Raw genomic sequence first — 71,808 nt, forward strand, 5'->3', positions numbered from 1 at the left:
CTAGTATCTGCTAAGGCAATTTTTAGTTCAATAACCAAACTGGACTCCATGTCTAATTTGATTAAGGAAGGCATTTTAACCAAAACACCTCGCTTAATTTAAAATGCCTTTGGAAGTATGTCGAGTACTTCCAAACCAAAACATACTTTGGTAGACAAAGGTAACATGAAAGCACTATAGAGATTTACTCAAACGGAGATGAAAGAACATGATTTTTATTTAGCAAATTGAGCATGGCTTAAAGCTAGAGACAACCAAAATTAGCAACATGGCATAAGATTTTTTTCATAGAAGGTTATCCCCCACACTTGAATTTTGTAAGAAAAAATCAAGTTTGGATGGATATGATTCAATGTTGCATGATAATTGGTTGGACATACCTTGAGTCGTCATCCTTCATTCTTTTTGCTTCAAACCTAAAATGGTTAGTGACAAAAATGCCCGAAGGAATATTTTCACAACTATGTTTCTATGCTTATTTCACAAGGGTATCGTAGCAGAAGGTGAAAACTCATATTATCTTCCGAAAGTGCTTGCTTTAGGACAAAAGCTCATCCTCGGGAAACCTTCTAATTACGCTTCTAATTGGTGAAGTCGTTTTCCCTCCAACACCAATCTTTGTGTACCTGTCTCAAGATTTATGGCAATGAGATTTGCAATATTTATGATAAACATATGCATCTACAACCACCCTTTCAAAGTCTTTATGAACAGGAAGCACGAGGGGGTTGAAGATCTCATGTGTGGTAATGTTGGAGAGACTAATTAATTCAGGAGATTTCTCGTGTGAGCATGGAATTGATGAGGTTTTCATGAAATAGCTTCCTTGCTCATCGATGTCATCTTCCTTTTCAAGCTCCAAGGGTGTTTCTTTATGAATGTCTATAGGTAGAAACATTTTCTCCATCAGTCCATGCCTATGACATTCATTGGATATTTTATTCCATGGGTTGGTGGCTCTCAGGTTGATCTCATCTAAGGCCTCCTCCAAACCTGGATGAGTCATGTTTCTAAAAGAGATTGATTTAAGCTCACTGTTTGAATCTAGACCAAGTTTGGATTCTACCCATAAGGCTTCGTCTTTGTCCATCCATTCTTTAGCAATGGCATATGTGTTCTTAATATCCTCCAGCCATTGTTGTTGCTCTTCTTGGTCTTCCTTATGGCCTTCATGACTCCTATGCTTTGGGTGTCTTGGTGGATTTATAGGATCATCATGAGTTTTAGGAGAAATAGCATAAGAGGAATCATTGGGGTCAAGGATGGGTTTGAATGAAACATATAATGTGGGCATAGAAGGGAAGAAGATAGGAGTAGCTTCTAAATGGCTTGCTTCTCCTTCTATGGCATCACTAGACATGATATCCTTGAATTCTTCCCACTATCCTATATAGAAATAAGGACGCTTTCTATGAGATCCCTTCTTGAAAGGATTTAAATTATATTCGCTCGAAGGCTTATGAGAATTTAATGTTCTCCTAAAATCAGCACCAAAGAGATCATCCTTAATTTCAATAGAGATTTCCAAAGGTGGAATTCCTTCTTCTCTTGGAGGATTTTGGGGTATTGATGGTTCAGGATTCATAGCTAAATCTTGGGATCGGAGTGGTTGTGATTTGGCTATCAAAACTTCCTCTTCTTGTTCGGGAGGTGGTTCCTTCTCTTCCTCGGGGAGTTTATTAGGAATGCTAGTGCAGGGAGTCCTTCCACTAAATCTATCAAGCATAGACCTTGCTTCACTAGTAGATAAATGAAGGAAAGCTCCTCTAGAGGCTGCATCAAGGGATTCCCTAGAATCCTTGCTTAGACACATGTAAAAATGTTAAAGAAGTACAGGGTCTTGAATGGCAAGGTCTGGGCCAGTGATGATGAGTTTGTTAAAACGATCCCACGATGCACCAAGAGATTCTTCTTCTAGTTGTCTAAAATTTAGAACCTCTTTTCAAAGGCTAACCACTTTAGAGATGGGAAAGAAACATAAACAAAATTTAGAGCATAACATTTCCCAATCTCCTTGCATACTTCCTATGGTTTGACTGCACCAATATTTAGCTCTTCCCATCAAAGAGAACAAAAACAACTTCCATCTTAAGGTCTTATCAGACATGCCAGCGATACACAAGCATGCACAAAACTGTTCAAACTCTTGTAGGTGCGAGTATGGGTTTTCATTGCCTTCTCCCGAGAAGGATTTATCCCGAATCAGTTTTATGCAATACAGGCGCAACTCATAAATAGGTGTTATGATAGGGTCTGAGGATTCTGGTGGCTTTAGGCTTGCGCTTGTGGGTTTAGCATATTGATAGATAGGAGTGGAATCCATGGTAAAAGAAAAATTAAAATAAAAAGAAAGAATAAAAGATAAAAGGTTAAGCTAGGCTTGTAGTTAATTCAGCAACCATTTTCCCAGCAATGATGCCAGAAAGCTTGTTGGTATATTTTAACGCACACAGATAAATCCACAAGCATATGGATACCGCTATAGCTTTCACCCAGAAGTATTCCAAGTATCGTATCCACAGGGAAACATGTGAGACTAACTACGGTCTAACTTAACTAAGGGTAGCAACAAGGTTAGGATAAATAGGAGCATAGAGAGAAAAACTAATGTTCTCTAATTCTAACTTGGGTAAGTTATATCTTCTACTGTTCAACTGAGGACATTACTAGGGAAAGACACCAGCAGAGGATGCTTTACTTTGCAACTGGGTCCTATGTGCCCTTACAAACTAGAGGTGGACTACATAGGATTCAACGAGGCTATAAGAGTCACCCTCATGAGCTACCACCGATCCGGAATGCAGGATGTATCTATGATTAACCTAAGTCTAAGCACCATGCTTACACTTATGATTAATACTTCACTCCCCCTAGGAAGAGAATAAAGCACTCAAAAGAGTCACTAAACCTGATGAATAATATAAACAAGATGCTTACTTGGATCAGAAGTTGATTACCAGAGAAACCTCATATGCAAGCTCAGATAGAACTTGGATCTACCAAGGTACAAGCCATAGAGAGAGCACCGACAGTCCAGCACCTCCTCCAAACTCTTCCCTCACTCTCTATCTCACTATTATTTACAAGACTAGATCCTAAAGAGGACTAATCTTCTCTTGATAGCTGGCTCTGATCCTGACGAGGAGAATATGAATTAGGGTTTCAAGATCTGCTAAGGGAGGAGGGCACAGGGCTATTTATATAGGCTAGAGCATCAATTCTGGACCCTCGGATCAAACCGACTTGAAAGAACGACATAGATAAAATCTAGGAGGCAGTGGAGAACTGTCATTTGAAGGAGGGCTGACGGTGGGCCCAAGGGGTCGGGCGGCCTGCAGGTGGGGCCAGCCGACCCCACATGGTAGCCACCTGCCCTCCACTTTGGTGGTTTGCCTTTTGGAGTCTTCTAGACTGTTCCCACATCGTTTTCGCTATGGATAAACATGATTTCTTTTGACGAATATGTCCTCCTTGCCGGTTTTCTAGATAAACCCTGCTGAAAACATAGATTCACCAAAACTCATGGAATTTGTTAGTTTAAACCCCTAAACCTATCTTGGTGATCATTTTCATGCATTGATATAAGTTATGTTCATGGTTTATGATTGATGTTAACGACCGTCAGCAGCCACCATGAGGCAGGACTGTCTTCCTTAGAGCCATGTGTAGAACATAAGCCTCTGGATGCAGTCTGTCCGGTGTATGCAAGGAGCCATCGGCGAAGGGCTCCATGAAGAGTGGCCGAATCTCCTCGTCTATAGGAAAAGTACCTCTAGCCCTACTACGACGCAGAGGAAGAGCATCTCCATAGATTATCTGGTGGAGCTTCCTATCCGAAGTGTCAACACCGAGGAGTTGTTGCAGGCGGTTATAGGATATTCGCTCTGGCCGACCATCGAGCATAAAAGCAATGAAGTCATGCTCTAGATGAATCCACATTGTTGCATAGAACTGACACACCCAACTTATCATAATTCGATCAACCTCACTGAAAAGGTGAACGAAGCACGTGAACCGCTCAAAGAGGGGTCAGATGGGTATACCAGCTGCTCTCTCAAGCTCATCCCAACCAAGTATCCTTTGGTCTACTAGTGCCATCCCTCTAGCACAGTAGCTCCTGAAGAAACTCTCCTAAGTCATAGTCTAGAACTGTGATTTTGTGCCAGGCTCTTTGAGGAGTGGAAACCAGAACTCAATATCGTAGAACCTGATGCTCTGTATCTTCTTTGAGCTGTAATACCGAAAGTCATAGAACTGAACCACCTCTTTCTTTCTCTCAATATTACTGCTCCTCATAGCACCATTGACAGACACCAAACCTCCTCGACTGCTCCTCGTACCACCATTGGCAGACATCAAATTACCTCCTCGACTGCTCCTCGTACCACCAATTGTGGCACACATCAAATTACCTCCTCGACTGCTCCTCATACCACCAATTGTGGCACACATCGAACCTCCATGAATGCGAGCGCCTGCACCCCCATGAGTAGCTGTGGATTTAATCCAGGAAGGTGCAAAGCGACTGGTCTGGTTTTTGGAGTGGAACTCGGTCATTTGTTGTAGTTGTCCCTCAGTGAGCTCCTCCTCCCTGAGTTCCATTTTAGCACTCTACTCACGCTGCTACTATCGGTAGGCCATTCGAGTCTGCATGCGAGAATTCTTGGACTCTAGGGCTAGCATAGCTTTGGTTGCTTCTTCCTCTACTTCTCGAATACTGTCCACCTTCCTCTGACTCTTCCTAGGTTGTGGTGGTGCTTGTTCCTCTGCTTCTGGGACACTGCGAGCCTTCCTCTGGCTCTTTCTAGGTTGTGGTAGTGCCTGTTCCTCTGCTTCTTGAAGAATGGTTGCCTACCTCTAGCTCTTTTCTGTGATGTGATAGTTCTACCTGCTTTGATTTAACTTGGGCCATCAGCAACAACCAAAAAATAATTACACATGCGTAGAAAAAAAAAGAGGAGATCACAGACAGGCTCACCGTGTCGAGGCGAGAAGGCGATATCGATCGGCTTACTCACTGGAAGAGCGGCGTGGTAGATCACCGCGACGCAGTAGATCCCTGTGGTGTAGAAGGATCTAGGCAAGATGTTTCGGTGTGCAGGGGAGGGGGTGGGTGGAGGGAGGAGGGGGGAGGGGGGAGGCGGCATAGGTTGGGTGGCGCCAGAGGGGGCAAATGATGATAGAAACAATGCGCAAAAGAGGAAAAGTTGTGTACTGATCAGATAATGCCTTTAGTAGCGGACTATCCCACGTGTCGCATAATTGCATCATGGACATATAAACGCTGTCAAGAGTCACCTTCCACCAAAACTTGGGGGTCCACCAAAACTTGGGAGATTAATATTGGTGATCCGACGGTTAATACACATTCATACTATATATCATCACTATTTGTCATATAAAATTTGGTCTCTGCTCACAAGATGCCAGACGGGGCGGTGATATGCCCACGTGAAGATTTGATTTCGGGTGAAAATGAAATCCCCGCGCCCAGCAGTGCCGCCAACACGAACCAAAAATTAGACCCCTCTCTCTTTTGCCCTCCTCGCGGAAAATTGGTTTACCACGCCATCAATTTTAGACATGGGTATTTGCGGTATTATGATGGGCACATAAAAGTGCAAGGAGTCATCGTCTTCGCCTCCATCTCCATTCTCCAGCCGGACCAATCGCACCGTCTCTCCTCCCGCTCCAAAGCCTAGCCCCCTATGTCGCCTCAATCTGAACCTTAGCTAGGTGCATCAGCATAGTAGCTTGACTCCCTCTCCACTCTCTAGCCACACCCTCTCTCATACCTTTACAAACCCTAGCTAGAGCCAGAGCCGGATCCGGATCCGATCCCCTTCGTTGATAGTAGGTCCACTGACGGCAAAAGGACCACCGTCAATGGCAGTACATGCCGAATCTAGACCCCCTATGTCGGCACCTATCACGACCTAGCCCCAGCATCATCATTGACGACTGCCACACCGAATCTGCCACCCCTTCATCGACGCCAGCTGCACCACTTCCGTGACTAGGATGACAAGAGGGCGGTACCGACGACGCAACGTAGCCAGGAATAGGAAGAGCACCCAAATTCCTTTTATGATGTGTGATGTACTCTAGTGGTTGAACCTAGGACATGTAGATATATAGTGATGGGGTTACATGTTTCTTAGTTGAGATGTAGTTCACATGTGCTTTATTCGAGTATAATAGCTTCCGTATAAGCTGTAGTTCACATGTGCTTTATTCAAGTAATGGCTTCCATATAAGCTATAGTTTAGGCACCTAATTTTCACGCTCCTACTCTATTTTGTTGACATTCGGTACAAAGTTAACTTAATAAATGCCTTTGTGATCTACATGTTGACATTCGGAATATCTCCCTAAAGCAGGGGAGCGTGTTTAGGGATATGGCGATACAGATACAGATTTAGAAGAGCAAGTACCCCTTGCAATTGAGGTGCTTATTCTATCTTGTCATGTTGGGATGGGAGGGGGTTGGTTTAGGTAGCAGTGCAATTCAATTCTTTGCTATGTGGATAGCAATGCATTTTTTACATACTTGTCGCTTAAGTTTATTTCTCCAATTTTAGGCTATGGGTTGAACAAGCCATAGAGAAGTCCTTGCCAGCAAGGCAAAAGGCAGCACCAATATGGGTCCAGGGGGATGGCAATCCAAGAGAGTGAAGCCAACTAGTCCAGCAGAGTTGTAGCATCTTGTAGTTCCAACCAGGTCCAAAAGTCAACACACACAAGGCGAACAAACCTTGTGAGGGACTGGTCATGTGAAGATGATCTTAGCCATGCCGAAGAGGAGACTCCACCTCCCCAGCAGCAGAATAACCAAACTTGTGAAGGTTGGTACTACCTTAGACATGTCTATAAATCAAGTCACACTATTTGATATCCATGTTACTTTTCTAACAATATGAATGTATAAAAATTGTGTAGTACCATTACAGAGAAGAGCGAGGAAGTCGAGGCAAGCAACTAAGGGGGTTGGGCTTCACAAAACCACCCAATCAATGGGAACAAGGATGCCCATGTCGGTTGTCAAGGGGAATAGAAGGCCACATGGTCCATTGCAAGCTGCCATGTTTGTCAGAGGCGGGTGTAGTAGTCAGGTCTCAAGTACCAATTTCCCACCCTAGAAACATTACAAGCAACGGATCGAACTTCTCAATGGATTTGTGGCCAAGCTATCAGTAAGTATATATATCCTCTGTTGACATTCAACTCTACCTTGAGCAACTTAGTAATGGATTTAATTTGCATTCACACTTCTGCAGTTCAGGCTAGCCATTGATGATAATGATGAAGCAACAAAAGAAGCATGCACAAGTGTATTACAGTCTGTTATACGGCTGACACGGTACAGGTTCAAGCGATCTTACTTCAATGGCGTCCCCGCTGATGAAATCAGAAAGACCTCTCCTGTGTCTTGCATGAATGACACACAGTGGTGTGTACTTGTCCACATGTGGTTAAATTCTGAGAACAAGGTGTGTGTGTGTGTGAACTCATTTATTTCTTGTCTAGTCTTTATGTGGTCTGCTTGTGCTACAGTCTAATGCAATTGTGGTTATAGGCAGTCTCAGAGCAGAACAAGTGAAACTGTGCAAAAGTCAAGTACCACCAGGTTATAGGATCTCGCTCCTATATTGCCCACCTGCAAGCATATATAAGTGATGGTTGTGTTACTCTTTTTATATCAAATACGCAATGTCTTTTGTGTCCACAGAAAGGCATGTGCAATTTTAATAGAAGGACAAAAATAGGATGGACACAGGACACGATCAAGAAGTGCTCGTTGAAGAACAAGATCGACCTCATGAAGATGTTGATGCAGTGGGAATCTTCAACAACTTCCATACCAGTAGCAACATGGGACTAAGCAATGCTGCAAGAGAAGCAGTGGTAACTACCTTCATTTGCTTTCCTTGAAATTTGCTGAAGCCATTGGCATAAAAGAAGGAAAAGTAGGAGAGCCTAAAGTGGCACCATCATTTTGAAGTTGTAATATTACAACAGTTAATATGTTACCTATGCATTGTTCTTATAAATCTCTGTCGGCGGTAGGCTGAGGAAGACCTATGCATTACTTGTACTGAAATAATCTCTTGGTTTTGCAGTTTAAGACCTCTTCCTAATATTTACTCCTTGGTTTTCGCAGGAATCTATGGAAACTATATGAGCAAAACTTGTTGCTGATGTTGTTTCCAAGGTCCACTCCTAGGCCAACTACAACACTTTTTCTTTGAAGAATGCTGGTATCAGGACAAGCGGCTCTAGACTTCGAGAACGGCTTGCTGCTCATCAGGAAAGTTCAGCTATCCTCGCTGAACAAGTGGATCAACTGAAGAGGAAGGCATAAAACACTGATAGGGAGTTTGAGATGTTCAAGAAACAGCAACAGGTGGAGTGCAATAAGCTCCGTGAGCATATCATGCTCTTAAGCGCTGGTAACTCTCAATCTTGTTGATGCAGTGAACATGTGGTTTGTTTGTTGTTTTGATGTGAAATTTTGGCGGCTTGATATGTGAACTCTATCAGTGGTTTGCTGCTGAGCTAAACTGTTGTTATTTGATTCAAGTTCAATATAATTATGCATGTAGTCATTTTGTGCAGCAGTGTAGATCTAAAATCAATTTCTCTAATGTAATGATTGGTGTGCACGTGGTAGATTTGACACAGGCATGTTGTTAAATAAGAATCTGACATGTGGACGAACTAGTGAATGACACGTGTAACAGCCACGACACGGCATGTGGGACAATACAAACAAAATATGTGGTACAAATCCATCTTACCACGTGGTCGAATTAGAAAAAGAAACGTGGGTGGGTAGCTCAGGGAGTGACATGTGGCCCAATAAAATACTAACACGCGGACGTACAGCATCGAGACACGTGGTCGAGTAAAAGAAAGACACGCGGGGTATTGTGGTCATGCCATGTGGACCAATAAAAATACGACACTTGGTCCAATAAAGAAGTGACATGTGACCCAACCGTCACACGACCCGTATGCTAATAGAAAACTGACATGTGGAACAGCAGGGTCCCGACACGTGGTCTAGTAAGAACCTAAAACATGCAAGAACCAAGGATGGCCACGTTGTGCAATAAGAAGGTGACACGTACCCGAACCATCTCCAATGGAACCGGCTATAGCATGTACACATGGAAAGCATCTCCAACGGAAGCACCCGCCAGTGTGGCTGCACCTTGCCACGCATGCCAAAGCAGTTCTATGACGGTCAGTTTTCATCATAGATCAATCCAATTCTATGACGATTTTCTAGAATTGTCATAGAATTGCAAGAATGACGTGACTTCTATAACGAACCATTTTCCGTCATAAATTCATCATAAAACTAAAATTATGACGAATTTGGCTCCTTCAGTGACGAAAGCTGATCATCATAGAAGTGGATATTCCTAGTAGTGGAGGGAGGGGGCGGCAGCAGCAAGCTATTGTAGTCGTCTAGGCGCAAGGTGGGCAGCATGGCTGCCAGCATCTTAATGAGAGGAGATGGGAGAGAGTATTAGGGTTTTCTCTATATTATTTTTGCTTAATCTCAATAGATACATCCCCTTATATTTATAAGAAGAACCCAACCCGACTCTACTTGACTTAGAAGTATCTTCTTGACTCTTCCTAATCCTATACTTAGATGGGTTTTGCATCATGCTACAGTACCTCTGCTTCTGGCCTGTCTTGGGCCCAACACCTCAGTGACCCACTAGGGCTGTTTAGGCATGTGGCAGCATCTCATTACTAAGTACAACAAAAGACCCCACATAAGGAAGAAATCTGGCAGGGGACTAGAAATCGGCAAATACCAACACAAACAACTACAAGCGAAACCAATCAAGGTTGTGCAGGCGCAAGCAACAGCAACACAGCCCAATCATTCATGGTTAGCAATTGAATCTAATGTTCTCATGTTGGGTATTTGAAATTGTTTAAATCATTTCGACAATTATCCATTTGATCTGTTTTACCAAGAAAGTCTATGGTTCGAATCCATATAGCCCTGCTATATATACGTCTTTTTTCATTTTACGATGGATATCTTCTGTTTTTCTTTATGTCAATGTCCTGCTTAGGGGGTCGGTCTGGGCGGCTGGGTTAGGGCGATGGGCAGCTATTGGGGGCGGCGGCGTGGCTGTAGGGGGCGGCGGCGTAAGTGGCTGCGTGAGAGAGGAGGGGGCAGCAATGGTGCATGAAGAGAGGGAGAGGAAGAGATATAGGGGAAGAGTTTTATTCTTTGCTTGGATTGGAATAGTTTCAATGACCCTATATTTATAGTCTCTAGCGGACTTGCCCACCAAAAAAACTATAAGAGTCCTTATAGATTTGGACTCTTTTTTCCAAGCAAAACTACTTTATTTCCTAATAAATCTCAATCCTATTTCCCTAGGTAATTCTATATTTATTTTTCTATTTTTGCCCTACCTTTCCTTTTTATTTTGGATCTCCCCGGATATGAGGAGATTGTGGGGCAGTGGTAAGCCACCCCCCGGTCACGCGCCCTCCATACCGCACGTGGGGAGGCCCTTGTGGCGGTCAGGGCTGGGTCTCGGTTTGGATGGTCTAGGACTAACAACTAGTCCTATTAGCTCCTATAAGTGGACCAGTAAACTAACAATTAGTCCATGAGTAGTGAACTAACAATTAGTCCGCCTGTTTGAATACTTAGGGACTAAAAATTAATCAACTAGTTGTTAGTTCTGTGGATCAAACAGGACCTTAATATAGTTTTATTTTTTTATTAGTAGACTCAAAGCTCTATTCTGACATAGAATAGAGGTAAAAACATTACTTAAAATAATGAGTAAAATGCATGGATAGTCCATTAACTTGTGAGGGTGTGACAATTTGGTCCATTAGGTTTGAAAGTGTATTTTTGGGTTCAAAACCTTGATCAGTGGTGCATAAAGAGTCCATACCCTTTTGTTTTATGTTTATATTTGTAGAAAAACCCCTGCATTTCTTTTTCTTTTACAAGTTTACCCTTCCCTGTGCTAGGTGTTGAGGCCGAGGCTACACCCATCGGCCAACGACTCCTTCCAGACCGCGCCCGTTGCTGCCGTACTCGCCATGTTCGGGTGGCACGCGGCAGCCGTCGTCTAAGAGGACTCGCGCTATGGGTCGGGCATTCTCCCGGCGCTAGCTGGCACGATGCAGGGCGTCGGCGCTAGGATCATGGACCGCGCCACCGTGCCAACACTACGTCAGATATGCTTTGTAGGGGCGGTAAATGGGCATTTGTAGGGACGGTTTGGCCCGCCGCCCCTACCAAAGCGTGGCTACAAATCATCGATTTGTAGGGGCGGTTCCCAGCCGCCCCTATAAATCAATTTGTAGGACGGCTGTAGTACCAGCCGCCCTATAATACCTGTTTGTAGGGGAATCTAGAACCGTCCCTACAATATATTTTTTCGTCAAAAAATTTCAAATTTACAATTCAAATTCGACCAGAACACACACACACACACACACACACATATATATATATATATATATATATATATATATATATATATATATATATATAATTTGAATCTGACCAGAACATATATAATTCAAATCTAACCACAAGCACAAGAGCACAAGGTGTTGGTACTGATGATTTCTATCAAAGTGAACGTTACAAGTATGTATACAAACATATAAGCTAATGAGGATTGTCGATATGTATACGTCTTAAGAATCGATATGAAGTAACGGGGCTCATGCACACCTGCAAAAATATAAGTACTATATATATATATATATATATATATATATATATATATATATATATATATATATATATATGACAACCCTATTTGGTACCCGGGTACTAATAGTTATTCAGTACCCGCGACCCCCTGCACTGGCCTTCCACAGTCCGCACCCACGCGCCCTCCCGCACCAGGCCGTCCGTACCAGGCCCATGCTACAGGCCACGAGTACACACCTACTGAATCCAGCTATTTTTTTTTGTTTTTAATTTATGAGCTGGATCAGGATTTCGATTTATACAGCCAGCTTTTGTTTTCATTTTATTTCTGAGCTGGATCGAGATTGCTTGTTTCTTTCTTTTTCATTCCTGCTTGCTCCCCATTTTATTTGGCCGTTTTTTTCTTTGTACACCAGGTTTCTTGTGATGAATTACTTGTCAACAATAATAATTTATTTGTAGCTATTATTCAAGCCACAAATATTTTCACCATATCCTCATATCTTTATATGACATGATACCAAATATTTGTTTTTAAGAAAAATATTATTTGACAACAATCTTACTAGAATTGTGAATCGGTCCCGGGAGACGATGTTCTCATAATATTTTACAATAGTACGTGATGCTAATCACAAATAGTACCACCATTTGGTTCGTTATCATAGTTACAAAGATGATGCACAGACATCCATCTGTTTTTGAAGAACTGCAATGATGATGCACAGACATCCATGTGTTTCCTTCTGACGAACTGAAATCTGCATCATTGAGGGCTTTGGATGTCATTTGTAGTTTGCAGCAATGCAACACACCTTCATTTGCATAGCACCCAGACCCGACTTGTTAACACATCCATTATGACAGTTGCTTCTTAAAAAACCTGCAATATAAGATACATGTATAAAATTCATTTAGTAATTGATTGCTTGACTCAGACAAAATCAATAGTAGTCAATAAAAGCTAAAAAAACATTAGATTTTATTTCTTTAATTTTTTCCCATTGCTAATTTGATCTGCTTGTGCTAAAAAACTAGGGAACCATAAAAACCTCAAATATTTGCGGCCAAACTAGCCTAGTCACAGATATTGTCATTTGAGACATTGTTTCCTTTTCCTCACTAAATAGCTCACCACCAATTATTATTATCGTTTCATTGGCTACCCAAGTGAGTACTAGTAGTTCAAGTAAGCTGCCTATATTTATTAGCCAAAAAAAATCTAGACATGCACTGTATGGTATGCATATGCACCATGCTGAATTGTTGGAAAGAAGACACCTATCTTGGATCAGAGTTCCAGATATTATAAGGCTTATACTGCAGTGACAAATCAAATACTACTACTCCTAGTGTTACTAATGGTTCTAGCTTCTTACCTTTCAGTCTTGGTATGCAAAAGATGAACTAATGGCTCTCTGATTCACACATAGACCCATATAAATTGCATTAGGGATCACTTCCTAGTGCTGCTGGGACCATGGTACTTCTGTAGTTGAACAAATTACAAATTGGCAGCTCCTTGTCATGCTAGGTGCTTTAGCAATTCCTCGTAAAACAAAATCAGTGCCCCATTCCAAACAAACTATCACAAATATTGAATTCAAAGCTAAAATTTAACTGCATCCGATGCTGACCAGCTACCAGTGCATACTCACCTTTACACACACACAGGTGCTGAGGCTGCTATCTCTGTCATGCCAGGGATATGTTGGGGGTGACTCTGTGGAGCAGCTGCACGAATAGGGGAGCCACATCAATACATGGGAGGCATGAAGCTGCATACAGGTGGAACACTAATATAAATATATCAAACAATAGATAAATATCTAGAAGCCCCATTCGACAACAAGCACAATAAAGCTTCTCTTGCATCTAAAATCCAATCCTAATAGGGAGCTTGTTAACTAGATAAAACTCTATCTCTATATATTATCATAAATTGTCTACTCAAGGGAAGGGAGAGCAAGAAATGAACACAACATAGACAATTGGACAAACAAAACCTAAAGTGAATCCCAAGGGGACATGTAAATCATATACAGCTCAACCTAACTGTTTTCAGAAAATGTCACCGCCTATGATGGTAATGGACCAACAGCATGAAGAATCAAAAGAGAGTGGAGAGAGAACCTTATGTGCTGGTGGAGCTCAGAGAAGACTAGTATGAAGAAATCTTCACAGACGCACATAATTTTTGTTTCAAAAAAATTCAGCTGCAGGTTAAGGATATTCTAAGATTAAAACTTCAATGGATGCATTCTATATTTTCTGTAGAGATGCAAAAGCAAGTGATTCCACTTCAACTATAAGGTGGCACAATGTCTAATCCAATGTTAATCACATTCATCCTACTATTTCAATTGAACCAAAAAAACCATCTCCGTTCAAAGCTTTTCTTCAAACAAATTGAGCAATTTTTTTTCTCGAACAACGCAAGAGAGTTGTGTGTCATTTCATTAAGAAAAAGAATATAAAGGAGGGGAGGTTAAACCCTCCAAGTACATACAACCCCGACCAAAAAGAAAAGACTCAACTCATTAATGATCTACGACGAGCGACCTAGCCAAAAGCCTATGCAACGCGGATGCCCCTGCCAAGCACCACAGGGCACCTTCATTGGCAACCCAATGAAGCAGCACCTCTATGTTAGGCCAATCACCATCAAACACAAGAGCATTTCGGTGCTTCAATATTTCCCAAGCCACTAGGATAATAAGGGTATTAAGGACTTCGCGCTCAACTCTAGGAATGCCCCGTATAGTACAACACCAGCAGCTGGAGAAATGACTGTGCAAAGAATTCACAATCTACAAGATAAGCCTGAAATTAGCCTAATCCAAATCCAAAGAAAGATAAGAAGGATTGTGCGTGCCTCATCGGGATCTTGCTAGGTCAAGGCTGCTGGTGAGGGAAGCACCACGCAGCAGCTTAGTGAGCAAAGAATTACTGAACCTAATTTTTGGACTGGAATAATCAATTTGCTTAACTCAGAAATCCTATGAGCATACAGTTTGATTCGCGAGGTGAAGCAGCTAGTTAAGTTGAAATTGCCAACAATATCTTCAAAGTGAATATGAAAGGTAAATCCAATTTAGTCAAGAGCAGCCTCTAGGCCAGAATTGGAAGATGCGAATTAACTCGGTTAGTTTTAGTCACACAAAATATCACTGATTGGTGGCTGCAATTTAGTGGAAAAAAACAGAGGCAGAATAAAACTACCTGAAGGGCGGAGCTCAACCAAAATTTAGCTGGGGCAGAACGTGAACACATAACTAATATTATAAAAAAAATCACATACGCACATCACATTATCATTGATATCCCACACAAATGGATAATATATGACAAATTTAATCTCTTAAAGAATGAAGATGGTAAACACTATTAAAAAGCAGTCGTCCAGAGCAAGCTAGCAGCGCCTTCATATAATTCATTAATTCAACATACACTAATTGACTAAGATTCAACTATCCAGAGCTAATAAACCTATAAATTTAAACAACAAATCAATTACTGTATGATATTATGTGAAAATACATTTACACAGCTTTGAAAAGACATAGCACGACATAGCACTAGCGCATTTTGATAAAGAACTGTAACAATCAACTAGTAAATCATAAAATCAACTGCCACTAGCTATTCTAAACCAATGGGGGAATTTTTTATTTTGAACATTTTCCCCTACGCAGAGGAAGACATTCTCTGATAAATCCAATCTAGTCGCAATGTTGCCTATGCGAACCCCAGTTTCGACACGCTGGGTCATCCCAAACTAGAGGTTTCCCATCCCAACAGATTCGGGGCAAAAAGAGAGAGCAGCAGGGTGGTAAGGGGAGATCGAGCTAGCAGACCTGGTAGGAAAGCCAAAAAAATCGTGGATGGTGTAGTCGCAACTTAAATTATGCTGATTATGTGGTCAACTGAAAAAAAAACTCTATTATATGCTACCAATGTGGCCTGACCACTAATACTGTCATGTGTGACCACAAAAACTTAAATGCTATGCACTCTAGCATCACGTGTTGATTTCCTAACCATAAATAATTTGTATCAACGGTGATCATCTCTGAATAATAATATTTTGCATATCTGAATAGGTACTCATCTTCACAAATAAAAGTAATCAATTCCTTAAAAAATAGTACATAAATATCTAGTTACTGGAACTGGTCTCCCTCAGCTAACAAAACAGTGGTAAGATACCACCAGCTCTCTTTGAATGGATTAGAATTGACAAGCTTCCTCGCTCAGTCAGCAAATCGATGCACAATTACAATAACAAGGACTGAAGGCTGGCCTTACCTCACGTGTAGGAGGCCGGGTAGCAGGCCAGGGCTGCGCAGCGACATCCCTCGAGAGGCGTCTCCAAATGAATACACTGTTACACAACACAATTGGTATTGGTAACAGTTACACAACCAGCATTGGCAGCTGAGACAAACTCACCTTGCTGCAATTGAAGAGGAGCTCCTGGCCGCGACCTGGGCCGAGACAATCGAATACTCGCAGGGAACGCATCCTGCACTCGAATCATCAAATCGAATCAAGAAGGGGAACGGGAAGGAGATGGTGCAAACGAGGAGTTGGGGAAGGGGATCTGGAGGAGGGGCACCTGGATCTGCCAGCAGTGTTGGAGGAGCACACGCAGGAGCGGCGGTGGCGGTGGGCTGACAGCGGCGATAGCATCGCCAGGCGAGTTGCCACTCCTTTCTCCGGGAGTTCGCGGCGGGAGCTGACGATGAGTCACGGGCGAGCACGGGAGGCTGCTGATGATGGCAAGATGCGAGTAGGACGGCCGCCACAGGTGCGGCGAGCTCGCCGGTGCCGAACCCGGCAGCAACCGTCGGTGCCGACCCTCAACTGGGGCCTTCAAGACCACGGCCACGGCCAGTAGCGACGGCGAGCTGAGAGAGTGAGGGGATGGGGGAGGGAGACGGCGCCAGGAGGGGCGGTATAGAAATACTATATATATCGCTGGGGAGCGGCGCGGCGGGGCGAGATGCCCGCCGGTCGAGAACGGCACGGCGGAGCCCTAGGCAACGGCGCAACTAGCAGTGGGGAGAGGGAGCGGACGGGTGGTGCCAGCAAAGACCGAGCGGACGGGGTCTCGAAAGAAACCACAAAAGAAAACGTGGGTGGGTGGGGAGCTTAGGAGCCGCTTCCCGCTCGACCTCGTGAGTGGGTGGGCCGGGCCTGTGAGTCTCAGGCCCGAACGGCGGGGTGGGCCTATTTGCCCGCTCTATAGAACGCTGGGTACTGAATAGTTATCTGGTACCCAGATACCATATAGTAATACTATATATATATATATATATATATATATATATATATATATATATATATAGTACTTATATTTCACAATTGCAAAACATTCAAATGAACAATATGCAGTCAAATGAACAATATGCACAATTGCACAATATATATTTCATAGTTGAACTACGGTATTCCTTAATCAAAACTTATTCAAAGATGCAAAACATTCTGGGCTACAAAAAGTCGTTCACAGATTTATTAAATAGGAAGTTAGGACCATTAGTCACAGAAAATATAGGAGATTAATGAGAATGTTGTGAAATAAAAGTACTATGTTATATTTAGCTGGGTCTTCTTGGCAGATGATGATCGCAATTGTATATAGAGCACTCTATATTCAAAGTATTCCATTAATTTGGAACAATAACATATGAAACTTTAATGGTGGTAAATATAAAGCCCTGGATAACATAATAATAGGGAGGTTACCATAGCACTATGAAAACACACCTTTCCTTCGAAGAAACTTGAGTGCGTATAAAATATAGAATCCACTCAGGAGACACCTGAATATGTGTGATGAACCACTCATATAAACCTATAATTTTTTATAAGATGAAGCTAAAATTTAAATAGGAAGTTAGGACCACTCTGATAATCTGTAGCTGAAAGAACTTACTCATCGAACACTTTGGCAGTCCCAAAATGACATATCTTTCTCTTGTGTCCATGAGTCACGGTCAAATATATATTACTGAACCAAAAAATGGAGAGCATGTAAAAACATGAAACCTATTCAGGAAATGCCAAGAGAACCAATTCTACAATTAGAACTATGTACCAAAGAAGCAAACAATGGAAAGGTGTACATGTAAAAAACCTGAAATCTATCGAGGCTATAATAGGAGCATCAATTTCTGTGCTCGTCATTACATACTTTATCTTTGAAATTTTAATCTCCTCTAAGAGCCTTCAAAATCTGTAGACGGTTTTAGCACATGCATCCTCAATAGACTAAGGCCATGTTCGCTTCTCTTATAATCCGTACTTTTTAGCTTTTTCAACTGGAACAATGTTTTTCTCTCACAATAAATTAGCCGAAATAGTATTTTTGCTTGTTTTTCAGCGAAGCGAACGGGGCCTAAGTCACTAATCAAATGAAAACAATGATTGGAAAATAATTATTGCATTATTCTATTAGTATCCACTACCTGGTGATGTAGTCAAGCGCTTCGCAGCTATTGTTAGATTATTGCTCTGCGTGTTCATCTGCCTTTCTCTGCTGGGATCATTCTTAGAAAATAGTCTACAAGATTTGGAATAAAGAATGAAACATGACTCGTAACTCATTATTTGAAAACATAATAACAAATACTTATTCTATAAGAAGAGTTGTATAGAAATCAAGAAATACCTTGATTAAGTGGGACGCATCGCACTGATGGCCACCCTAATCGGCACCTCCATCACCGAGCTGATCTTCCACTCACCGGAATCGACCTCTGGTACTCCACGCCTGGATCAAGAAGAGGATTGAGGAGCAGGAAGAGGTTAGGTAGAGACGTGCCTGGAGTTGGAGCCAGTAGCAGTGGGACGGGGAGACGAGATCGATCTACAGATGAACTCACCTCCTCGGCGTGTTCGCGGCACTCCACCTCCTCGAGCAGGCCACCCGCGCCGGTGCGCCGCTGAGCCCGGGCCAAGGCCGGTTCTGAGCCAAAACCCTAGGTCGGCGTGGCGGCGGCGCTGGCCACTGGCTGCCCAAGCCGAGGTGCCACTCCGCGGGGAGGAGAGGCGGAGGCGGCGCTCGGCGGTGTCGATGTCGGCGTGCGGCAGAGGCGACAGCAGAGGGTGGCGCGGCAGACGCCACGGCAGAGAGCGACGCAAGGGAAAAGCCCGGAGGCGGCGTCTCGGGCTAAGGTCGAGAGGACGAGGGAGATATTTTCTCCCCAACAGTTGTATATACAGCGGGCATTTGTAGGGACGGCTGCTGATTCAGTCGCCCCTACAAATGGATACAGCAGGGGGTGGCTGGTAATATGAGCCGCTCCTACAAATCGACTCATTTGTAGGAGCGGCTCGTATCACCAGCCGTCCATACTGTGCCATTTGTAGGGGCGGCTGGTCTCGTGGGTCCCGAGCACGCCCCCTGTAGGGACGGCTCCATCACCAGCCGCCCCTAAAAAAAATTATCCCGTTGCTACAAACGTTTTTTTTTTTTAGTAGTGCGAGCGACACGGACGTCGACCGCATCGACGCGTTGCTCTACGGCTTCAAGGCAATGCCGACGCGCGTGTTCGTCCTGCACATGAACGCCCTCTTCGCCGCGTGGTTCTTCCACCGGGCGAGGATGGCTGGCATGACGACGAAGGACTACGCGTGGGTCGCCACCGACGGCGTCGGCAGCGTGGTGGACGCGTTGAGCCCTGACGACATCAGCGCCAGGAAGGGGTCGTCAGCCTCCGGTCGTTCGTGCAGATGACGGGCCGAGTGCGCAACTTCTCCGCACGGTTCAGGGTGAGGCTCCGGCGGGAGTACCCGAGCGCCGACATCTATCCGCATGACCCGACTGTCGTGATGCTCTGGTCGTACGACACGGCATCGAGGTGTTCGACGCGGTCATGAGCAAGATGCCATATCCGGTGAGCTACGAGTACGTGCCGTTCCCCAGCAGCTCCGAGTCCTACGGAAACCTCGTGTCCCTGGGAACAGTACACACCAACCAACAAGCATATGACAGATGGTACATACCATGCATGCACGTAGGGTAGGGTGTGTATGTGCGCTGATCGAGAAGCTTTCGTGTGGTTTCGTGCCAATGATGACTGCAGAGCGCGGACATCGTGGTCGGCGACGTGACAATCACGGCGAGCTGGATGGGCATGGTGGACTTCAGCATGGCGTTCACGGACTCGGGGTGGTCGATGGTGGTGGCGCACGGTGCGCACGTTGACGAGCACGAGCATGTGGATCTTCATGCAGCCGCTGACCACCAGCCTGTGGCTCGCCAGCCTCGCCTTCTGCTTCACCGGCTTCGTGGTGTGGGCGATCGAGCACCGGATCAACCCCGAGTTCTGAGGCACGCCGTGGCAGCAGTTCGGCCTCATCTTCTACTTCGCCTTCTCCACGCTCGTCTTCTCGCACAGTATGCGCGCACTCATCTTCTACGTGAGGGAGCTCCAGCGGACCGGGGCCATCATCGAGTACCAGGAGGGCTCCTTCATCAAGCAACAACTCCAGAAACTAGGCTTCGACGAGGCCAAAATGAGGAGCTACAGCACGGCGGAGGAGTACGCCGACGCGTTGTCCAGCGGTCAGGTCGCCGCCGTGTTCGACGAGATCCCGTACCTGAAGCTCTTCCTGTCGCAGTACTGCGACGGCTACGCCATGTTCAGCCCGGTCTACAATGCCGACGGCTACACCATGTTTCACGGACGCCGGACGTGTCGCGCGCGGTCCTGACGCTGGCGGAAGGCGAGGAGATGGCGCAGATCGAGAAGAAGCGGTTCGGCGAGCCGGGTAAGTGCCCTAGCACAGGGAAGGGTAAACTTGTGAAAGAAAAATAAATAAGGGGGGTTTTCTACGAATATAAACATAAAACGAAGGGATATAAACTCTTTATACACCATTGATTAAGGTTTTGACCTAAAAATACACTTTCAAACCCAAATCGACACACCCTCTTACTATTCATACATTTTACTCTAAAATAATTTATTTGGTTTAGTCTTCTCAAGTTTTTTCAGAAAAAATAAAAACATGTCATCCTAGAACTTGTCGCTTTTTGCTCTCTTTTTTTTTTGCCCTAAACATGCTACTATCACTCTCACAAATAGAAGAGCATCTATTTCCATGTGGCACATACGAAAGGTAACAAATTTGATCCAAATGTTAATCTTTGTGCACAACTCTAAAGATATCTATATATACTCTATATTATATCTATATTTATATCTATACCTCTATCCCTAACAATAAGTTGACAAAATTTCAGCCATATTTTTGGTCTGCCATATTTTTTGTGTGGCCTCCTTTTAAATTCCATGCTTTTTTCAGTGGGGACTATTAATTCTACACGTTTTCATCGGAAACTCAGAACAAAGTTCACGTATACAACAGGACAAACAAGAAAAGTTCACGTATACAACAGGGCAAACAAGGAAATCTCCTACCTCAGGCAAGTAATTGGATCGAAGTCGAATCCAAATCCAAATAGAAATAGAAATAGAAATAGAAATAGAGAAAAAAATCCACCATAAATACGTGATTGCACCAACAAAAAACCAAACGATCGGCTCAGAGAAAGATGCGTCGGCGAGATGCATGTGCCGGACTGCCGGCCGCTTCGCCTTCATCAAAACTTAACTATCTGAGCCGTTGATGCTGTGTTGCCCACACGCCGTGCTTCAGGCGCTGGTATTGGCCCCTACAGCGGCGGCGGCGGCGGCGCTCCTCCATCTCCAGCAGGTGGAGACAGCGGAAGAGGAGGATGAGGAACAAGTAGGCGATGACGAAGCGCGACATCGATCGGGGACGAGGCAGATCCGAGCAGGAGAGAGCTGGAAGAGACGGAGGAGCTAAAAAAAACTTTTACCAGCCCTCCTGTCTAACGCGGGATGGGCACCGCTGCCCCTAGATCCACGCGCGGCTGCTCCTCCCTTCTCGCGTGCGTAGCCGGCGACAGAGAAGAAGCGCGAGGGGCATCCGGCCATGAACGGATTGCGGGAGGCAGGGCGGCGACGAGGGGCAACGCGGCAGGTGGGGCGGGAGGGGCGGCGCGGCGGAGGAGGTGGCGCGACGGAAGGTGCGGGGCGGTGGTAGTTGGCTGAGCGGGCGCGATGGGGTGGCGGAGAAGAAAGCGAGACCGTGGTGCGCGAGCCGCGAGATCCCGGGGATGGGAACGACGGGATAAGGAAAAGTATAAATAAATAATAAAATACAAAAGAAAAGAAAAAAAAAGGAAAAAAGAAAAAATAATGGAAGCACGAGCTTTTTTTTGGTGTTTCCTTTTAGCTTTGTCTGTCTACTGACTTCCGTCCGTCACTTTTGTATACAGTTCGTTTGCCAGCTAATTTTACCACTTCCCTCCGTTTGTGTTTACTTATCAGCAACTTTTTACTGTAATAAATTTGACCATCTGCTTTTTTTTCTAAAAAATCTTAGATACTTCAATGTATATAACACTAATGAAGTATGTTCAATAAAGAATCATATATGTGAAAACTTGATATATCTAAAAATCTTTTACAGAAAAAAACGTATGGTCAAAATTGCTACAGTAAAAATTCGGTGACAAGTAAACGAAAACGGAGGTAGTAAGAGTTAGTGAAGCTCAAAAAAAACTAAGAGTTAGTAATATATGATGAATTAGAGATTAAAATCTTAATTATTTAATTGCCTTGTACTTACGAGCCGTACTCATGCGAATTGGATAGTGTAATTCTAAAATGCATTAGAATGATGACGCAAGATATAAATCCCGTTACGAGGCACGGACATTCAGGGATCGACAACGTGAGTATGAAATATAAGTAGCGTGTGTCCAACTATGATATAGAATAGAATCGTACAACTAATTGAAATGCATGATGTCATCATTAATTCTTTATACTATAAAATATTTAGGACCATCTTCCATTGCAACACACGGATAATTTTGCTAATAATAATAGAGTGACAAAATTTTCTCATCCAACCTTCCTTCCGTGTCCACGTTTTATTTATACCGCATTTTAATTTCCTGTTTAGCACTGTCCATGTCCGTGTCGCTCTTTTCTGTTTAACCCGGACTCCTCTCAGCTTTTGGTCCCCTCTCCGTACTGGGACTCCATCATTGCCGTTGTTTCAGCCTTTTGGTCCGCCCTCTGCTCGGACTGCACACGGTGGTGTTTTTCGTTTTTTCTCTGTTTCCTCCGCTTGATTTTTTTTTTTTTTTTGTCATTGCTGTTTTTTCAACCATTCAGTTGAACAATTAGAGGGATGGTCAGACTAATTAAACAGTAAATTAAAATTTTGAACAGTTTTTTATTTTATCTGATCTATATAAAAGTATCTATATAATCCCTGACGAGGCCTAGCATATGAAAAAACAAAAGAGGTCTATCATCATAATCATCGCCAGCAGACAGGCTAATCTTTGACACGTTAATCGGCAACTAACTCCGTGTTGACTTTAATAGGAGATTAGAATTATAATAATACATGCATAATATGAAAACTAAAATTACGATATATTTACGTCTAAATATTTATGTGCTTTGCAATGAGAAAAAAAAACTACCAAGGCATATATTATTACCACATTAACCTATATTATAAATGTTAGTTATCATAAAAAAATTATATAATTGAAACTAAAAAGAGTAAAAACATAAATAGATATTTATTATTCTCGTCGTCGGTCTATCATGAACGTTTGAGAGCTTTTCTCCGGTCGCCACGTGTGGGTTTGTTTGCTACCTGATATTAAAGAGCCAAAATTTTATCACATTTCTTTGTCCAACTCCCCTAACTATCTGAATAGTGGAGAGTTTTTTCTGTCCCGCTTGTTTTACTTGATTCACACTTATGATCCATACTTATACGAGATATAACAACTTGTGTCTAAAGGTAATGGATACAAGATCCCATTTCTAATATGTACTGGGTCACGTCCTTTGTATCTTGTATGTGACCCAGGCTCATGACCTACACTCATAGGCCACGTTAGCTTCGCTGAAAAAATAAGCTGGAACACTGTTCCGACTGATTTGTTGTGAGAGAAAAACACTGTTCCAGTTAAAAAAACTAAAAAGACGGATTATAAGAGAGGCGAATAGGACCATACGAGTTAGAACAAATCTCGTCTAGCAATGATATGGAGTCCGATTTCTAGCAATGATATGGAGCCCGATTTATGTACTTATTGAGTTTCATTGCAACGTATAACCACGTTTGCTAGTATTTCAAACATAGGGAAATAGCTTATTCATGATTTGATTTTATACAATGTTTGTGTTTAACATGCAGCTCATGGATTATTTTCTTTTTATACGATGTTTGCGTTTAACAAGTAGGGGAAGGCCCCGGCTCAGCAGGCCTCGCTGGGAAGGCCCAAGCTTAACAGGCCTTGCAAGGGCAGCGATAAAAGGCAGTGGCACATAGGAGTGCAGCAACCTTGTGGCCCCAACTGAAGCTAGGCAGGTACTCCCTCCGTTCTTTAATATAAGTCATATAGATTTCTAAAAAAATTTCAAAATATAGGTACGAATCAGCTCCCACGCTGATTAGTTTGGAAACCTTCCCACCGTACATAACACATGCCCCAACCAATCCCTTAGATTTAGGAAGCAATCTGATTGGGAGAGAGAAGATGGCCTGGTTTTCCTTTTTTTTCTCGGTCTCACATCCTTCCCCAAACTGTGCGTTAATATTAGTGCTAAAAACTATATGGCTTATATTAAGGAACGGAGGGAGTATAATGCTCTCGGATGTCGGATCTGACCCTTGTGATGAAGCCGTTCAATACAATAAAAACTATAGGGTCCATGGAGGCATGGACCACAACTTGGTGGGCTATCTCAGGGGCATGTGGCCATGCTCAAGAATTGTTCCTTTCAGAAGGCCCTTCACTCGGTGGGTAGTAGATCGAATGTGCTCAATACTCGTACACTGATGCCGTGAAGATGTATTGCTACCAACATTTTGATCCAACATGTGCTGAAATATACTAAGATCTTCATGTGAATCACATGCCCTGATACTTGCGTTGCGAGAGATGTTCGCATTTATTCAGAGCTTGCTGCTTGTGTTCCTCTTTGTTGTCCCGAGAGGTGCCATCCACTGCCTGCAGGTTGCCACCAGCTCGCCAGACTCTTTCTTCCGCACCTCCACCGTCACAGCCGCCATCTTCCCCTTCCGGCCCACCACTCGCCCGTCCATCTCCACCTCCTCCTGCAGTTGAGGCCGGCCGGAGCAGTGACGCAGAATCAGGTGGCGTTGATAAAAATGGAAGATTTGGTGTGGTGTGTGTGTACTGTTGACCATGCCGTGGTGTACGACGCACGCGGCACGTACTTCGTGATGGGCGGGCGAGAAGTAGGACAGGCCGTACTGTACGGTGAGCACGTCCTCGCCTAGCGCCGTGAACACCGCCGCCGCGCACACGTTGTCCGCCGCCGTCGCAATGGCCCCGGCGTGCCACCTCCCCTCCGCGTCCTGCATGCGCGCGCGCGCGCGTGAACAAGAAAGCACCAGATCAGATCCGGGCTCAGAGAGCATCCAAGACGCGCGTTCGCGTCGGCAGGCAAGGCAAGGCAACGCACGGTGAGCGGCGCGCGCACGCGGAGCGAGCAGACGACGAGGCCGGGCTCGGCGAGCGAGACGCGGGCGCCGGCAGTCGCGAGCGCGGTGAGCGCCTTTCCCCCGCTAGCTACGGCGGGGTGGACGTGGCCTTCGCGGTCGACGCTGACGTCCTCCAGCCACTTCCTCGCGGTGGCGGCCAGCCGCAGCGCCCGCGTCTCGCCGGCGTCGCCCATGTGATCCCGCGTGCCGGCCTTGTCGTCCACTCGTCCTCGGCTGCCGGAATCACTCTAGCTCCTTTATTGAGTTGCTCCAATTTCTCGATCTAGCTAGACGTCGTGTGAAATTATTAGCTAGCTACCAAAAGGTGCGCGGTGCGCCACGTACGTAGAGATGCCCCCACTGAGCACCCGCAATGCCGTGTCGTGAGAGGTAAAGAATCATCCATGCTTGCAAGCCGTGGAGCGATGCCTGAGCAATGTATGCTGATCTCGACGCTTCAACTTGCCTCGATGCTCGGTGTTGCCCGGTGTAGGTGCGTCGGACACATGGGCGGCCAAGATTGTTGGAATACTACTGAGAACAGAGAGAGCTCAAAGAGATGCAGAACATGTCTTTTTTCCGGAGTTACCTGGACTTCCCATCCAGGTGCTTAGCATCGGACGATGTAAATTCCTGCTGGAACGTTAATATGCAAACAAATAAAAATCCTGCACCATGCTTATCTGCGCACTGCTTCCTTCCTATGGATCCAGCAGTGTCTTATCCTCTCTCCTGCTCTCGTTTCACAAACACAACATTATCCTCTCCCCTACTGCTTCTCCTCCCATCGGTGCCAGTGCCTGAGCCGACGAGATTTGCGGCGTGGAGGCAAAGGGACTCACCTCGCAACTCGTGCCCATGCTCAAGATGCGCAACCGTCGGAGAGCGCGGCAAAAGGATCCGGCGGACGGCGCATGGTTCGACGACGGTGGGGCCTGTGCGCTCAACAGCTGACACTATGGTGGCTTGGAGGATCCGCATGTCACAAGTGATCCGACCAAAAGTGATTTTGCAACACAAAGCAATGCGAGATGCAACATCAAAAGTTATCGTTTGTAACAACGAGAAATATATGATAAAATAACATCATACGATCCCATCAGATTCTAAGAAAAATGAATTCCTGCTAGAACAAACGGTGATGTTTCATGCGACATCCGATCGGAATCCCTTTTTTTTTGTAAAAGGGAGACTTTACAATTCAGCTATTGAAACATTCGATAATAACTCATGCAACAACAAAAAATACTAATGTAACAAAGAAATATTACTTGTTGCAACATCGGAACAAAAGCTACTGCAACATTAAATTCATTCATCTACAACATGAAAGCGTTGCCTTCACGAAGTCAGCCGGCGAGGAACGATACCCCCATGGCAACACCGATTCCCACTTTAACATCTCAAAATCAACCATTGCAACATGCAAAATCAAAAATTGAAACATCACAAATCCTATAGAGAAGGGCAAGCAAATATCATAATAGAAATCCCATAAAAATAAACAAAATCCACCGCACAACAAGAGAAACAAATAATTGAAACAAATGAAATAAATACATAAAACATCTGGACTTTACCGTTGTCACATCCATCTTGAACGGAAGAGTCAGGTCGCCCAGGATGGTAGTGGTGGGCGAGGGGCCTGAGCGGCGGCTGTGGCGAAGCAGCAGAGGAAGAGTGGCAGTAGGCGAGCGTGCGAATGGGGGAGGTGGCTAAGTAGGGGCATGGACGACGCTGAGCAGGGAGGACCGCGTCCCCAACGCCGGCGAGCTCGCTCCGAGGAGGGACGACCGCAGGTGACGACGAGGCTGTGAGGCGTGCGGGAGGCAGCTGCAAACGCCGCCGCGGATGGCGATGAGGCAACGCGGCGTGGGGAGGGAGTTGCGAGGGGCAAGCATCACCACCGATGAGGCATCTGCGAGCACTGTCGCGAAGAGAGAGGGCCGCCGTGGAGAAAGAGAGAGGGAGGTAAACAGGATGAGTGGCGTGGTGAGGAAGAGGATAGACGCCTGGGTGGCAGGGCATTTTTTGGGGGGGGGGGGGCGCATGAGCGTGGGCGGTGGGCCTACGGGAGCGTCCGAGCTCGCGTCGGACGTAAGACGCATAGCATTACCATTTTTGCGGTATGGAGAACATGTGTCTTGATTTCGATCATTTGCGCTCCAATAATTCCTACCCTATCCATTCTAAATTATAAGACATTTTCACTTTTCTAGATATTCTCTCCAGGCGTTTTGGTTTTTTTAGATACATTTTTTTTTATCTATACATCAAGACATAGTGTATATCTAAATACTTCTAGAAAAGTCAAAATATCTTGTAATTTGAAACAGAGTGAGTATATAGCTTTTCTATGTACTTAGATATACATTATGATTTAGATACATAGTAAAAACAATATATCTAGAAAAACTAAAACGTCTTCCAAGAACGGAGGGAGTACTTAACTACTCATAGAATACATGTCATCATTCTTTCCTATGTAAAGGAGAGAAGAAAGAGGAGCTAGGTCTTCATGATGAGGGACCCTCCAGAGCAAAGTCAACTTGCTATCTCATGTAAACTTAGAAAAAAGACAACAACAGAGTCACCCAACAATGCTATATAGAAAAATATGTAAACGTGGACTCATGAACATAAGGCATATAGAACTTGATTCATTTACGAGGTAAGTTAGGAGCGAGCGAGCCTGCCTGATTAATTTCACGACAACGGCTTTGTTGTTGTTGTTGTTGCGTCTACCTTCTGCTGTGGATCATGCACTCATTCAGTTCTTGTTTGACTACACTCATATCCACATCAATCCACAATGTGTTGGAATGAATTAGAGTGAAAAATTAACTAATTTCTACTCAATCCACTCAAACACATGAACTGAAGTGAATATAAGTGTATCCAAACAAGCCCTGAGGTGCACCTAGCTCAAGCCTGTAACAAAACATTTCTACTCGTTCCGGCGAGAAACTCATGTAGTTTCAACCGGAAAGCTGCTGAGAAGAGGACACCAGACAACAGTTAGTTTACAAGTATTTCAAACATGACATTGGATATACATACTGGATACGGTAATCGAGCTGTTGTTAAGTTGCTAGCATAGGTTAAGACTTAAGACTCATGCTTCCATATACTGCTGCCGACATTACACAGATGGTCAGACTCACGGTCCAGTACAGCTGCTCAAACACACGACATACAGTACAGCAGGGTCCAAAACAGCTGCCGAAACAAGGGGCAAATGAGAGCCAGTACACCTCCGACCCTTCTGAACACGGACTGGAAATGGAGGGAGCCAGTGTGCCTATTACTTCCTCAGCATGCCCTCCCAGTCTAGTTCCCTCTAGGAGAGCAAGGAGACCAACGAAACGAACTCCGAGGTCATTCTGCCTTTTGACCTTGTGTTGATGACAAAATGCTCTGGGTACTTTCTGAGCAGCGCCAGAAGGCCAAACCAAGGCCTGCCCTTCGTCTCCGTTGGTGACCAGTCGTCTTGTGTTAAGTACTTTCGGACCCTGCTGGGGTGCCACACGTTGCCAAACTGATCAAGAAGCTGCAAGTAATCAAACACAGTTATAATTTGGATGTGGCAACAAGTACAACAGTTAGACGAAACAAAGGAATTTAGGAAAATGCATATCACATGCTATATTTGAAAGCAAAACCTAAAGGTATTAAGTAGATAAAGCGATAAAGAAAAGTTCCATCAATGGCAAGTGGAACATCAATGATGGCCTATATGAGCAGCTCAAGGGAGCAAATTAAAAGCAACTACATAAATTCTTGAAACAGATACTGAAGGGTTCTTAAATAACATAGTAAATTAGTAACCATAAATCATAACTAAGAAACCACCATCTCATGTAAAAGAGGACCAAAGCTTCAGTTTCTCGGTGCTGCCGTGCTCGTACAAGGTACAAACTGCACAACTGAAAGGCATAGGTTCTAAATAATAGATAACCTTACTCTGCCTGATTTTAGCCCTGGATTTTTGGACTTGTACCACATATCACTCCCACGTGTGAGAACGGACAGACAAGATGCTGAGCAACTAATAGCACATGACATCACTTTAAGGAGACCAGGGTATATTTAGAAATTGGTTAGAATATTACTCCCCATGCGGATCAATGTAGGCGTTATTTTGTTTCAAAAAAAAAAGTCAAACTTCATAAATTTTGACCAATGATTAGTTACATTATATGCATGTTCAATGTACAAAGGTTGCATAGATTCATATTCAAAAATTAAAAACAATGTTGATTTTGGAGCAATTGGTAACATGATCTAGGCGAAATCAATAGTCAAACTCTACTTTTGATAACTTTCTTATTCTAAAATATGAATTACACTGAAGAACAGAAGGAGTACACTCAGATGGGGAAATAAGCATTGGGGATGGAATAGAACAATCTATCTTTACTTGCTTGCTACTGGATACATTACAATACCTTGACAGGGATAACTTGTCTTGAACCAAAATAAATAATATTGAAACCTAAGAAAATCAATAACTAGTGCACAGAATATCTAAAAGAAAATAACCCAACTAAAAATCTGCATTCATAAATTACAGCTTATTGTGAAAAGGATCTTGCCACTACAACAGCTCGGTGCTACATTGCTTTTTCAGTAATTTCTGTGCAACTGCTGCGGATGTTGGGACCACGCCCACAACAGTCTATTAGGCAACATACTGTGTAAGTAAATTGTGTTTCTTAATAATGTTAGTTGTATGGGTCTAGGTGCTAGCAGACCAAGTAATGAGTAAATATACTAGCAGTTTTGTAGCCTACAGGCACAGATAAAATGATTCTAATGTACTTCAGAGTTTTTCTCAGGTCAGCTGTATACGCCTTGAGGAAAGCTTTGGCATGACAATGACTGCTAACACAAGATATAGGAAAAAGGCAACGTAACCTAGGCTAAAGTCCAAATAATGTGTGCATTAGAATTGTACTGCTGATGATCAGGATTATCTATTTCAGATGGAAGCATAGGCTATTACATGGTGATCTTACAGGGTAGGAATGCTAGCATTTTGACTAACATTTCCAATTGGCTTGTGCCCACAAGTTTCGCATAGTCATATATGTAGTCAATCCAAATTCCATTTCCTTAATGATGTAGCCCTATGGTTCATCCATCAGTTTATAAACACATGATAACACTAGTATGTTTGCCTTGATGATTCGGTTGGTTAAGTAGCAGGAGACAATTGGGACTAATCAGGGCAAGAGATAAAAAAAAATGACTTCAGCATCGAAATGGCAGAGGTATATATTTTTATTGATTTGCATAACAAACCTCTGTATGGAGTTTTGCCATGGGCATCCATTCTCCAGGGCCGCAGAGGTCAGATAACACTGTGGCAACAGATGACACAACATCCTTCTCTTCTGCTTGAAAGGCTTGTTGGTTGTCAATATCCCTGTCACCCCTTGATCTTATTTCTGTTCTACTGTCTGCAAAACAAACGGAAGACCATTGAGGTACCATGAATGAGCTATTTCAGCACTGTGGATAAAAAAAATTCCTCCCAATGGAAATAACCCTAAAAATTAAGAATACAGTACAAGTGTTTCCAATAGAAGATCTATAATTAGCAACAGCAACAAGGGACAGCAGGATTGACAAACTTTCATTGCATCATTTACTTATTTTTAATCCCGTAAACAATAAAAATATTATTAGTAGTAATTTACTGTGTGCCCCACTATACTATTACTATCCAGCCAAGGTAAGGCATTCAGATTGCTAGAATTTCATATTAGGAAGACATATATAAAAGAGATACAACTACATTTGAACATAAAAGAGACTTCCAGTTGTGCGAATACATATATAAAATATTATAAGGTACTCTTGTAACAAAAAAAAGTTTTTTTAGCATAGGATTTTCATCAGCATTAACAAAGTGCTATATTTCTGTAAAGAAAGTATTCATAAGCATCCTTCATTGTAAGTAAGAGTTACCAAAGTTCCCTTAACCATCAAGTTTTGTTAGGCTGTGTATATTCTATCCTATCCACTAATATGGAATGTTGGCATATCCTTATTACTATGTGTTCTGAAGTCAATGCACAACTAGATTGAATGACTGTCTACGAACAATCACCATTTAGGCATTTATACTATATGCTCCTTTCACTATTCAACAGGAGGATGAGGAAACATAAATCATATCCAATAGAAATACACATATGTAGTACAGATGGTACCTTCACCTAGTGTTCCTATTGGTTCCACATTGATTCTATGCCCACCATAGATATCCAAGTCTACAGAAGACTTCTTGTTTCTCTTTATCAGCTTTCCCCTCATCACAGTTTCATTGATACCATTCCCAATCTCATCAACCTCTCGACCATAATCACCTTCGAAGGAGCGATCATGAAACTCTGACAAACGAGGGCGGCCTGGCCGTGCATGTGCATACGATGGTGGAGGAAGCTGCGGTGGAACAATAGGAGCATGCCGAGCAGCAGCAGCTGAGGCGAAGATGGACCTCGTTGGGAGTAGGAAGTAGAACTTCTTGTCCCCAATCTGCAGCAGATCCTGAGAATCAAGCTTCACAGGGTGATTTCCTGGAAGGTGCAGGACACCCTCGACAAGGCACCCGTTCTTGCCAATGACATCGAGCGCGAACCTGCGGCGCTGGAAGTCGTAGAATATCCGAGCGTGGTGGCGGGAGATGTTCATACCCCCACCGAGGCTCGAGAGATCCACATCCACTGTCGATTTCTTGCTGTTGCGTCCCAGCATGATGGAGTATGTCTGCATGTAGTACTCGAAATCCTCTCCCTGGAGCTTCGCAAATCCTGCATCCACTTCACCATCTGCGCCTGAAGACCCGCCGGGCATTGCACCGGCGCCCAAGGGGCGGCCTTGACGTCGGGCATCAGCGGCACACCCGATAATTGTTGCCACAAAAACGAAGTTAGTAGGATACACTTACGCTTGAGATTAGATCAGATCCGAATACAGATAGACAGATAGCTTAAGTTAGGGTTCGGGTGCTCAGTTTTGCACGCAAGGAAGGGAAGAGAGGGCATACCTGGTGCGGTGGGTGCTCGTCGCCGGCTAAAGATCCGACGAAACCCGGGAAGCTGCTAGTAGGGCAGCGCCGGTCTCTTCAAGGGTGTGTCCGGTCGCCTGGCCCCGTCGACGGCGAGGTGAACGGGAGAAGAAAAACAGCAAGCAGAAGAGCACACCTCAGGAGAGCAATTCTTCCATGGCTACTGGGCCGACTGATTTGTCTTTTTTTTTTCTGCAGCTGCACGCGCATCACTACGCTGGTTCGCCGGGAGAGAGCGGCCCATGAGACTGGTTCATTGTTTGTCGGTTTTTCTTTCTTTCCTTTCCTTTTTTCTTTTGCTTCTAAACACTTTACTTATTATAGACACTTTTATATTAATAATAATTTGTTACAGAAGGAAATGCAACATAACTTAAAAATAGACATGATTGCAACATGCTAAGTTTTTCTTTTTCTTTTTTTTCTTAACATAACTCAAGTGGAACATGGGCTCTCGAGTTCAAATTATAGACTTGGTACGAGAGTCGAGAGCTCTTATTTTTCTAAATCTATTTTATGAAGAATCAACACTTTTTATTTAGTGGTACATGATGGGACGATCAATGATGAGGCGCTTGTGATAACTTTATCAATCGCAATATCTGATGACTAATGTCTGAAGGTGTTCGCATGGCTTGGGGTTCAAGTACGGGTTTCATAAAGATAGGTGTAGATATTTGTGTAAACATCTACTTCGGTACTACATTCCTGAGGAAAATATTTATTTTTTCAACTTAGCTGCTATTATGATCTCGCTTAAATACATATACTACTTTGTTTGAAAATAACCTCATAGAGAGAATCACACATTCAAATTTCTTTAGAAGGGAAGAAATATTACGACCATAAACATGGATATTTCTCTCTCGGCCTTCTTTGGAGCATTTAGACGTTTTAATTTTAAAAGAACAAATATAAAAAACCATGAAGTTAGTTGTACTACATAAAATAATTTTGAAAAATTCAAAGCAAGGTGTTTAAGGTTTTTTTTAATATTACAGGGGGTTTAAGTTCAAATGCAAGGTCACATGAGCATCGTGGAGAGTATCCCATCCCAGGAAGAAACCAGGGGGTCACAGGAAGAAACCAGGGGGTCACAGGAAGAAACCAGGGGGTCAAGGTGGCAGCAATAATCATAATCACACAGGACATTTTTTTTGTGACTAATCACACAGGACATTGACAAATGACATGAGCACACACTGTGTCACGTTCGCTGTGTGAGGCCCGGCCACGCCACGACTCCCGTCCCCTTCTCTCAGGCTCAGCACGAAAGCGAAACGAGTCCATACGAGCCGCGCGGCGTCGCCGTCCGTGGCCCGCCGCCGCTCGCCGGAGTAGCAGCAGCAGCCGTAGCGGGGGGTAGGCAAGAGGCGCCGGATGGAGATCCTGGGCAAAGGCTCGGGGTGGTGCTTCTGCTCCCGCGGGGCCAAGCTGGAGCGGATCAAGTCCAGCCTCCTCGCCGCAAAGGGCGCCGCCGTAGCAGCCGTATCCTTCCCCAGCGGCGGCGGCGGCGGCGGAGGCGGAGGAGGAGGAGGAGCTGGAGGCAAAGGTGGGAGTGGGTTCCTCATCCACCGCGGCCTCCTGCTCACCACGCACGGCACCATCCCATCGGCCGCCGCGGCGGGCATTGCTGAGGTCCGGCTCAGCCACGGCCGTCTCCTAGCTCGCCTGGTGCCGCAGAGGTATTAGAACCCAGCGCATTTCTTGGTATCCCCTGTTTAGCTTCCTCGTGCCTTTGCTTGAAATTGCAATTTGGTGTCTGGCGATTCGATTTTTGGGATGAGCTCATCGCCCCCCGGGAATCTCTAGAATGGATTTTGGGTTAGAATGTGCGTTTCGGCAATTTTATTTGTGCTGCACTCGTACTTGGACAGTTGGACCTTGAGTCCTTGCCTCGGTGTAAAAGGATCTATTTTTACAGTTAATTGAAAGCTGGTAGTTGTAATTCCCCGGTGCAATAGTATTTGCAGCAATACTAGCTGTAAATAAACCTTTTTTTTGTGATCCGTTCCGCTTTTGTTTGCGATCCTGTCGTCCTTCCTGCATTTGAGAAAAGAGGTTTTGTTTGCGTGGAAGCTTGAGATTTGGGGGCATTGCGCTGGGGTTGACTTCCATAAGACCATATGGTTCGGAAGATTATTTTTGGCTTGTGGTCATGTGGACTTAGATAATCTTTCTGTCGTTGTTGCGCTTAGTTATTGTGGCAACAGTACATGCGAGTATTAATTCTAAAAAAAACAGTACATGCCGGTGGGGATAGGATTTCCGTTTTGTTTGGTTGGTGAGGAACAGATCGTGCCAATATAAATGCATTCTGGCATTCTGCTACCTTATTATTGATAGGATTTTGTGAGATTAAAGATCTACTATCAGTAGATATATGGACCAGTGTAACACGAGAGATGTATGCTCACTGTCGCATGCTCTCAGCTTGACTGCACGACATGCAAGTCAGAAAGCTTTACTGCCATTCTGTAAGGGACGGGGGGCTAAAGCTGGTTTGTATAAACTAGCATAAATTCTTTTCAAATTTAGGTTGTCTAGCGTTGGAATGTCTTTCTGTTTATGTACAATCTCGCATAAATTCCTTTTCAAGTCTGGGTTGCAGATTGACTACTGGGTACATAAAGAACCTGTGGCAAGTAATATCTCCTGAAAAGTGGTCCTTGGATCTATTTATTCACTTAATTGATGAGCACAGTACATGTTTTAATGCATTCTTAGTTCAACATGGGATCAGCCTAAATTTTCCTCTGGACTTGCACTTTATTGGCCAGCACTCGAACATTCAAAAGTTCAGTTGTATGAAATGATGAAAGGATATAAAATATTTAAAAGAAAATAGTGCAGAAAAAAGATACTATAATGCTAAATAAGTATAAGTGTTCTGAGCTCACGTGGGGCTTTGTTTTCCATGCCTTTGCCATGTTACTTACTCTCCACATTGTATTTCTTCATTTCAGGTTCTTTATTACCAGTTCTATTCTTGACCTTACAATAGTTGGCCTTGACGTCGTGGATGATGACCTGAGTTCACATGGGCAACAGCCTCATTTTTTGAAAACTTGCTTGAACCCCAGCTTGGACCTTGGCAGTACAGTTTTGCTACTGGGCCACAACAGAAATGATTTGGCTGTAGGAGAGGGGAAGGTTGTAATAGCTACAGACAACATTATAAAGTTCTCAGTTGATGAAGTCTTGTGGCATCCTGGATCTGCTGGGTTTGATATGCATGGCAATCTAGCTTTTATGGTCTGTGATCCCATGAAGATTGCACCTTCTACACCTAATGGGTATGCTGCTGCATCATCAACTGCCCTTTGTACATCAAAAAAGGATGTGCCCACACAGTTTGGGATCCCTATCCCTGCGGTATGTGAATGGTTAAAACAACACTGGAATGGTAGATTAGAAGATGTTAGCAAGCCGATGATGACTCCTGCACGATTGACAACCTCTGGAGAACGAAGTGGGCGTTCTTCCCTTGGTCATCTTCGTTATATTAAGTCCACAGAGGTAGAAGGTGGTGATGTCTTGTCATCATCACAGATGCCACCAAGACCAACATGGCAGCATGGAGCATGCAGTTCAGCATCTGCCAAGATTTCACATGGCGAAAAGGATTCGATTGGCTCACATTCTTTCCATGGGCAACATGAGCTGACCTCAAAAATTTGCAAACCTCAGAAAGAGCAAGTTACTTCACTTGTGGAGCATTCAAGATCTATTCGCCTACCCCTTCCCTTAAAGCAAATGATGCCCGATGAGAACAAGAATGAGGCGAACAGGCAAGCTCCACACAGAACACAACCATCTAATGTGCAAATGAACTGTGGCACTCTTCACAATGTTGCTTACCAAGAAAATTGCTGGAGTGAGGTGCAGTCCAGTTCCTCCCCACTTGCGATATCCGAATTAGGAGATGAGAAGAATGGTTTTAGCAGCGGAGAGGAGACAATGTACTCCGCTGAAACAAGGGAAAGCCGGAACATTCCAAGTCCAAAGGAAAAGAAAACCGAGATGGTTGGTAGATCACAGAGTTTTGTGAACCATAGCAAATGGGACTCGCCTAAAAGTGTTGAATCTTCTAGAGGGTTTCCTTCAAAGTCACAGACCTTCATTCCTTTAAGGAAACCACATCTGCAGGCTGCAGCCATTTCACAGAAGAGCCAAGATTATTTCAGCCCGACTGTCTCGTCGAACATGAAGAAGAGGAACTTGTCCCAAACTCCCATGAAACCCAGGCAGCGTGCTCAAGTTACCTCGAAGTGGATAACTTGATGCATTCGCCTGCCCAGGAATCATACAGAGATAACATGTTTTGGTTTACTCAGTTCCATGCTGCATTTCTTTTTCTTTTCCTTTATCCTTTTTAGTTGCATTTGTAAATGCATTCTAGTCATGAACTGTGCTCTAGTCATTCTTTTCTAGGGTACCATATGTTAGGAATTGCTGTTATTTACCCTGTAATCCTCTACTGAAGGGTTAGACAGGTTGCCATTACAAAATACATCGTTTTTTTCCCTCCTGACACCCGTAGCTAATGAGAGGTGAGAAGTGTGGGACTTGGTCTTCTTAACTCTCGAGTGTCAGCTCAAGGGATAATTTACAGGAATGCATTGCCCTTGCTGGATTGCTCTTGAAGCTCTCTACAAGGTTGTGCGCTTTGTTGAGCCAAATAATGTTACAGTTCTGCAATCGTGTGATTTCCCTTTCTCTGGTTTTCTGCGACCTGCCCAACTTCGTGAAGCATGTTTAGCTCACTGCAAACCTGAAGGATATTCTGGAACTAGTCAAGAAGAACATTTCGATTCCATTCCTTCTGTAGTTCCGTTGGAGAAAACACTCTCGGCCTTGTATGATGCATAGCGCCCCCCACCAACCAACCACCCCTACCAGAGTGCGAAATTCATGCATCCCTTAAGGATAGATTTGTTTTCTAGACTAATAGAAAAATGCTGAACTTTTCACGAAATCCATGCATCCCAAACAAGGTCAAATTATAGTTCTTCTCATAACATACATTTGTAGCTCAATAGCCGTGAACCAAAAAATAAAAGAACATTCATAATACTAGAAAATGTAATATTAAAACTATACAATTAAGAGAGACCCGTGATCATTATTTCTTTCTTTTTCTACATCGTTGCAGAGTAATTATAGCCAATAGATTGTAAGAGGCATACAATGCACCATGAAATTATACCCGGATAAAGAAAATCAATCATCTAGAAATGTTGGAATTGTAGCGTCTTTGTATGATGAGACATATTTTTATTTATTGAAATATGACATTGACAAGAATTTGAATGAATTAGTGATGAATTTTATATTAACGAATCATTATGGTAATCTCTTCTCCCAAACCTGGCTACCCACTCATCTCATCTTCAAAACCTTGTGAGCCCATTGTTCCACGGCATTGTAGGATAACATAAGTTAACATAAAACATGAATTCTGAATAGCAAAACACAAGATAATAAAAAAATTTAAGTATTGATTACATAATATATTTTTATTTTGCCCAATACATTTGAGCCTCCATGATCTCTAAGATGTCTAGGATTTTCTATACCAGATTATGATGGCTGCATACTCCATCATGTACATTATCACCGATTAGGAAACCATACAGAACACCAAGAAGTGTAGAATTAATAAGCTATTTATCATCTTGTGAATTACTACAAGTACTAAATGGCAATGAGTGCGATGGGGATAACCATCATTTGGTTTTATTGTCAAAGACATGTCACTATATAGTATTCTACAACCACTATTGCAAACATATATAATATAGTTGTCTTTATTGAAACAAAAGAGATATATGATTCTGTACCTATCTCAACGATGTCTAAATGACAAATGTAAACAAAAAAATTAAATCCCGCAGCCACTACTGTACAAAATGAGAATAATCTGTTGTTTCTAAACCAAACTTAGAAGGTTATGTATTTGTTAGGTTGAGGAAGGAAAATCTTCTCCTATGCTTGAGATTACACCTCCAACCATTCCTAAGGGTCTTAAAAATGAAATCAAGAGTGGACAAGGTCCGAGCTTCTACCTACATCATCTTCACTATCTCTGATGATAGATGTTAGATTGTTGGTGCTATGTTATGGTTGATAATTCTAACCAACATTTTTCCTATATCGGGAGTTCATTTAATCTAAAAAGTATTTTCATGTGTCATAGATATGCAACATGTTTTTGTGCTGCCATGGTTCCTGTGTATCTAGTGCTCATAGGTATGAATAAATGAATTGAATGAAAAGATGATTGAATAACTGAAATGTTGAACATAGAGCAATTGTTTAAAAGATTGCATGTTCAAAACCATAAACCTAGGATTATTAACAAAGGCAATTAGTAGGAGATTCTAAACTATATGAACATAGGATCAAGCATGAACTGTGTTTAACTTACTGATGAAAATAATTATTGATGTTCCAACATTGTTCATTCGTATTGAAAAAGTTCTATCCAATGAGGAAAGGAGGGAGGACTCCCTGACCTTTGTGTTGTACGGGATCCATCAGCCTTGGCGAGGCTAGCTTCAATAGAGATTCTGCAAATTAAATAATAAAACTCCTCGTTAACCACATTAAACAAAGAACACAAGCCTACAAATGTAATAATAAACCAGGCTATTGTTTTCTAGACCACACCTCAAACTTCTAATCATAACTTGTGACAAAGAGAGCATGCATTTCTTCACTTCACTATTGCGGATTTAGTATCAAAGCTATTCTAAATGCAAACACGCAAAGCTAACTTATGTTCTTACAGAATGTCATACAACATATTTCGTTTATTCATTTAACCACTACCGATTCAATATCAAAGTTCTGAAGTATTGTATGTAGCTTCATATACCATGAGCAAATCATGTTAAAATTAACAAGAATAAAAGATTAAAGATACCATTTGTTGCCCCATAAAACACCAAAAAATGTTTATCTCTATAGCACACTTACATGTAGACTCTATGGATGAGGTGAGGTCTAATGTATCCATGACCTTACCACACATTGTCCCCTGGTACGCAATATGCACCTTCACTCTGAGTCTCTCATCCTCCCTAAATTCTGAACTGTTTCTGATGGTGTGAAAAAAGAAAGGAAATTCCCATTTAACAATGCCTTTTTTAATGTTATAAACTTAGACAAAAAAATAACCATACCATAAGCCGTATAACAAACAAACAAAGAATGATCACACGAGCTCTGTCTGAATCCAGCTTCACCCATGGACCCATGGCCCATGAATAGGAAACACGACTAGCATTGAGTGTATTTTTGGATAGAGGCCTCCTAAGCAACAATCTGAATCCCAGACCTCCAAACATAGACACCTGAGATTCATGCCGAGACTAGGTAGCTTTGGCTGGGCTCAAAACAAACAGACCTTAAGTGGCGAGCACTTGACCTCTTCGAGCGCGCCTAATCCTCGACCTATGAATAGGTAAAAGGAAAAGGAAAATTTTCTCTTCGCTTGGAGCACAATTTTCCTTGCCTCAAAAGGTACAACTCTATTGCCTTTCCTCATAAAAGCTTCTCTTTCGATTCCTTCGCTTTAAACATGTCCCCTCTTTTCCTTTCCTCTAGAATTGAAACAGTCATTTTTATTATAGTTTTCCTTCGTTCCAAATGAAGATGAACTTTTTTACAGTCCGGTGCATTTGCCAGGTTTTTAGTTTCTTAAAACCATTTTAGATCAAAATTCTCTTAAGAAATATTTCTAAAATAAATTAGAATCACTTTGTGGAATCATTTAGCTAGCTCGCTAGATTCTTAAGTGAGAAAAAACTAAATTTTAGGGGTTTCTCTAAACTAATAAAAAAATATAAGAGAATCAATTCTAAGTGCTTCTCTAAAACACTTTTCTCTTTTGTGAAGTTCGGCACTAACGTTTCTCCTTGTAAAACACATCCTTATTCTCTCACCTCCACGTGGCTCAAACAACACGAATATTGACGCATATCTCGACGACAGCGTAAACCTCCGTCCGGGCACACGCGCACCTAATATGAGCATTTTGTGGTCCGGGCCGAAAAAATGTCTGGCTATTTCGGTCAAAAAGTTCCACCAATAGCCGTCCATTTGGACGAGTCTTAGGTTGTACCTAGGCTGATTTATACAATGTAAAATAGCTAAAATAAATATTTTAGCTTGACTTCGGGCTAAGAATTGTTTTTTCTCGACAGCGGGGTCTATGTCTGAACCCTGTCCACTATGCTTTGTAGACGGGCCAAAACCCGTTGGGCTCGGGCTGGACCCATGGCCGGGCTCAATTTGCTCAGGGCCACACCACCTCCTGGCCTTCACTCACTCCTCCTCGATTGCTGTTTGCTGGTTCCAGACGCCGAAGCCCCCGGTTCCGTTCTCTCGTCGTGCCGCCCCCCAGCAGCCCTGCTCCACCTCTCCATCGCCGCGGCAACGCGCATCCAACAAGGGATCGACCGATTGGCAATCGGGGCCTTCCCTCAGGCACAGCCCACGCCGTTGAACGGCCGGAGATCCGGTACCTCCGCCCCCCACTCCCTCTCGCCGGACGGCTGCAGATCCGGTCAAGCCGATCCGTCTCGGATTCGGTGGTAGCAGAGGAGGAATCCGCGGCTGATCGACCGATCGATCGGGAGAGATGCGGCAGCAGCGGGTCGGGGCCGGGAGGAGGGGGGACGACCCGGGGCTCCTCACTAGGGCCGTCGACAGGGTGTTCCGCTTCGTCCGCCTTGCCGAGTTCGAGATCTTCTTCGTCCTCTTCTTCCTCATCGCCTTCTTCCTCTTCAAGGACCTTGTAAGCACCCACACCAACCTCGCGTTTCTCTCCCCTGAGCGTTTCGGCTTCGCGGGGATTGGGATAGGATGGAGTACGCATGGCGCGTTTGTTCAGTTTTGTAACATGTGGCCTTGATTGTCGAGACTCAGCAGAAATCATAGAAGCTATGCAATGAATGAATGAAGATGCTCTTCATCTAGAGAGATTAGGATTTCCTCTAGTGTAGATAATAATTGGCTACAGTGGTGGTGTTTTCATCAACATTAGGTCTTTCTACTATGTCTAATATACGATACAATTGGAAACTTGCCACTGAAAACGTTTGCACCCTGATTATGACTGAGACTGAGTGTAATGACACGCGGGTCCACCTGAGTCTATGAATTGTTTGAGGGTTTTGCAGAAACCACTAGTTTTGACTTCATATGCATTTATGTGATGCAGTCATCCACATAATTTGATTCGGAGACCTAGCTATTACCTTGAAGTGATTATTAAGAAATCAGCCAACATCATAGAACCTATAATAGCTTACATCGCAAAAAAAGAACCTATAATAGCTTACTGAATGCAAATACTCCTTCACACAACTCAGGAAATTTCAGTGTTGATTGAATGGCCGGTAGGATGCATTTCTTCAGAATAGTTAGAATGCTAGTATTTTTGTCCATGGTAGGACTTTCTGGCATATGAATTATGATTTTTGAGTACAAGACAGCATTTGGAATGTAGATATAATCTTCATGTTTGTTTCCATGGTTTGGTCACCCAGATTGTTTGATTTTGAGGCCTAGCTATTACATTGGCATGGCCCAGTAGGAAATCATGTCCTTATGTGATTTAGTTACCTCAATATGGAGGGACGCAGTATGGTTTTGCAGATTGTTTTATCTGGTATTTTGGAATTCGTGTCTTACACTTATTGTTGGATGGATTTTGCTGCAGATGTCACGGCCTCAATACAATCAGCTGTTTGTCAAGAAGCCTGATCTAGATGACCCCTGGCCTTAGAGAGTACAGAACTACAGATGTATAAGTTGTAGCCCGGTATTTTCTTTGAGTTGTGATGCAAGTACATTCTTCTTTGAAGCCCTGCGTGGCCGACCCCCTTTTGTTGTCAGGAGTATGTTTTATGATTAGTATTCTCTTCACTGACGATGAATGTATTTTGTTAGTCATTTTCTTCCTTAAAGAGGAAAATTGTCATGTCAATATTAGTTTGTGGTGATACTGAGGTTGATGCCAGCAGTTATTGTTCACGCTGTTTATGTGTTGTGAAGTCCCATGAGTAATGAGTTTGAGGTGAGATGATCATATGATGAGTGCAGTTCATTTTAAGTGGCATCTGGCATCTATGGCATCTGAATTGATCCATCATCCAGTGTTTCTAACAATTGACAGATAATGAATGCTTGCTGGAAGACAAGGTCACTGCTGTATACCTTCAGAGGTTATTGCCAGAAATTCAGATTACAGATTTGGTTAGATCCATGGATTGTGGACATTTTGTCGCTGTACTGTACTGTACTTTTTCATGACAGACTCTGGTTGAAAGTCATGTGAATGTGATTCCTTCAGACACGGTAAGGACTGGACCTGGTTTGCTGTGTCTTTGTTAGCAGAGTATTCTTAGTCAAGTCAGTTGCTGCGATATGTTGTGTGCGGTAAACCAATGCCATTTCCATTCCATGGGATAGATGGAGCATAATTGAGGGGATTCAGTTCACGCTCCAAGAAGCAGCAAACACGTACCCAAATGCCCAGATCGAAGCAAGTCCCTGTCGATGTTGCGGTAGCTTGGGAGCGACCATCACCGGATTCGTCGCCTGGTCACGTGTGCGTGTGTGCACGCGTCAACATCGTTACGTGAGATCTAACCTAACGGAAACGTCAAAGTGGCTCAGAAATAAAGAACTTGCAGGGGTTGGCGTATCCCAACTCAATTCTAGTGCTGGAGGCACTGAAAGAAACATGGTAGTACTACTATATTGGAGGTAGAATTCAACCTGAGTAGAGGTACTGGCACATTTTTCCGATCAAATTGGGGTTTTGCGTGGCTGCACTTTTTTTCTGTGTACCGATGTTGTCTTTCAAAATTTGATCAAATTCAAAAAGAAAAAAAAAGCTCTCGTGTTCCTAAACCGAGGCTGAAATTTTTATCTACAGAGAATGGATTGATCTTCCTGTTGTTTTGGAGACTGACTGCCTGCCAATTTGCAAAGCTCTAAACTCTAATGAAGACAATCGATCCAAACTTGCAGTACAACTGAAAGAAGCAAAGTTGCTCGGCGATGAGCTTAGAGGGGTTGAGTTTATCCACTATAATAGATTGTGTAATAGGGTTGCTCATGAATTAGGCCAACATGCTTGTAAACATCTCTGTTCCAAGGTGTGGATCAAGAGAGCGCAAGACTTTGTTGGCCACTTGTTGGCTGATGCTTGTAACCCTGTTCATCTTTAATATTCCCCGATAAAAAGAGAGAGAAAGGACTGGAGGATGAGTGGGGCAGTGGGCAGTCGGTGCACCGGCCATCGGCGGCAGGCTGGACCGCGAGCGCGACGCAAATGGCACGGGATCCGGGAAGGAAACGGGCAGGGGGCCACCGGCCACGCCCATGCGGGTCAGCCGCAGGTCCACGTCCACCTTGGGCTGGGCTGGGCTGGCCCCTCTCGCTTCCGTTCTTTTTGGGCAAAATTGGCCATGGGACATTTTTCCCGAGGAGCATGCTGATCTCTCATGGGTTCCTGACGGGCAACTAATTTATGCCATTATACCTACCCTAGGGTTCATTCAGATTATCTTCTATTACCCTAGCCTCAATTGAAATCGTACGGCGTGTTCATTCAGATTATGTTTCTGTTCATATTTATATATGTAGGATGGATCCCAATTCGTCCTACAGGTTTGCCGCACGTCTAGGTGCTTTTGTTAAATTGACTAAAGATGGCAAGCGCGAGTATTGTGTTGCTTGTAACATTGCTAAGATTTTAGACAGGGATACCACAAATTGGAATGATTTGCTACTTGAAATTGGTACAGAAATTCAGCTAGACTCTAAACATAAGCTACGTGTCACCTATTGGGATAATATGAGTCGTAGCTATGAAGAAATTGATTCTGATAACAACTGCTGCATGCAATTGACATGTATTGGGAGATAAGAAGGTTCTTAGTGCAAGTGCGGGTTATGATAAAGGATGATTTTTGTTTGGAGCTTGATATTGGGCGACAACAGAACATGCCTTGTGTGTTACAGGGTAGCACTGATGCTCCTGCCAACCAGTTAATTGCACAACCTACTATTGAAATTGTATCATCTCTAGTAGAGCCTCCGGTCCAGAACAATCCTGAAGTGAATTGGGTCGATGATGATGTAGAGTATGTTGGTCTAAATGATGAGGACCCCTACAAATCGTTGCTTTCTAATTTATCGGATTCTGAATCAAATGGCGATGTAGAGGATGATGAGTGTATTGGTTTGGAGGATGAATTACTAGTGGAGGATGCACAGGATTATGAGACCATTGTCCATGCAATTGACTTAGAGAACCCAACAATAGAAGTTGGTGTAACCTTTGGGGATGGTGATACTTTTAATAAGGCTATTAGGCAATATGCAATAAAGGGTGAATATGAAATTGCAGCTGCCTATTCTGAGTCAACAGGATACAGAGGCTACTGCAAAGCTAAACGGTGCAAGTGGAGGATACATGCTTCACAGTTGCAGGATGGGATGACCTGAAAGGTATGATTTTGCAACTTGCATTATTGTTTGTATACAGTTTTGTACAATTTCAGATTTATACAACTTCAATTTTTTCCATTTGATGTAGCTAAAAAAGATACCTCATGTGCATACTTGTCAAAGCACTGAAAAAGTTAAGCATAACTGCATGGCAACCAATCATTGGGTCAAGGATAGGGTTCTTAGTTGGCTTGCAAAGGATCTCACAATTGGAGCTAAAGAACCGAAGAAAAGACTAGAAGAACAGTATCACCTAAAGTTGTCATATTATGTAGTGTGGGATGGTAGGAATATGGCTGTGGAACAACTCAAAGGGAAGTGGGATGACAACTTTGAGCATGCTTTTAGTTTCAAGGCTGAGGTGGAGAAGACCAATCCAGAGAGTTTGGTTGACATTGAATATGAGCAAGTGGGAAAGAAGATGAGATTTACAAAAATGTTTGTTGCCCTAAAAGCCTGTGTAGATGGTTTTCTAAATGGTTGCAGGCCTTTCCTTGGTGTAGACTCTACTCATTTGACTAGAAAATGGAAGGGACAACTTGCATCTGCTACTTCTATTGATGGGCATAATTGGATGTTTCCAGTGTGCTACGATGTGTTTGGATTAGAGACAACTGAAAATTGGTCTTGGTTTTTAGGAGACTTCATCAAGCAATTGGATCACCTCCAGGCCTAGTGATCTCAACAGATGCATGCAAAGAAATTGATTCTGTTGTTACTCAAGTCTTTAAAAATGGAGTTGAGCATAGGGAGTGCATGAGACACTTAGTTGCAGACTTCCAAAAACGGTTCAGAGGTGAGGTCTTCGAGAATCACTTGTGGCCAGTATGTAGAGCTTTTCAAAAGTATAGGTTTGAAGAGCACTACAATTTGATGTATGAAGCATGTCTTGAAGCTATGAAGTGGATACATGAAAACCATAAGCACCTATGGACAAGGCATCTATTTTCTGAAGCAAGCAAGTGTGACTATGTAACAAATAGCATAGCTGAAACATTCAACAGCTGGATTAGGGATGAGAAATCACTGCCTGTAGTTGATCTCATGGATAGGATAAGGCAATTATGCATGGATAAAATATTATTGAGAAGAAAAATTGCTAAGAAGTTTAAAGATAAGATTTTGCCTAACGTCATGAAGGACCTCAATGCAAGAAGTAGGGGGTTGAAATATATGTGGAGGTATTCATACAAAGATGGTGGTAGAGATAATGAAATGTTAGGTGAAGTCGAAGGTGTTACAAGGGATCTAGTTCATTAGAGGCATACTGTTGATCTTCAAGAGAGGAAGTGCACCTGTAAACGTTGGCAAGTTATTGGTCTGCCATGTACTCATGTCTTGTGTGTTATCACCTCAATTCGAGGTTGTAATATTGACGGCTATGTTCATAAATACTACTCTGTCGCAAAGTTTAAGAAGGCATACCAAAAGTGTGTTAAGCCAATGGCAGATAGGAAATAGTGGCCTCAAGTGAACCTTGGATTTAAGTTGTGGCCTCTAATTCTGAAACCAGCAGCTGGGAGACCAAGGAAGAAAAGGCTTAAATCAGCTGCAGAAGGTGGATCTGGAAAGAGAACCACAAGATGCAAAAGGTGCAAACAACTTGGACACATGACAAAAACATGCAATGAATATGTCTATGATTATGATGCACCACCACCTACTGCTCCAAAGCCAAAGAGAAAGAGAGGCAAGAAAAGTGTTACAATAGTGCCATCTAGTGCTGCTGAGCCACCACAGGAACTACCATCATGTGTTGACCCATTGTAAGCCTTTTGAACTTCTTTATGGATTTTTAATTTTCACCTAACTTACACATATCTTATATATTTAAACAACTTACAATGCTACACCCACAAGACCCATCACTTGTTCTCATACACAAGCCCTATTACAAGAAGGTACAATTGCAATTTGCACATTTAAGATATTTGTCCCTTTGTCAAATCTATAATAGTGTAATATCATATGATTGTATTTGCATGTAGTATGACAAGGATGTTACTGGAACTAGAATTATCTACACCAACTAGACTCACCACCTCTGTTTCTACTCCAAGTTATATGACAAGAGGGTATAACTCTTGCAGATTTTTATTATGTGTTCCTGTTGCTGTTTCTATTTAGCTAACACGTTTCTATACTCATCTATAGTCGTAAGAGGTTGCTAGAACTTGAAGACGCCATAGAGCCCGTTGGATGTCCAATCACATCTCCATTTAGTGTTGACAAGGGAAAGACGAAGAAGCTGCAAGTTGTTAGGTCTAAATAAGCATAGGCTGTGCGCTTTAGTTGGTTGAAATCTGTTACTCAGCCTATATTTTGTGGCTGTACTTGATTAAAAGTGTGGCTGAAATGTTGCTAGAATATATTTTTTTATGGCTTGGACCTGCTACTTTCTTTTGAACCTGTCATGTTCGTGGATATGTTAAAATGTCGTTGTAATACACATGTTATAGTGATGAAATATAACTTGTTATGTTGCTGGAATCTTGAATCGAAGAGCAGAGGTATTTTTGTCCAGTTATTATGTTTACTTACATGTTTGAATGAGAAATCATATTATAAAAACTATAGTGTCCAGCAGCAAATCACTATACTTTTATAATATTTTACAGTAAAGCCATTCTTTTTTATTGGTTAGCGGCAAAAGCCACGTTTTTTCGATGTCCCCTGCCAAATTTGGCCTTCTTTTTAACTCCTCGGCCATCCCGACGCGCACCGGCGCACGCGGGTCGCCCGGCTCTCTGCCCCCTTCCTCCTCTCCTCCGAGATCCCGGCTGCGTCCCGCCCCGCCACGCCACGCCGCGCCGACAGCCCCCCGCCCAGACTGCTTGCTGCATGCGCAGATCTCGCGTCGCTTTCCGTCCCGCTGCGATGCCTAGGCACGCTGGCTTTGCCTTCGCCGCCGCCGTTGTTCTCCTCCTCGCGGTCTCCGTTCCAGTCTCCGTCTCCGCCGCCGACCAGGTGAGCATTTCCAACCACGTCCCCGTGCTTCGCCCGTTTCCTCGTCCGTCCCGCAAGGCTCGTCTCCGACGGCCTCACGCTCCGGGTCCCTGCATTTCTTCTGTCAGGCTGCTGATGGCGCTTCCGGGAATGGCACTGGCGTCGGCGCCGACCGCCTCGACCGCCGCACCAAGGTGAGCGCGCCGGGCCCCTGGGGGCACGCTGTGTGTCTCGACTCTGACTGTCTGAGAGAGAGATTGGGTTGCTCTATCACTGAACGCGCCTCCCGTGTGCTCTGCCTCCCAGATGTTCCTCCACCACACGGCGGGGGCGCGGGCGGCTGGGGCGCAGGACACGGGCTTGGGGCTCTTCGACGCCTTCTTCGCCAGCCTGTCCATGATCATCGTTAGCGAGGTACCGCGGGCGCCGGTGTTCATGGGTTTCCCTTCTGCCGCGCGTATATACGCTCTTCAAGCCTTCGTAACCTGTCTCTGAATGTCTGTGGGTCTTCTCCGGGTGAAGATTGGCGATGAGACGTTTATCATCGCGGCGCTGATGGCGATGCGGCACCCCAAGTCGACGGTGCTCTCGGGCGCACTGTCTGCACTTGTCGTTATGACGGTAGGTGTTTCACTGAAGCTTTTGCAGCTCTGTCGGGGGGAAAAAGTTGCTAGTACTTGCTAGTCTGATTGAGACTGATCCTTCTGTGCCTCTGTGGTGTTGCATTCTTAGGTACTGTCTACTGGACTAGGCAGAATCGTTCCGAATTTGATATCGAGGAAGCACACTAACAGCGCGGCGACAGGTATGGCTTATCTGAATGTCACCTTATTGTGTACCATTGATAAAGGTGGTCCAAGGTTTAGAGATTCTAGTGGTTGGCGGATCAAATCGAAGTAACAGATGACTAGTATGGTCCATGTCCCAAAAACACTGATAAATATATTAACCGCCACATACTGATGAATATTTGACCTGCAAGTACCTGAAGCGGTACACTAGATGTGACATACCTGCATCCAATCAGATCAGAGTTCAGATGCTAGGTGCATATGCTTCAAAGTCAGTGTTTGTATAAAAATGTGGAGACATAGATGTTTTTACAGATCGTCATAGTGATGGTGATGGAAGTAAATTTATGTTTTCTCACAGTAGTGTTTTCCTAATTTTACTTGCATCCAAGTGCATCAAAATTGGGGCAAAAATGCATAACAATCAAGTTCTAGGTTCTTCCCTTCCAATAAACATTACTAGTGGGTGCAACCATTTGCTAGATTACTCCCTTTTCCAATGATAGTAATCGTAAGATATTCAAATTTTGGTTACTGGAGCAAGAAAGAACATTTGTTTCTTGCTAGTGCAACTAATGGTCTTCCAAGGTCTTATGGATGTATATGTACCATTTGAGCACGAATATTCTTAATCTTACGATTCTTATAAGATATTGTAGCAATCTTGATGTTATATCGGTTCTGTAGGATGCAGCAGTGCATTCTGATATATCCTCTTTTGTTGTTTTGTGCTTCAGTCCTCTATGCATTTTTTGGGCTACGGCTCCTGTACATTGCTTGGAGGTCAGATTCCAAGGCATCGCAGAAGAAGGAAATAGAAGAAGTATGTGGAATTTCTTACCTCGAATTGTTACTTTCTTTTCATTTCCATGCTAAGCATCATCCATCTTTGCTAGATATAGCATAAACACATTTTGAGTCCATAACTGATTGGGCCTTCCTGACCATGGACTATTCTTGATTAGACCTGTTACAACTTACAACATAAGTAGGACATACTTGTGCTTGAAATGTGATATTTAGCTTCAGATGTCAAGAGTTAATACTGCTACTCATTGTTCAGACGACTGTGCTCATTGGTTGTCAGTGACTGTTGTAACACTCTTTTTTTCAGACTATCACTATATTATATAATACCGTTTGTTCCTTGACATATACAGGTAGAGGAAAAGCTGGAAGCAGGCCAAGGGAAGTCAACATTGAGACGTGTTTTCTCGAGATTCTGCACTCCTATTTTCCTGGAGGTAGGTTTCCCTTTCCCTTACCCATTTTACACTTTCTCTGAAACATGCATTTACTTCTGATTTTGTGGTGGATGGTGAAATCTTGTGCAATCCTTTCCCGCTTTCAGATAATTTAGAATCCTTTCTGACATTGCATGTTTCTGTTAACACTAGTTAAGGTTACGGTAACCATACATATCGGTACTGATGCTGTAGCAGTGCCAAGTGTATTGCTCGCTTTCTATATGACGTATTGACTTTTGATTTCAGTCATTTGTGTTGACCTTCTTGGCGGAGTGGGGTGACCGAAGTCAGATAGCTACAATAGCGGTACGGTTCAATTTCCCTCTTCAAATTGGATTTTCCAGCTGTCTCCTTTTCATCCAACTTGGTAACTGAACTCGAAGCATGGTCCTCAATGCAGCTGGCGACCCACAAAAATGCTGTTGGAGTTGCTACAGGAGCAACCTTGGGGCACACCATCTGCACGTTGATCGCGGTGGTGGGCGGCAGCATGCTGGCCTCCAAGATATCTCAGGGCACGGTCGCAACCATCGGAGGCCTCCTCTTCCTTGGGTTCTCTCTTTCGTCATATTTCTACCCACCATTGTAGTACCACCCTGCCCTGCCTCTCATCCTTGTAGGTGTAGTCCCTCCTGCAAGCTCTCTATTTGTTTCTTGTTCAGGTTCAGCCAGTCCCTAATCTCCCTGGCCCTTGTCAACCAACCTTGGCCAGCATCCTCATCTGATTCAGTGACCCTTGTCCTACGGCAATGGATTTTTTGCTGTACCAGTAAAGCATACATGGATATGTGTAGTGGGTATACGATACGATCAGTGCCAATGTATACTATACAAGTCATGAATTCAAAAACAAACGGAAGAGGTATCCTGAATTACTGATTGCTTTTAATTTGTCAGGAATTCAAAACATAACGTGTATATACACATCGTGTTTATATCACTTCCTTTCCTGCATGCGTACGTATGCACCTTCGCCAACGGAAGGGTTCAGTCGTACACCACGCACGCGCCGCCGCCGCCGACGACGACGATGGCAATCTGCTAGCTATCTAGTAGTTGAACCACCACCGCCACCGGCCGATGATCTTTCCGACGTACTGGTGGTTGTGCGGCTTTTTCCGGCACATGGTGGGGAACAAGCCGAGCACGTGCTTGCACTCCCTGAGCAGCACGTCCCCGATCAGCGTCTTCTCCGGCCCCTGCGAATGGGCGTCCGGAGACGGGGGCGGAGCTAGTACCGGAGCCTGTGCCGGAGCCGGACCCTGACTCGGACCAGGACCAGGACCAAGACCCGGACCAGGTGCAGGCGCCTGTTTTCACTCGTTTCCTCCACCACCTTCACCCTGTGCAAGTTGAGAAATTTCTCCGATCTAAGTTTTTGTTGTGACTCGAAGTTGTCTGCAGGTGCGGTGGTGTCGCTGTTCTGGTCCGGTGGTGCCGCGGTCCGGCAGTATCGCCCTCCAGAGCGGCAGTGCCACATGGTGAATTTGATAAAAGTTTGAATGTTTGTTTTGACAGGCCTATTCACCCCCCTTAGGAGCGGGTTACCTCATATACGCTTCACCGCGTAAGGTATGGAGGCCGAAGGAGGAACTAGTAGCGTGAAGCGGGTGTGTCGACACGGACAACAGCGAGTTGAGCTCGTCGACAGCGAGCAACACCACACTACCACATCTTGAGGCTACCGATGCCGAAAGAGCTCTCGATGATAATGAGAGAAGAAGAAGGAAGAAGACAAAAAAGCTAAAAAGAGAAGCAAGAGAGAAAAAGAAGGAGAAACGGTTAGAGGAGAAGAAGAAAAGGAAAGAAGAAAGAAGGCTTAAGAGAGAAGCAAGAAGAAAAAGAAAAGAAGCTAGGAAGAAGAAGAAAGAAGAAGAGAAGGCAACAAGTGCATCATCAAGCATATCAAGTAGTTCTGAAGATGCAGATGATGATGAGTCATACCAAGTGTCGAAGGAGAACAAGAAGGAAAAGAAAGGAAAGGACAAGGCCGACAACAATAAATATGTTGCCGTATCCTTTAACTATTCTTCTATTCCTATGATTAACCACGATCGGAGGTCAGAAGAAAAAGAAGAGAAGCTAGAAGAAAAGGAAGAGAAGCTAGGAAGAAGAAAAAAGAAGAGAAGGCAACAAGTGCATCATCAAGCATATCAAGTAGTTCTGAAGATGCAGATGATGATGAGTCATACTAAGTGTCGAAGGGGAACAAGAAGGAGAAGAAAGGAAAGGACAAGGCCGACAACAATAAATATGCCGCCGTATCCTTTAACTGTTCTTCTATTCCTATGATTAACCACGATCGGAGGTCTTTCATCAATGTGCCCGCGGGCAAGTTACCTCATTTTAATGTGACTAACTTTGTCAAGTGAAAGCACTTGATGAGAGCTTATCTTATAGGTTTTCATCCTGGCATTTGGAAGATTGTTTGCAATGGATTTGATCCATTGGTTGATCCCAAGAACCCAACACTAGAAGAGATGAGAATCATTTACCTCAATAGTCAAGCCATAAGTGTGTTGCTTAGTGCCTTGGATGGTAATGAGTATAATAGAGTGATTGGAGTTGATGTTGCCAAGCAAATATGTGACACTTTGCACCTAGCACATGAAGGGGTTGACAAAGTGAGAAAGGCAAGAATTAACTTGTTGATGTCAAAACTCAACCGGTTTGTAATCTTGGATGGAGAGAGGCCATAAGAGATGTTTGATAGGTTGATAACTATGGTGGGCAAGATTAGAGACTATGGTTGTGATGAGCTAGATGATCACAAAGTTGTCAAGATTATATTGGAAGCTTATTCACTTAGAAATGAGACCGTAGTCACTCTAATTAGAGATAAGAAAAAGTTTGAATACTTCACACCAAATGATGTACTTAGGAGGATCTTGACCTTTGACATGCAAAGAGAAGAAGTAAATGAGAGAAAGAAACTTAGAGAATTGCAAGCAAAGTTAAAGGACATTAAGATCAAAGATGTAGCTCTCAAGGCCAACAAATCAAGCAAGCAATGCTCTACAAGCAAGTCCAAGATCAACCAACAAGCTTCAACTAGCAAGCCCAAAGCAAAGCAAGCAAGTTCAAGAAAGAGTAGAGACCACATCATCTTCAAGTGAAAGTGAAAATGATGATGATCAATATGAAAAAGTTGATGATGCTGCTCTCTTTATGAAGAGGATCACAAGGGGCTAAAGAAGCAAGGCTATAAGGTAGTGAAGAGAAGCTTTCCAAACAAGAAAAAGAGGACATGCTACAATTGTGGAAGCACCGATCACTTTATTGCCAAGTGTCCATATGAGATCAAGAACAACAAATACAAGAAGGACATGAAAGAGGAGAAGGCCGACCATAAAAAGTGCAAGAAGTACATGGGAGAGGCTCACATTGGCATGAATGGAACTCAACTAAAGAGAGCACAAGTGAAGAGGATGAGAAGGTTGCAACCATTGCTATTCACAAGTCATCCCCTACACCAAGGCTCTTCAACGACATGTCCGATGATGACTACTACTCCCCTCACATTTGTCTCATGGCAAAGGATGAGAAGGTAAAATTCAAATTGAAGGTCAAATCTCCTCCACCTCCTAGTGATATCTCTAGTAGTGATATTAGTGATAGCTCTAGTGATGATGAATCTAATAATGAAGAAATAAATATGATAACTAAAAATTTGAATGAAAAGACTAAATTATTCATCCTAAGCTAATGGAGGGTTTAAAGAGTGTCCAAGCCAAGCTAGAATCTAGAGAAGAGACTCTTATCCAACAAGAGTATCTCTACATTGCTAGCAAAGAAGCTCTTGCATTAGAGAGAAGTAAGGTGGACTCATTGCGTAAGGCTTTGGCCAAAGAGCAAGAGGACCATGCTATTACAAAGAAAGCAAATAAAGCACTCAAGAAAAAGTATTGTGACTTGGATGAAACGCACATAGAACTTGAGATGCAATATGGCATTCTTTGGGATAGCAACTCACATCTCCCTAAGGCAAAGGAAACCTCTACTCCCTCCACTAGTCAAGGTTGTGGAAAATATTTTAATCTTGATTTGAATGCCCATTCTACTAACCTTGCAAACATGGAGGCTATGAGAAAGAAAATTGCTAGACTCAATGAAGTCATTAGAAAATGGTGGATAGGTAAGACTCAATCCAATGACAAGAAAAATGATGAATCAAAAAGGCCACAATTCAAGCAAGAAAGAAATCCTTCAATCAAGCATGGGCTTGGACACACAAAAGGAGCCAAAACAAATAGAAGAAGAATAGTGAATGACTATGAGTGTGTGCAGTTTGAAAAGAAGGGCAAAATTGGTACAAATCAGCCTACACAGACCATGGCAGTGCAGCGTCCCTGAGCGACAGTGCCGCATAGCGGTAGTGCCACGGTGAAGGGCGACAGTGCCGCGCTCCACAAAAATGGGAAGGCCACCAATTCTGCTCCTGATCAAACTAATCCCAAGATGAAGGTGTACCAGGAGAAATAGTGTCTGGTTCATAAACCCAGGGTCCCCCATGGATCTGCTTCCCAACAAAAGCTCAGCCCAGCAGACAACGTTGTAAACAACGCGCAACTACTAGGCTGGCCCAACAATCTAACAACAGGCCAGAAGGGCGATCCAATCTCCAACTAGAAGGCCTGGCCAAGGAAAGGACAATGCTCGCTTCCGACTATAGCCCGCCACGACTGGAAGGCCTGGCCAAGGAGGAATGGCGCTCGCTTCTGACCCCGGCCCACCTCTCCAACCGAAAGGCCTGGCCAAGGAGGAATGACGCTAGCTTTCGACTTCGGACCGCCTCTCCAACCGCCGCTTCCGACTCTGGCCCGCCTCTCCGACCGGAAATACATCGAACCTCTGCTTACAGCTCTTCTCTGACTGGCACAGTCAGAGCCGACTAGGACCAACCGACCGGGGATGCCTGCTCATTGAGGACCCAAGAAACAAGCAGAGCAAGTAAGCAAGGGCGCTCAAGTCAATCGTAATACCAAGGACTGTATCCTGTACACCTGCAACACAGTACCGATAGGGCATGTCAGAAGGGTGCCCTGCCACCTTCCAAGCATGTCAGAGCCCAAGCAGTGTTGTGGGCGCCGACGTTTACCCTACAGTGTTGTGGCCGCCCTCAACTCCCATACCAGGCGAACACGGTAAAACCCCCCATATGCCTCTGGGCATCAACAGTGTTGTGGACGCCGTCATTTGCCATACATGGTGAATACGGTAAAACCTCCCACATGCATCTGACATCAACAGTGTTGTGGGCGCCTACAATCATCATTGTACCTGATGGCGTGGGCAACAAGACTTAGTAGCATACGTAAACTCTCCCTCTCTCACTTGTAAGGCGGTTCCCTTTATCTATAAAAGGGGATGTGCTCTCTCCCAATGACATCCTCTGAGACAATTCGAACGACCAAGGATTCAAATAGAGCACACGCTTAAATACTTAGCACACACAGAAGCTCTCGTCACTCTTGGCCCTTTGGTCCAGAGTCCGACCGGACCACTTGCACCCCCATCTTACTCCCTTCCGTTTGTAACCCCACAGCAAACTTTGAGCACCTAGGCTCAAGAATAAAGTCTCCGACCGACTTAGACTAGACATAGGGCACGTTGCCTAAACCAGTATAAAACCTATGTCATTGAGTGCTAGGCCACATCCGATCATAACATACGGCAAAACTACCAATATTTACGTGTTGGTCACTTTCTGCACCAACAGCTGGCGCCGTTCATGGGGAGGACGCCGTACGTTCATGACTTTGGTCATCGGATGGCCCACCTTTTCGCCATTTTTGCCATGGCGGGCTCAAACGATACGACTCGCTTCGGCTCACTAGAGTTTCCCACACTCCCACCTATTGGGATGTGGGTTCCACCCATCTTCGAGCCGTCCTAGGCCTTCCTCTTCGGAAGCCTAGACTTCATCGTCGACTGGCTCGGTGTGCTTCACCTCCGTGAGGAGGCACTTGTTCCGGTGCCCGTTGGAGGGGCACCCTCCGTCGGCTCCAGGACACTCGGCGAGTGACGTATGGTCTATTATTTAGTCACTATTTACTATCTTTCGCCGATTCTCTAGAGGGACCCTGTTGTCCCTGTCGTGACCGTCATGCGACTAGTTCCCCTATGGCCTCATGTCCCCCGCGGACGCATTCGCCCAGGGGCTCTGAAGGATGCTGGCACCGCCCTCTCTCACATCCAAATTCGTGGGGATGGCAAGCTACGCTCCTGCCTCTTTCCACGACCTCATGGATGAAGATGTTGAGAGCAACGACTCTAGCATCAGTGACGTCGTGGCACCTAGCCACCCTCTATCCCACGAGTGCGCTATGACGGTCGCTCCAGGACAGCCACCGGTGGTGGTGGAGTCTCTTTAGACCCACACCCCTCTAGACCCTCACACAGATGCCCTCGCATGTGCCTAGGAGCATGGCGAGGAGCTATGATAAAGGCAACAGAACCAGTCACCACATGTGCTGGCATGCTCGGCACACCACGATGCGCCCCATGCGCGTAACCTAGTGAGCGGTGCCTAGGGTCATGCCCGCCAGGTTCAGCGTAACATCATCGATGGGGGAACGATCCCTGACAATTTGCTTAGGCTGGTCAAAACATCACCGCGGCGGCAATGCTTCTACGCGGCCTTCCCGAGCCTGTCGACCCACAGGAGTAGGCGGTCCACCGGAACCTCCGGGCGCTAGTGGAGACCGTCACCGTTCAACAGGCGGAGAGCTCCACGTCGTGACACCGACTCATGGCCTCTCTCCTCACTAGGGGGGCGGGGACGCACCAGATGCATCGCTCTATCCGCTCACCGCTATAGTCGCCGGGCACGGAACAGGAAGTCGTAGCTGTGCCACAACTTGACCCGACGCCTGCTCCACACCGACCGCCTATGCGCAAACACCTCAGGACGAATTAAGAGGCTCACAACGTCATCAACAATCGGCGTTAGGCCTGGTATGACGATCACGTCCACCAGGCGGTGGTGAGAGCAGGCAGCACAGGCTCTGGTCGAACCATCAGGGGACCGGTGAGACGCACCCTAGGCATCGTCATCGACCGGACGACCAAAATCCTAGCCCAAATGGGCTAGGACCACAGGCCTTTGGCTAACGCATCCAGAGAGCGTTGTTCCCACAGCGCTTCCGACCGCCTACCAACATCGCCAAGTATACCGGGGAGACGAACCCCGGTATATGGCTCGAAGACTTCTGGCTCGCCTGCCAAGCCGGAGGAGTGGATGATGACCACTTCATCATTCAGTACCTCCCCATCTACGTGGGGGAACATGTTCGAGCGTGGCTCGAATTCCTCCTACACGACAGCATCTGCGACTAGGCGGACCTTAAGAGGGTCTTCGTTGGGAACTTCCAGGGGATGTATGTCCGCCCTGAGAACTCCTGGGACCTGAAGAGCTGCCAGCAGGAGCCCAACAAGTCCCTATGGGATTACATCCGTAGGTTCTCAAAGCGGTGCAACTCCCTTCCTGATGTCGTCGATGTGGACATCATCAGTGCATTCCTCTCTAGGACAACCTATGAGTCCTAGTTCCACAAGCTTGGCTGCCTAAAGCCCCAAACCACCCGTGACCTGCTCGATGTCACCACAAACCACACCTCTAATGAGGAGGCAGTCGGAGCCATCTTCAACGGAGGCTGGGACAAGGGCAAGGCCAAGCGCGAGGACCGACATGAGGGCCCCTCCACGTAGAGGGGTAAGAAGAACAAGAAGGATCGCCGCCGATAGGCCAACTCCGCGTTAGTCACCATAGCTGATCGCATGGGCAAGCAGCCCCAGCAGGGCCTGCCTGACCACTTCGACAAGCTCATGGATAGCCCCTGCACCAACCACGCCTACCCCATCAAACACCTCTACAAGGACTATGAGCTCCTCAGGCGCTTCTTATGATAGGCCAACGGGTCAAAAGAAGGAAAGGGCAAGGAGGCAGTAGCCAAGAAAGGAGGTGTGGCGGGTAAGGATGGGGATGACTTTCTCCATCTCGAGGAATGCATCATGATCTTTGGGGGATCCGATGTTGTCTACTCCAAGCGCTAGCACAAAGTACGCTACAGAGAAGCATGCGTCGTCGAGACGACCATCGCCACCTTCCTTCGCTGGTCGGAATCTCTGATCACTTTTTATCAGAGGGACCATCCATCCCACGTCACCAGACCAGGATGCTACCCGCTCGTCGCCGACCCCATCGTCCACAAGAAGCACCTCACTAAGGTGCTGATGGACAGAGGCTGTGGCCTCAACATCCTCTACGTCGACACCCTCGATGACATGTGCATCCCCTGGTTGAAGCTCCATCTGGTGAACTCTCCCTTCCATGGTGTGATCTCGGGAGCGCAGGCGTACCCGCTCGGACAGATCAACCTGCCCGTCACGTTTGGCGACCAGGCCAACTTCCGCTCGAAGGTGCTTACCTTCGAGGTGGTGGACTTCCTAGGGTCCTACCACGCCATCTTGAGGCGCCCATGCTACGCCAAGTTCATGGTAGTCCCCAACTACACCTACCTGAAGTTGAAGATGCTAGGACCGAACGGTGTCATCACTATGGGTAGCGCCTTTTTGCACGCCTTCACATGCAACCGTGAGCATTACGAGCTCGCCACTGCCGTCATCAACTCTTTCGAGCTCCCGTGGCTTGGGGAGTTGTCTTCCCTAGTAGTCCCGGACTGCAACAAGCCAACTTCCTTGACTACCTTCCACCCACTCGAGGAAACTAAGGTGGTGGGGATCGACCCCACTAACCCTACCAAGACGGTGTGGATCGGGACCTAGCTCCCAGCCAAATAGGAATGCGAGCTCACTGACTTTCTATGCGCCAACCGTGATGTCTTTGCATGGAAACCTTCCAACATGCCAGGCATACCACAGGAGGTCACCGAGCACACACTATGCCTCGTCCTAGGATCGAAGCCCTCTAAGCAACGCCTATGTCACTTTGATGATGAGAGGCATAGGGCCATAGGCAAGGAGGTCGCCAAACTCCTGGCAGCCGAATTCATTAAAGAGGTATATCACTCTGACTGGCTTGCTAATCCTGTTCTTGTGAAAAAGAAGACTGGGAAATGGAGAATGTGTTTGATTATACTAGCCTCAACAAAGCATGTCCAAAGGATCACTTTCCTTTGCCACGCATAGACCAGATAGTTGACTCCACCTTGGGATGCGAGATCCTCTCCTTTCTAGATACCTACTCAGGCTATCACTAGATCACAATGAAAGAGTCCGATCAACTCGCAACCTCGTTCATCACCCTGTATGATTCATATTGTTACGTGACCATGCCTTTCGGTCTAAAGAACACTGGCGCCACTACCAAAGGTGCATGCAGCAATACTTCGCCAATCAAATCGACCCGCTCAATCAGTCTGATCAAGCCAAGCGGCCAAAACCAACAATCGCCGTCTTTGTTGATGACATAGTGGTCAAAACAGCTCAAGCTTGCGACCTGATCGTAAACTTGGCATGACATTCATGAACCTCCGAAGGTTCAACATCAAATTGAATCCCAAAAAGTGTGTTTTCGGGGTTTCGAAGGGGAAGCTGCTTGGATACATCATGTCCGAACGTGGCATCGAGGCCAACCCCAAAAAAATCATGGCCATCTCCAACATGGGCCCTATACGCAACGTCAAGGGCATACAAAGGCTCACCGGCTGTATGGCCACCCTGAGCCGATTCATCTCTCGACTCGGTGAGCGAGGGATGCCTCTCTACAAGCTACTCAAAATGACAAACACATTCGTCTGGACTAAGGAAGCATAGTAGGCTTTGGAGAGCCTCAAAATGTCACTGACATCATCCCTAATCCTCATCGCTCCCAAATGGGGAGAACCCCTCCTCTACGTCGCGGCAAGCAACCACGTGGTGAGCGCCGCCCTAGTTGTCGAAAGGGAGGAGCTAGGACAACACCTTAAGGTCCAATGACCTGTATACTTTGTTGGGGAGGCACTCACCGACCCTAAGGTCTAGTACCCCTAGGTGCAAAAACTCCTATACACCATGCTAATGGTGACTCGGAAGCTCCTACGCTACTTCACCAACCATGAAGTCACGGTCGTCACTTCATACCCGCTCGGAGACATCATCCGCAACCGTGATGCCGTGGGATGGATATCCAAGTGGCCACTCGAACTCATGGGCCATGACATTAGATATATCCCCCATACCGCTATTAAGTCTCAAGCTCTCATAGATTTTGTCGCTGAATGTATGAAGGTCCAGCTACCGACCCCGAACGTCACCCACGAGTACTAGATGATGTACTTTGATGGGTCCGTAATGGCACCTGGCTTAGGGGCTAGAGTGATTCTGATCTCCTTGGATAGGAGTAGGCTCCACTACGCAATCCGCCTCCACTTTTTGGCCTCAAACAATGCCATGGAATACGAGGCTCTCATCAACAGACTGTGCATCGCCATCGAGCTCGGCGCTACGTGGCTCTATGTCCACGGTGACTTGGAGTTGGTCGTTGACCAAGTCATGAAGGAGTCCTCTTGCAAAAGCCCACTCATGGCAGCATACTACCAGGAGGTGCGCAAGCTCAAGAACAAATTCTAGGGGATCGAACTGCATCATGTCCCCCGAAAGGATGACGATGCCACTGATTTTCTCATAAAATTGGCTACCAGGCGGGCTCCAACTCCGGATGGGGTCTTCATCAATGAACTTCATGAGCCATCCACCCACGTCCTAGAAGATCCAGTCTAGACACGCCCAAACATCGACCCAATGCTCAAGGGCTCCGACCCCGGTGCCTCTGTGACGATGTCACCCACTAACGTCACCTCTGCTCGATGGTGCTGCCCAAACATCGACCATGATGGTGCTCGATCAAACCAACTAGCGAGCACCGCTGCTCGCCAACCTCCTTGAGGAAGTTCTCCCACCCAAAAGGACTAAAGCACAATAGATCACCCGACACGCCAAGACATTCGTTGCGATCGAAAATGAACTCTACAAATAGAGTCCGTCGGGAGTACTTATGAAGTGCGTCCCTACCGACCAAGGCAAGTAGCTCCTCCTCGAGGTCCATGCCAAAATCTGTGGACATCATGTGGCCCCAAGGCTGCTAGTCAGAAAAGCCTTTTACCAAGGTTTTTATTGGCCCACCGCACTACGAGATGCAAAGGAGGTTGTCTGTAGGTGTGAAGGATGTCAGTTCTACTTCAAACTCATTTGACAGCACAAGAGCTCCAAACCATCCCCATCACCTAGCCATTCATGGTTTGGAGACTTGACATGGTAGGTCCCCTTAGAAAGGGCCCAGGAGGTTTCACTCACCTACTCGTAGCGGTCGACAAGTTCACCAAGTGGATCGAGGCCAAGCCCATCACCAACATCCGCTCAAAGAGGCGGTCAAATTCTTCCTCGACATCATCTACTGGTTCAGCATTCCTAACTATATCATCACTGACCATGGAACTAACTTCATCGAGAAAAAGTTCCTGGACTTCAGTGATGGATACGACATCTGGATCGACTGGGCCTCAGTCGGACATCCACGTACTAACGATCAGGTTGAGCGAGCCAATGGCATGGTCCTCCAAGGGCTCAAGCCATGCATCTTTGACTGACTAAACAAGTACGTTGGGCGATGGGTTGTAGAGGTCCCCATGATCCTCTAGAGCCTGAGAACGACCCCAAACCAATCCACAGGGTTCACACCCTTCTTCCTGGCCTACGGAGCTAAAGCAGTGCTGCCCTCCGACCTCAATCATGGTACCCCAAGAGTGAAGGCCTTTGACTGTGACCGAGCCACGGAGGCTCAACAAGACACAGTCGACCTACTCAAGGAGGCCCACAAGATGATCGTCATCCGCTTCGCTCGCTACCAGCAGACTCTCCGCAGGTACCATGAGAGGAAAATCAGAGGGAGAATCCTCGAGGTCGGAGACCTTGTGCTTCGAAGGACCTAATTGACCAAGGAGAAGCATAAACTCTCTCCACCATGGGAAGGACCCTACATGGTGACCGAAGTAATATGACCAGGTGTGTACCGACTGAAGGACGACAACGGCAATGTTCTCACCAACACTTGGAACATCGAACAGTTATGTCGTTTCTTCCACTAAAAATTCGGTCTTACCGCTTTCTTTCAATCAACGTTTGCTCCTACAAAGCACCCTAGCCCAAACACTTTTAGCCTGGGTCGCTCGGGGCTCCACGAGGGTGCGATACCACCTCTCTTTTTACTATCTTATAGTAAAAAAATTTCTACCTGAACGAAAGGATAGTCCGTTCCTTTAATTACCATACGTAACTTTGCTTTTAACATTCCGACCTATCGCACCCCACCACTACCTATGGTTACGAGCAGCTGAGCCTCGCGGGCCATGCCTGGGCTCTAAAGGTTGTAGCCTACAGGACAAATGGGCAGGTGCAAAAAAGAAAGAATATAAAACAAAGCTATGCTGGGGTAAAAATAAGGAACGAATGGGATAAACTTCCCTGAACGAAGTGATTCATCATAAAGCAAAATTGTTGTATTCATTAATACACAAAACATGTTCACACAGGGGACTCCCCCATGAACTTATCCCTTACACAAATTACTTGTTTCTACTTTTACATGCTATTATGGCTGCCCGGTGGCATCAGCTGTCGGTGCGACCGGTGAAGGTAGGGGCTGCTCGTCCTCAGTCTAGACGGCGTTCGGCTCGATCAGAGGCGGGATGACGTTTGGTTCCGACCCGGGCACCGTTCCATCCATAGGCTAGATGATGTCTTCTGCACATGCACCTTCGGCTATGTTCGCATGGCGAGCCTCCATCACCCATTGCGCGGAGACTTGCTTCTGCCACCAACTGTGTGTGTGGCAGCAAGCTCTCCCTGAGCGCATGGATGGCATTTGGGCTCTAGCCATCGACGTATCCATTGTAGATGGCGCCGAAGTCTAGGTCTGGGTGGTGCGTCGCCACTGAAGTCAGCACCCCCAATGTCCCGTAGAACATCTTGTCGGTGATGAGGGCCCAAACTTCATCCAGGACCTCCACGAGTCAGATGGCGGGCATGCTAGTGCTCGACGCCGACCTGAAGACCTCCAAGACGATGACCTAGGCGACATTGCAAAGCTAGTCAAGCTTCCCCTAGAGAGCACATTGCTCTTCAAGGGACTTGGCCAGTGCCTCCGCATTATGGCCAATCGTCGCCCTGGCCATCTCCAGGTCCTGCTCTAGTGACCCAACATTTCCGCCCAGTTCTAGAAGAAGGATGGCGAGCTCAGAAGCAAGTTAAAGGAAAAACCAAGACATCAACCAAAAGCAGAAAAGGTACGTACCGAGGCGGGTGTTCTTGAGGATGGAGAGCCCTTCCTCCTGTCGAGTCACCTGCACGCATAGTCGAGCGTTCGCCTCCTACGTCCCGAGCACCTAGCCCCGGAGCGCGAGCACTTCCTGATCGACCTCTCATCGGGCCTTCTGTTCTAACTCTAGGGCCTCTAGGGAACCCTAGAGCGCCACCTCGGTCTCCACCAAGGACTTCTAGAGAGACACCTTAGTCTCCGCCTGGAGGACCTTCACCACCTCAAGCCCTCGCTCAGCTACAGTCGCCTGCTCTGCCGCCCGTGCCTCCGTCGCCTCGGTAGCCTAGCCTTGAGACTCACGGTGGGTGGACTCTAGCTCACACTCAAGTTTCGTGACCTACCGTGACATCACGGCCTCCCAGGCATGCTCCTACCAGAGGAAGCAAGACTTGTGGCTCGACATCTCCTCCAAGCCCTACAAAACAAGAGACAAACATGCTGAGATAACCAGTGGAAGACCAAGGAGCCAAGGATGAACATAGAAAACCTACCTCTGTGGCGCGGGGCATGTCGATAGTAACCGCCTGCTGGACGGACTTGACCCGCTCTAGGGCCTCCTCGAGCTTCACCCTGGTTTGGGCGAGATCAGACTCCATGGCGAGTCCTCTCCCCCTAAGCACGTCCCAGAGCTGATCGTCCTGCTCACCCCGAAGGATGAACCAAACCTTCCATAGGTCCTCAGGGTAGGGCCATACCAGGTCGGTAGCCCCCAGCCCACTAGAAGGCTAAGCTAATGATCGAACCACCGCCAGCTCCTGCAACGACACCGTCGGCTCCACCCTATCGCCTGCTTCACCGTCGGAGGAGACCTCCACTATCTCGATTTTGTGGCCCACCGATGGATGTTCCACCTCTGGCCTGGCCGCGTCTCCCCCAGACACCTCCTACTCTGACCGAGAAGGCAAGTGTGCACCCCCCCAACCGGCGAGGTAGGGAGCCCGGTCTCCCTCCTCTCTTTTGCCATGACTATTAGGGGAGGGCCACAAGGGTCACCTCTGACCCAACCTCCTCCATCGGTGCCAGGATTACCACCATCACCTTCGCTGCCGCCACCGCCATACTTGCGACCGGCGGGGAAGGCACCACCCCCAGAGGGGAAGGACGCACTGCCTCCACCCTGCTCTCGCCGCCGCTCATCACGACACGCTGCAAGGTAGGCCTCCACTCCTCCTACATGGGAGGCAGGGCGATGCTCAACCCTGGCATCATCTAGCCACTGTCGAAAAAGTACAGGTCAGTCGCACTTCAAAAAAAACTTAACTACGAGATCGAAAAGAAACAAAGAAAGCATACTAGGATGTAAGCGATAGGGCTCTAAAGCCTTGACCCACCAATAATGGGCCCACTGGATGAGGGCCGCTCATAGGCCATGAGCCATGCCCCTCACTTCAACTAGGGGGAGAGTCGATCTGGCTGGCTCCCGATCAGCCCGTGAATCGCCACAACCGCCGGCTCAAGGCGTGCCGACCGGAGCAGCTGGCGGGGCATCCTCCCGCTATGGGTCACACGCTGGTGCCTACCCTGAAGATGCGCGGGTGCGAGCTTGCTCTTCCGACCACCTGGCCTGCCCCACCGAGCCCGAAGCAGGTGGGGACAAGGCCAGCGATACCTCCAAAGAGCGCGGCGACCACGTTCGCTTCGCCTCCCGCTCGTCGATGGCATCTAAGCTGGTGGCGTGCTTCCTTGGCATAGGAACATCACCGTGCCTCTCCCCATCTTGCCTGCCGCTAGCGGACGTGGCCGTAGGCTCGTGGCTTTCCACCGAGGTTGCAACGACCTCCTGGTCCCCCTCATCCTCGGAGGAGATCATGTCGTCACCCATCTTCGTGGGATCCTTCGACTCAAGCTCTGCCTCGATGTCGCTCCTGTTCTCCCTGGCCCGCACGCGCTGAGCGATATCCTACTCCTTCTGGTGCCTCCTTCGAGCCTTCTCAGCTCTCTTCTTCTTCTGGCCATCTGTCACCTCCTTTGGGGCCATCTACCAAGCCACGCCCTCTGGCCCCTTTAGAAGATGCGACTGGGACTTGTAGCGTTCAAGTCTCTATGAAACGAATGACTCAAAGTCAAGGTTATAGGAGAGCAGGATCGAAAGGGACATGAAGTAAGGAGAGGAGAACATACTAGGTTGGACAACTTTGAGCCGTGAAGAGCTCCAGGCTTTCCTTTGAGGGTCTCTTGGGCCCTCAGCTGCAACACCCAATCTAATCGGCTCTAGACTTTGTCCTTCACCAACTCCTTCGACGACGCACGGTCAGGGTCCGTCGAGCCAGTGTACATCCACATCAGCCGCGTCCTCTCTGCCAACAGGGTGACTCAATGATGGAAGAAAGTGTGGAACACCCGCACCCCATCGAGTCCCTGCCACACCAGCTTCTGGAGCTCCGCCTCGATGACCTCCAGTTTGTTCTACCGGTTGGAAGGGCCCCACGACCAGCTGTCCCGCCTCTCTAGCCTTCTACCGATGAACAGTGGGAATGGCGCCTTCGCTGGGTTCCTGATGTAGAACCACTCCCCTTGCCACCCCTGGTTGGAGTCATATGGGTAGTATGTGGGGTAGGTGCCCGACGCGCTTTGTTTCTTCTACAGCGCGAAGCCCCCCACCGACGCGATCCTAAGCGGCTTCCCCTCTGACAAAGCTCACCTAGGGAAGATCTCCTAGAAGAAGTCCACATGTGGCTTCATCCTGAGGAAGGCCTTGCACACGATGACGAAGCCGGCGATATGCAACACCCCAGTCGAGTTGAGGTGTTGCAGCTCTAGGCCCCACTTGTTAAGGACCCCGCATAGGAGCCAATGCGTGGGGTACCCTAGCCCATGCTCATGGAAGGCGAGGAAGGAGACGGCCTCACCGGCTTGAGGCCACGGGAAATCCTCCCCCACAGGAGCCCTCCAGTGCGCCGCCTCCTTCGGTGGCAGCACCCCCTTCTCGGCGAAGGTGGCCAGCACCGACTTGCTCACACAAGATGACCTCAAGCTTGACATTGCGCTCTAGATTCATGAACAGATATGTGAGTTTCTCCTCTCCCTTACTCTCCCTTTTTTCTCCTAGGAATCACTATGGTAGACAAACGTTCTTGGCGAGAAGGAAGGAGGAGAGGCGGTAGTTGGGGAATAGGTGAAGGAGCGGGACGAAAGCCCTCTCCCTTTCCCTATTTAAGAAGAGGCACAACAGTTGAGGAAAGGTGAAGGATTGGGATGAGAAACCCTCTCCCTTCCCCCATTCAATGCGATCAGGATATGACGGGACGTGCCCTGACCGATGGGACGCACCCTACCCGACGAGACGATGCTTGATTAGACGAGACGTGGCCTGGGTATGGCTCACCACTACTGCACGCTGGGCATAGGAAACAAGGCGCAACTATGCATAGGCGGCCCTCCGCCTTCCCAGGCAAGACTTGGAAGGGCCAAACAATGGGATCTCCGCCCAGGAGAGACCAATAGGCTTCCTAAGTTGATTGGACGGCTCAGACAAATGCCGAGAGATAGGTAAGGAGCAGAGGGACGCCCCATGCGGGCCATGCTGACTGCGTCATGAATGATGAACTCGGATCCCGTTTGGACATATCCGATAAAGACTCCTCAAAACCTATCACTCAAGTCAAACAAAGGTAACTCTACCGATCCCTCTTACTTTATTTCTTCTGATGCATGATCATTCATTCATCCATTCGCATACACGCATTCACACATTCATTCATACAGTCATTCATTCATCCATACATCCGAAGCATCGCATATGCAATTGATGCATCACAACACTCTGTGTTGCGTCACGAAGCGGTAGTTGCCTCATTCAACATGAGCGACGACCGACCGGGGTTCAAAGGCCAGCCCACAAAGGGCTCAAGGCCGCCTCGCATCAAACAGAGCTAGGGAAGAAAACACAGGTGAGCCCCAGCGGCCCTCGCCCAGTTTGCTCTGAAGCAGACAGGGTCATCTCAACCTTCTCGTTCGATCCTAACCTCGAGCCATGCCCACAGAATCTCCATCGAGGGGAGGCCAGCGAGCCACCTAGGTTGGTCTTCGGAATGACCTGGGCATCTACCGGGACGTGGGTTAAGGAGCAGTGGAATGCCACATGAGGGCTATGCCAACCCCGTGATGAACTACTGACCCGAATTCCACTCGAACGTACCCGTTGGCGAGCTCACCGAGCTCATCACTCGAGCCATCAAGGCAAGCGACATTAGCTCAACCCCTCCGGTTGCAGAAACCATGGACGGGGTAACGCACAAAACTCAACTGACCCCTGCCGAGCCCAACGGGGCTCAGGAGCTCAGGACACCCAATGCCTCGGCTACGCCCGACGCCTGGATCCGCGACTCAGACTCGCTCGATCCCTCGACGCGTCCGACGCCTGGATCCACGACTCTGACTCGCCCGATCCCTCGACACATCTGATGCCCGGATTCGTGACTCTGACTCTAACTCGCCCAATCCCTCGGCGTGTCCGATGCCCGGATCCACGACTCCGACTCGCCCGATCCCTCGGTGCGTCCGACGCCTTGTTTGGCAACTCCGACTCGCCTGATCCCTAGATCCGTGACTTTGACTCGCCCGAATCCTCGGCGCTCCCGACGCCCTGGATGACGGCTCCGTCTCGCTCAGTCCCTCGGCCGTGACCAAATGCCTAGGACAGCGCTCCTAGAAACGATGGGTCAGAAATTGAAAAGAGGAGGCTACGCCCACCAAGGCGCACACACACAGTCCAAATAGATTTAGCTCTAAGAAAATAGAAAAAATATCTGAAAACTTCTAGAAAATTTCGAAAACATCCTAGTTTATGTATAAACATGTATGTTGCATCACTAATGTCATTTTGCATTAATGTATGTTGCATTCATGCTAGTTGCATCTCATATATTTTTCATGCAAAATATTTAAAACACATTAATACGCCGATAATAATATATTTGGAATTTTCTAGTTTTCTAGTTTTTTTTATTTTTTCTAGAATTAAATATTTTTTGAAGCATCTAAATATATTTTTATGAGCTGTAAATAGTATATTTGGATTTGGTGTATCTCAGCATATCTCTCGACTTTTTCTAGAATTTAAAATCCTATAGATATTTTCTGTGGTTTAAAAATCTTATCAAATAAATATTTATATGATTCCTTAAGTAAAAGAAAGGACAAAATCATATTAAACCAATTCCAAACCAGGATATGAAGTTAATTTGAACGAGAGTCAAGGGGGTAAGATGTCTTCTACTCCCTCTGTCCTAAAATAAGTGTCATTCTCGTTCTCGAGTGGTTAAACATTTTTATTTTTGACCAAATATTTACTAAGAAATATGCCCGTGCGTTGCAACGGGGAGAAAAAAATATATGTCTCTTGTCATTGAGATGTTATCTTGTATGACACTTATAGGTATTTGATACGTAGATGAGATTGATATGATTATTGTTTTCTATAAAATCTCAATCAACAATTATCAGTCAAAGGAAATAAGAATCTTCCCATCTACTAAAAGATCTAGACGTATATATAATAATAATTATAATATAATAATAATGCTTAAGAATACAGCGGTTGTTTCAAGTGAAGAGATAATTCCCAAAAAGTACTTAAACACTACCCACAATAAAGCCGGAAGCATATCAACGTACCATTTGTTTCGGTAATTTGAGAGTTTAATACCTATATAAAGGCATTGGGTTTGGAATCGATATAGAAATATCAATAGAATATATAGCTCACATGGTTGGTTGAAATCATCAGTCACAAAAAAGAACATTTGGTTAATGTTTTGCGCAAATTCATACAATCCAGAGTTTTTTAAGCTCCAATCCAGAATTTTTTATCCACTCGTTCATCGTTATCCCTTGCTAGCACCGCAAATGCTCCTTTCCTCGAGTCCAAAAAAGCTTCTTTCCTCTTCCTCAGACAAGCGTGCCCGACGGCAGCGGTGCATGGCATGAAGAGAGACAGCGGCGACGTGCGGGGCGAGGATTGGCTGCAGCAGATGGCTGGGTGAAGACCGGCGGCTGCTGCTCGCGGGCGTGCGGTGGCTGCTCGTGGTGGCTGGCTAGTTGAGATCCGGCGGCAGCTGCTCGTCAGCCCTGCGACTGTGGCTTGCGGCTCGCCGGGCATGGACCGGTGGCGGCGGCGACTCACAGGCCGAGGAGTGTTAGCGTCAGCTCGCGGGCCCTGCGGCGGCACAGCAAAGGCGCGGTGTGGACGGCGACGATAGGGGAGCACAGACATCGAGCACGGCCAAGGACGACGGACAGCTACGACGTGAGGGCATGGCCACCCATGGCGGGCTCGTGGCCATGGTTAGAGCACAGCCATGTCAGCTGATCGGGCGCGGCGCAGCAGGCTTGTGCACGGTTTCATGATTTTTGTGTTTTTTTCTTGATTCGCTTGGATCAATTGATTGTGTGATAAATTTGATTGTTTGATGGGATGTTTTTCCTTTGGTTTGATTTGTACTTGGATTGGATTTTCATGGTGGTAAGAGTCCGATTTGGAGAAACAACTGTCGGTGTTTCGAACCTGGTCCTCAACCGACTAGTGAATTTGAACTACGTGCTCTTAGTCCTGAATGGTGATGCAAAAAGACACAAGGTTTATACTAGTTCAGGCAATCGATGCCCTACGTCCAATCTGAGAGATCGATCTTGTATTCCTTGCACCGAAGTGCTAGTAGTAGGGGGCTACAAGCACGGTGAGAGAGGGAGCTAGTCCTAGGTCTCGGCGAGGTGTCGTGTGGGCTGCTTGAGACGTTGCTCTCAGGCGGCTGAGATGTGTGTGTTACAAAGTGTTCTTCTCCGTCCGTCTACGCGTGAGGGCCTGCGTGGTCCCGTTTTTTAGAAACGGCCCTGGCTGCTTCCTTTTATAGCCACAAGGAGGGAGCCAGGAGTACATGAGAGAGCTACATGTGGAGCCTTAACAAGGAAGGAAGATCTAGTACTGTGGCCTATTCCTGTAGCAGCACAGTGTTAGGAATGGCAATTGGTACTTGATCACTGGTGCGTCATGCCGGCCATGCCCGAGGCTATTGAAGTCGTAGGGGTCCTCGTTGACGTCTAGTCAGCATGGCCTCCGCTGTAGGTGACATGCCGTGCCTTGTGAATTTTTGACTTGGTGGCGCGCCGAGGCCTGGCAGGTGTTTGTGGCTGACTGCGCAGAGGCCTGGGAGGTGACCTGAGTATGATGCGGGGGCCTCGGTGGTCAGCGTCGTACCCGGTTTAGGTGGAAAAGTGCAGGGCATATGGCCACAGGGCATGGTAACCCCTGCACCATCAGTAAGGGATGGTAAAAAGGGGATTTGACCGTTGTCCCATCGCTCCTGTTGCTGTACCCTGCCGGTCGTGGCTGACGTAGTGGGTGCATTCAGGCGCATTAAATGGATGGGACAGTCTACCAGAGGGACGGCCACGGCGAGAGGGCCTCGGCCAGGGGCCTCGGCGGGGCGAATCGGAGAATCGGCCGAGGCCTCGGCGGGGCGAATCGGAGAATCGGCCTCGGCGAGAGGGCCCCGGCGGGGCGAATCAGAAAATCGGCCTCAGCGAGAGGGCCTCGGCGAGGGGCCTCGGCGGGGCGAATCAGAGAATCGACCTCGGTGAGAGGGCCTCGGCGGGGCGAATCGAAAAATCGGCTAAGGCCTCGTGGTTGTCCTTCGGCTTTGATATTTGTAAGGTCTAAGCAATCTTTTCGGTTCTTGCTTAGGGTACCCCTTTTATGGTATCCGACAGTAGCCCCCGAGCCTCGGGGGTAGTGCGAGCACTCTCCCTGAGGGTTTGTCGAGACTTGGCTTGCAGCTGCTCCCGTCGGGATTGTGTTTTGTTTTTTGAGGTTCCGGTGGGTGCGCGCGAGCGCACCCGCCGGGTGTAGCCCCCGAGGCCCTGGAGGAGTGGAGTCACTCCTCTAGGGGCTTTTTTCGTGTTTTGAGTGAGGAGTTTTTATCGTATTTGCCGAGCCCACAAGTGTGAGTTCGGGTCGCGGGGTTTCAGCAAGGTCGCAGGGAGAGCCCCCGAGCCTCTGCACGAAGCGAGAGGGCGATCAGGAGTTCCCCTAGCTTTTTGTGCGACCCTCGGACCTCCCTGCTGGTCTCGGACACGATTTATGTCGTGGCAGAGGACGATGAGAAGACCGAGGAGGAGGTGATGAAGCTTGGTGGAGGCGGCTGAGGCCCCTGGCACGTCGCTAGCCCGGCTATTCGAAGAGGAGGTGGCTCCTCCTACGCCGTCCGTCGACGCTGGCGACCCCGTATTCTGACCTAGGCCAAAGGGGTCATGTAATAGATTAGGACGTACATCATTGTACCATAACATTTGTGGTCGTCGAGGCCTTTTTAGTACTTGTGTATATATGCTTTTTAATCATTTTCTATTATGTTTCCCAGCCCTTGCCCTCTGCCCCGTTTCTGAACATATCACTTGCAAAAAAACTTCCTCGGAGCCCAAGCTACCCCTCTGGCGAAAGGTGGTGAGGGAGTTGCCGTAGCCCAGAGGCGTAGGCAGTCTCACGGCTCGGCCGGCCTTTTGGCCTCGAGGCATACTTTCGGTCCTTAGGTTTTTTACAATTGATTTGTCAGAGTACGTGAGAGAGTTTGGCGTAGGAAATTTTCGAAAAGACGACTAAAAAA

At 45.9% G+C, this 71,808-nt stretch overlaps 3 protein-coding genes and 4 pseudogenes across 3 annotated transcripts; 5 read left to right on the plus strand and 2 right to left on the minus strand.

Annotated features, from left to right (window-relative positions):
- Positions 1 to 6,791: 6,791 nt before the first annotated feature.
- On the plus strand, positions 6,792 to 21,474 carry LOC136469568 (glutamate receptor 2.7-like; annotated as a pseudogene).
- Positions 21,475 to 24,557: 3,083 nt separating this feature from the next.
- On the minus strand, positions 24,558 to 25,734 carry LOC136476952 (uncharacterized). The gene is made up of 3 exons (XM_066474930.1): positions 25,285 to 25,734; positions 25,037 to 25,177; positions 24,558 to 24,913 (listed from the first exon to the last, which is right to left on the minus strand). The coding sequence occupies exons 1-3, from the start codon at positions 25,495 to 25,497 to the stop codon at positions 24,752 to 24,754; spliced, it is 516 nt and encodes a 171-aa protein (XP_066331027.1). The 5' UTR covers positions 25,498 to 25,734; the 3' UTR covers positions 24,558 to 24,751.
- A 2,561-nt stretch (positions 25,735 to 28,295) lies between these two features.
- Positions 28,296 to 32,202, minus strand: LOC136476950 (FHA domain-containing protein FHA2-like; annotated as a pseudogene).
- Positions 32,203 to 33,585: 1,383 nt separating this feature from the next.
- LOC136476945 (uncharacterized) lies at positions 33,586 to 37,038 on the plus strand. The gene is made up of 2 exons (XM_066474925.1): positions 33,586 to 34,063; positions 35,345 to 37,038. Exons 1-2 carry the CDS (start codon positions 33,759 to 33,761, stop codon positions 36,660 to 36,662), a joined length of 1,623 nt encoding a protein of 540 aa, XP_066331022.1. The 5' UTR covers positions 33,586 to 33,758; the 3' UTR covers positions 36,663 to 37,038.
- Positions 37,039 to 40,661: 3,623 nt separating this feature from the next.
- LOC136469569 (uncharacterized) lies at positions 40,662 to 42,506 on the plus strand (annotated as a pseudogene).
- LOC136469570 (uncharacterized) lies at positions 42,448 to 46,169 on the plus strand (annotated as a pseudogene).
- Positions 46,170 to 47,632: 1,463 nt separating this feature from the next.
- LOC136476951 (GDT1-like protein 4) lies at positions 47,633 to 50,864 on the plus strand. Its single transcript, XM_066474929.1, has 9 exons — positions 47,633 to 47,876; positions 47,984 to 48,049; positions 48,162 to 48,269; positions 48,378 to 48,476; positions 48,588 to 48,660; positions 49,384 to 49,469; positions 49,807 to 49,890; positions 50,140 to 50,199; positions 50,294 to 50,864. The coding sequence occupies exons 1-9, from the start codon at positions 47,751 to 47,753 to the stop codon at positions 50,480 to 50,482; spliced, it is 891 nt and encodes a 296-aa protein (XP_066331026.1). The 5' UTR covers positions 47,633 to 47,750; the 3' UTR covers positions 50,483 to 50,864.
- The last annotated feature ends 20,944 nt before the right edge of the window (positions 50,865 to 71,808 follow it).

Source organism: Miscanthus floridulus, chromosome 8 (genome assembly GCF_019320115.1).
Source record: "Miscanthus floridulus cultivar M001 chromosome 8, ASM1932011v1, whole genome shotgun sequence".
NCBI lineage: Eukaryota > Viridiplantae > Streptophyta > Magnoliopsida > Poales > Poaceae > Miscanthus > Miscanthus floridulus.

What these genes read in the sequence shown, in the direction of transcription:
- LOC136476952 (XM_066474930.1), bottom strand. Translation starts at nt 25,497, where the DNA reads ATGGGCGACGCCGGCGAGACGCGGGCGCTGCGGCTGGCCGCCACCGCG. An exon ending in GCGTGCGCGCGCCGCTCACC is followed by an intron (nt 25,178 to 25,284) that starts GTGCGTTGCCTT and finishes GCGCGCATGCAG; the next exon opens with GACGCGGAGGGGAGGTGGCA. An exon ending in TCTCGCCCGCCCATCACGAA is followed by an intron (nt 24,914 to 25,036) that starts GTACGTGCCGCG and finishes CCTCAACTGCAG; the next exon opens with GAGGAGGTGGAGATGGACGG.
- LOC136476945 (XM_066474925.1), top strand. Translation starts at nt 33,759, where the DNA reads ATGGAGATCCTGGGCAAAGGCTCGGGGTGGTGCTTCTGCTCCCGCGGG. An exon ending in GCTCGCCTGGTGCCGCAGAG is followed by an intron (nt 34,064 to 35,344) that starts GTATTAGAACCC and finishes TCTTCATTTCAG; the next exon opens with GTTCTTTATTACCAGTTCTA.
- LOC136476951 (XM_066474929.1), top strand. Translation starts at nt 47,751, where the DNA reads ATGCGCAGATCTCGCGTCGCTTTCCGTCCCGCTGCGATGCCTAGGCAC. An exon ending in CACTAACAGCGCGGCGACAG is followed by an intron (nt 48,661 to 49,383) that starts GTATGGCTTATC and finishes TTTGTGCTTCAG; the next exon opens with TCCTCTATGCATTTTTTGGG. An exon ending in GCACTCCTATTTTCCTGGAG is followed by an intron (nt 49,891 to 50,139) that starts GTAGGTTTCCCT and finishes TTTTGATTTCAG; the next exon opens with TCATTTGTGTTGACCTTCTT.